The following is a 72,089-nucleotide window of genomic DNA, read 5'->3' on the forward strand; positions in this document are numbered from 1 at the left end:
TCCTTGTGCACATGGCACAATATTGTGGAGGTAAGCTACAAGACAAAATTAAAATGTGATGCATACTGGGAAGGAAAGGGTAATAGTAATTACAGAGCTTGACTTAAGGAAGATACAACTTGCAATGGATGGGGACCAGGTCTGACTCAAGTCCTGGCCTTGTCTCAACCTTGGTCAGAGAAGTTTCAGTTTTGCAGTGAGCAGGAGTTAGTACAAAGATGCATAACTGGGCAAAATGCTGAGAATCAGAAAATGAGTGCTCAGCTCTAAATAGGACTTCTGTATCCCTGCCCCACTCTGCCCCATGAAGCCTCAGGGAACATCACAGAAGAAGGGGCTGAAAGAATATAAGATTTGGAGGATGGGTAATAGTGCTTGAAAATGCTGTCTTCTGGACACATGAACTCATGCCAACTGTGGCTACTTGCACCAGATCAAGACAGCCAACATTCTTGCATAGATGGGGGAGATGACCTCCACACCTTACTGAAGATCTATTAAGTTGATAACTTCTGGGGGAAGGAGAATCATTCTTCTTTGAAAATGTGGTCACTTGTAGGTTTTCCATGCTCCAGTGGATGTCCCTACACCCATGCACATATGGGTAGCACTAATTGGACGTAGTGAGTTCTAAAACAATAACAACAAACAAAAACAATAAAATAGGAGGGGGAAGTGTTGGTAGAAAAAAACAGGGTGTTGGCGGGTAACACGTGGGTACATGCGATCATATTTCATTATATACATGCATAGAATTCTCAAAGAATAAAGTGAAGTTTAAAAAGATATTTTCTGTCTCAAAAATACAAACAAAGGCTTCCACAAGAAACCAGTTCCCTGAGAGTACAGAGGAGTTCATTATTGGCAGGCTGTACAGCCAACGGGAGGAAAAACATCTCAGATTCAGAGAAAAGCAGGTGTAAAATCCAGTTGCATGATCAGAGACAGAGCTGTTCATACAAACAATTAAAGGGAGAGTGGGGTTGCCACTCAGTTGTTCACCAAGATCATGGAATCATATGTGTTATGGAAGGATGGGGCATTCCAGTTGTCCTAGTTCAATCTCTTCACTTTACAGGTGAAGAAGCAAGCTCAGAAGGGTTAAGTGACTTGGCCAAGGTGACACTGCTAATGAGTGGTAGATCTGGGATCAGAGCCCAGGGCCCCTAATTACCCTTTTAATGCTTTTCCACCACACCATGCTGATTCTTTGTATCTGTGTTAATGAGCAGATCAAGATGCTGTGAAATTAGCATAATAATTATTTGTATATCAATACTGCATTTAAAATAGTGCTATGGAGCACAGCTTATCCTTCACAACCCATATGTATAACCTGTCAGTATATGAGTCATAAATGAATAAATAATAGGCTTTTCATCACAGAAGGGTACAGATCAAAACCCAAGCTTGAGACTTGTAGGAGTTAACACTAAGCCTATCTTAATGGATTTTAGATTAATGACATTGATTCATTACTGCATACCTTTAGTGCTGTGTCCTAGGCATTGGGTAAGGACTAAAAGGCCCTACTTTAGTGCACAAGATCCTGTTACTCATTTCAGTGAGTTTACAGTTTACTTGCTGTATATATGGATCATTCTTGTTCTCTTATGTGTTTTGCATGTAAAATCTTAAGAGTCTTTTCAGGTAATGCCTAACAGAAAAAAGTGTGAAAATTTTATGTAGAATTCTAGAAGAATACCTACCCCAAACTCACTTTCAAAACAGGTAATTATTCTCAGATGAGGATGGCTTAGCAGTGGAGGGTGCAGAGAGGGGAAATGGAAGAGATTACAGTTGTTGTTTAATTAGACTGTGGTTAGGTCTTCAAACTGAAATTACCTGGTGAGCTCCTGTGACAGATGACACTGCTTTGGAGAGCTGGTGATGAAACCCAGTCACTGAATTACTCTGAACTACAAACTGCATTTGTTCTTAGGTGCACAGTGATTTGCTATAATAATGATCATCCATTTGCAGGACAGCTAGGTTTTTTAGAAGCTTGATTGCTTTTGGCATTGTGTTATTAGTTCTGAAAGAACGCAACCTATTTGCAGCCATTCAAATCTTGTACAAGCTATAGAATTTCCCTCTTATCAAATCCTGGGGATTCCTTTTCTTGGTAATTTTCCAACAGGGTAGACAATTGTTTTCATTATCATCAGCCTGAATATGCTTATTCCTAAAATTTCTAGAGTTTGAGCTGCTGAGTCCCAAGGAAAGAAGGGTATTTGTTATCAATTTTCTTGGGTGAATGAGAGCCAACCCAGCTCCCAACAATCCATTTCTTAAGAAATGGAATAACATATCTGGATCCAGCTACTCATCTGATAACACTCCTAAACCCTCATTGAATTACCCAGCATGAGAACCTAATGGTGTTGATTCTTTCCAGATCGCTGAAGAAATCGACTCTCATCTCTGTGCTTTGCAGTCTATCCATCTTGAAAATGTTTATGGGATGAATCTCTTGTAGTTTCAGAAATGAAATTCCTAGGCCTAGATTCTCTCACAGCAACTTCATGTACAAAGACGAGAACAGCAGAGAGGTCATTTCAAAGAAAGTGACATTTATTCTGTATTCACTGAAAAGCCAAAAGAGTTTTCTCACTCACCCACACCCACAGAGCCCTGCACATCCCTCAGAAGAGGTGAATACAGGCTGCTCCTATCTGTTCTGGCATCTGAGTTCAGGCTCAGACCTGTCTGGAAGAAATGGCTTCTTTCAAGGAAGAACCCGTGGGCCTCATCAGAGAAATGTACTATGTTGAATTCCACTTTGCTTGACAGGTTCTGTTTACTTTGATCTGTACAGCTAAGCTATGCACACCTCCTTTCTGAGTTGCGTTTGCTCTAAAATTTCCTTCCACTTCTTTCTTTGTTAGGGCAAGGGAATAACTATGTAGATTAATATACAAAAATACTGACTTTACACATGAATATAGAATATATGGCACACACGTGCAGTTATACATACATATATATGTATATACCTTGCTAGTCCATCTACTAGCTCTATATAGTTTTAAAAGAAAGATAACCAGATATAAGGTAATGATATTAATGAAGACCAATACCTGAGTACATTCAAATACAAAACATTTCCAAAAGCTCTAATCAGTGTCTTTGAACTTACTTACAGTGAGATCTTTATAAGGTCTTACTCAGACTCTTTGCTAGCAAGACAACCTGAACTAGCAAATATAGAGAAGTCGAGAGTTTCTACGCTGCGGCTCTGAACAAATTGAGAGCACGTTCCATCTCTTCACAGAAGGCTATTGAGGGGATGGGATGCAAGTTCTGGAACAGGAAAAGGAGGGAGATACTAAGAAGAAGCAAAGGTTTTCTGCTATTTTTCTGGCCCCAAGTCAGTGCTTTATGGCTTTTATCTCACATAACAAAAGAGTAAATGTCTATTATCTTTTCCTCAATTTAAAGTAATTTTATTGGAAGACTGCTGCAGAATGGTAGGTTTAAGATTCAGACACTATGGGCTGGAGAGATGGATCAGCGGTTAAGAACACTGATTGTTCTTGCAGAAGACCTGGGTTCGAATCCCAGCACCCACATGGCAGCTAACAACTGTCTGTAACTCCAGTTCAAGGGGATCCGACAGCCTCTTCTGACCTCTGTGGGCATTGCACGACACAAGTGCACTTACCTACATGCAGACAATACATGCATACACATAAAATAAAAATAATAAATAAAATAAAAAAAGATTCATACACTGGGTACAAACCTTGGCTATACCACTAAATCTCTATATTTGACTTAATTGCTTAGCTTATTTGTATTTCTGAAATTACACTTGTAAAATAAATGTCATCCTATTCCCTACCTTATTGGGTTATTGTGAGAATAAATGAATTAACTTAGGTGAAGTAATCATAACAAACCTTGACATACAGTAAGCACTTGCTACTGTGGACCATTAAGGAATGCCCCATCAGAGACAATATAGGTCACTGTGAAACTGAAAAGTTTGGAAGGTGAGAGACTGTGTTGTTAAAATTAAGGCTGAAGTAGAACGGTAAATCTAGCTGTTGAAATAATAAACAGAGTAATTATTGGTGAATTAGCAGCAACTCATACTGCATTACATTTAAGACTTGAACCTTGCTCCAACTACTTTTAACTTCTTTAATGTTTAAGACCTATAAATGTCAGAGCTCACTAATTTCTTTGGCTTTCGATAAATGCCAGTGACTTTGAGAATTGCTATCCCTTTAGCTTATCTGGCAAGAGCACAAGCTTAAAGGGTATCCAAGAGGGCAATGATGGTCCATTCTCTTCCCAGTGGAAAATGAGGGTTACTGAAGCCAATCAGCCTTTCAGGGCACAGAAGTTTGGGGGACCTTTTGTGTGGAGTCATCTGAACTAAGTGGGGGTTCCAAGGACAGATATCACATAGCCCTCCTCTGTTAAAGAATACCCTCCTCATTCGGGGAGATACGTTGGCAAGCATGTATGTTTAATTCCTCTGGAATCCTCAGAGACTAAATGAGTCTAATAGGATGTTCCAAATACCCAAAGCATATCTCATTTGGTTCCCCCAAAAGGCGATTTAAATATTTCAAAAGGAAATATTTCTAATAGAAGTGGAGCACATCTGACCAGAGACTCTGGAGAAGGATTTTGCCTTTACTTAATAATGCAAGATCATCATTGTGGACATCAGTCACTGAACTGTGCTGTAGTGTAGGGGCTACTGAGGTATGAAGGACTGTTTGCCCCTGTCCTTAATGACCTCAGATGGACATCCATTTTTTGAAAAGCTCTTCTGTTTCTTTCTTGATGGATTTTCCATTAGCTTTTTTTCTCAATAACATAGATTATTTTCTCTTCATGAAAGTAATTAGATCCATATTGTTTTCTTAAAACTGAAAGGCAAGCCAGGAGTGGTGGCGTACCCCTGTAGTCCCAGCACTTGGGAGGCAGAGGCAGGTGGATCTCTGTGAGTTCAAGGCCAGCCTGGTCTACATAGTGAGTTCCAGGACAGCTGGGGCTACTGGGAGACCCTGTCTCAAAAAGACAAAACAAAACAAAACAAACAAACAAACAAAAAAAACAAAGGCAAGAACTATAGTCTCTTAAGCACACAGTAAGTGCTGGTAGCTCACATCATCACTGTTTCCACTTTGTCCTCTGCTCTCTGTACTGTAAAGGAACTGGCCAGACATTAAGGCTTTTCTAGTTTTGCACAGAGCAGTGCTCCTCAAAGTGCAGGCAGGTTAGGCTCAAATCCGTAAGAAGAGCTTGTTAGAACAATTTCCCAGCCTGCCCCTGGGTTCAGTAAGGCCTGTGACTTTGCATTTCCAACAGTTCAACTGATGCGCATGTTGGTGATCACTGGGATAAATTCCCAAAATGATGTAAGTGGGAATTCCAACCAACGTGTGTGCTGTTTTCATGAGCTCACGCTGCTTTGAATGGGTGAGCCGAGTCTGGGATTATGAAATTTAATAGCTAAATAGGTGCATGTGATAGGTGATTTTTTTCCAGTGTAGTGACCCTTAATATGTAGCTGGTGCTCATGCTCTCTGGGTATGTACAGGCTTTTGTTTCGTCAGCAAATACTGTAAGTCATATACCATGAAAGGTGCTGGTGTGTAGCAAAAACCAAGATGTGTATGCTTTGTTTTTCTTCTTTTCTGAAGCTTGCATTTTTTTTTTTTTTTTTTTTTTTTTTTGAGACAGGGTCTCCCTGTAGCCCCAGCTGTCCTGGAACTCACTTTTTAGGCCAAGTCGACCTTGAACTCACAAAGATCCGCCTGCCTCTGCCTCCAGAGTGCTGGAATTAAAGGCATGTGCCACCACGCCCCGAGAGCTTACATTCTTGTAAGTGGGAGTCACACATAAAACCAAGAGCAAATAAAAGAATGAGATAATTTTACAATATGAAACAAGAGAGACCAGCATGGTGACTGCGCAAGAATTGGTGCAGGCTGGAAGAACAGGAGAAGCCTCCCAGAGGGATCTACACCCCAGTGACCTGAAAGGACAAGGCATTTGAAAATCTCCCACTGAATCCCATCAGACAAAATGAGAACTTTGGAGTTGGGAGTCATCTTAGAGACTTTAAGAAGTGGAATGAAGCCCCAAATGTGGTGTGTGTTGATCATGAGGAAGAGGGAGGAGAGGGGAGAGTTGAAAAGATGCCATGTCTCTGATGAAGCACCAAGGAAGGAAATTAAAGCCATGAATGTGTGGGACTGACAAAACTCAAGAGAGTTCTGAGAAGGCCTGAGTTGCCCATAAGGATGTAAAAGCTGCTGGGGATGTCTATTGTTAGTGCTGAGAGACTTTTGAGGAAAGCAGCTGTCCATAACAGCATAAACTATATAGAGGGAACATTGATTTCATTCAGTAGTAAAAATTGTTTCCCATCAGCATGTATTCATACTTCAGGTGTGGCAAGAGTTAATGACAGTAAGCTACCTTGAAACTGAGTTTGCTTTTCTACCATGGTTAACGATAGGTATGAATTAGAATCACCTGATGCTTAATTATCCAGCTGCCCAGACCCCATTCCAGATGAATTAAATTGGAGTCTGTGGGTAGTTGGGCCTAGGGTGATGTACGTGGATCTGATGTTCATACTGCTTCCAGCTGAGAATCATTACCCTCGAGCAGGTGTTAGCAACCTTGACTGCACATTAGAATCACTTGGTTAAGCTTCAAAAAATAACCCGTGCCCAGTCCTTGCCTCAGATCAATTAAATAAGGATCTCTCGGGGCTGAAGACCTGAACATTGATATTTGAAAAACAAAATAAAACCAAAAAACCAAAACAAGCTTCTTAGGAACCCTGCCTAGGGCTACAAAAATAAATGAAACAAGGTCACTGTCTTCTGAGTTTGTACTCTAATAAGACCAATGCAGTGTGTAACAAAAATTGAAAGTGTAAGAGACTTAGAGGAGAGGGGAACTAGTCCTATCAGTGAGGAACAGGGCAAAGTGACCAAACTTGCATGGGATTCTCTGGGTTTAGCATGAAATTCTGAATGTAGAGAAAATTGTCTATTTCTTGCTGAGGTTCCACTAGCATTTTTACGATATGAAGGACATGTATGTTGGAAATTCCTTCCAAGAACGTAAAATCCTTCCCGTTGGTTGGTCTTGTTGGTCACTCCACATGGAGGTAGAAGTCTTTGAAAGAGATAGGTAATAAGGGTAAAAGAAGTTTGACCAGAGGGTTGTGTGATAGTCTGCCTCACCCTAAACCCAAAAGATATGGAGCCATATGACCATGGACTGATACATTTGAAACTGTAAGTCAAGCTGAGGGTGGGTCTACTTCAAGCCATGAGGATCATAGGCAAAATGCACTGCTTAGGGGGGAGCTTGGAATACATGGAGTGAATCTATTGTGTGAATGCTATGAGGGGGAAACTGAAGGTGAGTCTGGTGAGAAAGTTCTAGACCACAAAGGCCTCTTGGATAAGCTTAGAAGCACTATTTATCTCAAAGGCATCAATGGATCATGGATAATGTTGAAGTGGATGGTGTGACCCTCTCTGAGTTTGGAATTTTGTTCTAGAAAGACTCCTGGAGAGAGCTCTTGGGTCATGTGCTTATTTCTTGAGAGCACTTCTGACTCAGGGACTAAGTCACTTAACCCCAGTCACCATGCTGGGCTTATTAAGAACATACAAGGGTCATACTTGCACAGTGCAAAATTCAGATGAAAGCAGATTTTAGACTTGTAAATATAAACAATAAAACAACTTAGGAAGTTGCCTAGTATTCAGAGGTTGGATTTTGTGAGTCTGGAGTCTATTTTGGCTTCACCACGTGGCCCTAAAGAGTTCATCAACCTGACTCTCAAAGTAGCAGCTCTGAAAAACAGAGCTTGCCCCTTAACCTGGATACTGTTAGGAAGATTAGTGAAGCTTAGTTTGAAAGGATTTTGCACTCCTGGAAGAAATTTCCCACACAGACGTTCCTTCGCTTGTAGAAATAATAATGGAACAACAGCAAAATACAAACATTAGTGTTTGACCAGATCAATCTATTTCCTTGCTGAATGTTATGATTTAGATCTTTGATGTCCTCCAAAGGCCATTCGCTGCTGGATTAGTCATCAGCATGAGGTGCTTCTGGGAGCAGGTGGCACATTGAAGAGGCAGGATGCAGTGAAAAGAACTTAAGGAATTTCAATTTGGGGCATGTCTTTGAAGGGATTTTGGGGACCATGATTCATTCTCTCTCTCTCTCTCTCTCCCTCTCCCCTGCCCCATCTACGATGTGAGCTGCTTGGCTGTACCACCACATGCTCCCCACAAAGGTATTCTGCCTCACCACAGACTCAAAAGCCATACAGTCATGTGACCATGAAGAAAAGCTATATGCTAATAACAGTCCTGTTGCATCAGGCAAAATGTCATGTGCAAAATTATTACAGCATCGGTAATCCATTGCATGCTGTTATTATTTTGCCAGTATATTTCTTTTTGTATGTATTTGTGCCTCTCTCTCTCTCTGTCTCGCTCTCTCTCTTTCGTGTGTGTGTGTGTGTGTGTGTGTGTGTATACACACAGCACAGAGGTTGATATCTATTGTCTTCCTCTATCACCTTCTACTTAATTTTTTGAGACAGGGTCTCACATTGAAACTGGAGTTTGCCAATTTGGCTAGACAGACTGGCCAAGAAGACACAAGGATCCTCTTGAATATGCCTCCCCAACTCTGGGATTTTAAACTCATGCCATCATGCCTGGCTTTCATGTGTGTCTGGGATTTGAACTTCGGTCTTCACTGTATGTGAGATAGGTATTTACTGACTGAGCCTTCTATCCAGGCCCTGCAAATATTTTCTACTTACTGATCTATTTAAATTAATGAATCTTAGATCATGTTTCACAATGACTTTCATCTATGTCTCTTTAATTTCTCATTCTTCTCTAATTTTAAAATAAACAGAAATCACACAAACTTTCTTACTGAATTTTTGTGAATTTTGTACAATATATTTTCATCAGGTTAAGACACCCTCCCCTCTCTGTACCCCTCTTATAGCACCCCACCAGATTTCATGTACTTTATCATATATATTAAGACTATTGAGTCAAGTTTGTACCCTCTAATGTCCTTTGGTGTGCATCCATTCACTGTAGTGTGGTTAACCTGTCTAGCATCACAGTCTTAAAGAAAATCAAACCTTGTTGGTTTAGACATGTGACAATGTGTAATGAAAATGTGGTGAGTATACGCCAGGGAGTAATAATCAGCAGAAAAGGAAAATGAAATCATGGTAAATTGGGGATAAATAGATAGAACTAGAGACTGTTAAACTAAGGGAAGTAAAGTAACCTAGGCTCAGAAAACAGGCAACATATATTCTCTTATTTATGAATCTCAGCTCCAAATTCCTAGATATGAATATATATCCTCATGAACCACAGGAGCCAGGAAAATGGAAAGAAACCAAAGGGGAAGGGTGCGAGAAGGAGCTGGAGGGGGATATTAGGAGACAGGTCTTATCAATGGGGAAATGGGGAAAATGGGGGATACTTTAACTGGGGAGGGAATAAGAAGGACTACAGTGAGGTGTAGGGGAGACATAAATAAAGTGGTGTGGAAAACCAGAGGGAATTGTATTAGTTCAAAAGCTTGCTGAAAAATACACACACACACACACACACACACACACACACACGTGCAAGTGTATAGCTAAAGGCTATATAACAGAAAGCATAGGACCAGGCAGGGGAAACCTACCACATAAAATTTTTTGATTAACTACAGCATCATAAATAAGAAACAATAACCAATGTAAATAAGCATATTAAATATAAAATACACTAAAAATTAGTACTGTAAAGTGAGTGTGTGCATAAATTAGCTTGTAATTTATTTAGGAGCTTTTTATCTTATACCCTATTATCCAACCATTTATATCTCTGTGGCATATACTATTTATTTTTTATTTTGGCTTATAATCCAATACTACACTATTGATTTTACTGTTCAGAATATTCCAATTTATTCACCTGGGAATCTTTCTTTGTTTCCTGTATCCGTATGGGGGAAGTCGGGAGGATTGGTGTGGAGTTCAGTAACAGCGCATGCCCCCCCGTTATGTTTAGGGATCACTTCTTCCTTAGCAGAATAACAATATGGTCTAGCCTCATCTTTGTGTCTTCTATACCACCCTCAGAATTCATTAGCTGAAGGAGCCATTAGGAAACAAAGTCTTGGTGCTGGCATGTCACCTTTGTGAAAATTGTCCTTAGCCAGATGAAATACTAAACTCTGGTGTGCATCAGGGATTCTGATTTACTGTTAACTGTGACTTTCAAGTTCTACTAAATGAAGATTCTCTCCATATTTTGGAAACTTGTGCATAATGATTAAAAACCCACACAGTTAATTTTCAGTACCTACCACTTATGTCTGACATTTGATCTCTGACTTTTGGTTCTTTTTCCTATTTTATGTTTTTCTGGATAGAGTTTCCAAAGTTTCTTACTCATGCCCAAATCTATTTTTTTACTTGTGCTAGGAAGCCTTATATTTGCTTTTCTATCACCTGGGTTCACTGATAATAATGACTGTCTACCTTGACCAACTATTACATCACCAATATCCAAAGTACTATTTGGAATCTAATGAGCATTCAAATAGCTATTAGGTAAGTGAAAGAATTACTAAACACATCTTGGTATTAGAGTCCAGGACAAGCCTTTATAGATTGACAATATCTTGACAAATTTCCCTTTTGGAGTTTGAATTGGTGTAAAGTGCAGATGAAACCTAGGAGTTGCTGTATAGAAGTGATTGTGGACATCAGACAGACCCTGCCAAGCACTGGTCAGTTAACTGCCCTATCTGGTAGACTTTTGGGTTAGCAGGGACCTTACCCATCTTTAAGTTCACTGTTGCAGCTTCTTTTTCTGATGGGTAGTATATCTGGGACTTAGCACGATGGTCTCTCACATTGTGTTAAATATAGTACAAGGAAGGGAGTCTCCCAGAAGGAACCATCAGGTAATGTGGGATGATGGGCAGGAACAGTGACACTTTCATTTTTGTCTTCTGAAAAATCTTCAAGAGAAACAGTAGAATCTCACATCTATTAACTATCTACTCAATGTGATGAGCCAAGATTTTTCTATTTATTTTCCTTCTTTCTGACACCCCTTCCCCTTTTCCTCCCCTCTGTTCTCTTGCTTAGTCCTTTTAAAAATATTTTTGGCTTTATTATTATTATTATTTTATGTGTATAAGTGTATTGCAGCATGTGTGTAAGTGCACTCATGTGTGCAATGTCCATGGAGGTCAGAAGAGGGTGTTGAATCCCCTGAAACTGAAGTTACAGGCGGCTGTTAGCTACCATGTGAATGCTGGGCTTTGAACCCGAGTCTTCTGCAAGAGAAGTCAGCGCTCTTAACTGCTGAGCCATCTCTTCAGCTCTCCCTTGCTTTTTCTTATACTGCTTCCTGCCAATCTTTCTCTTCTCTCTCTCTCCACCTCACATGTCCACGTCTTCTTTTCCATCCTCCAGTTTAGTAAGTTAACACTCTATAGATGTCCTGGTTTCCCAACCAGCATGTAGGGAGTTGGAAGTTATCACTCAGTAAGAAGCTAAACAAATGAAAAATTTGGCATTTCTTCCACAAAACCCCTGAAATCTTACCTCCTCCTGAAGTCCTAGATTAGTGATGAAGATCTAGGTTATCTTTTGTATCTACCACCTTCTAAAGACCACAGAAGCTCTGCATATAAACTGTGCCCATATCATCAATAACAGGCCCCACTGAGCTATCATTTCCTATTCAAACTTGATGTGCCAGAGCCCTCAGCCAATTTTAAGGAAACATGCTCCCATAGAAGAATATGATAGACCCTGTCCTCACCTCCTTGGCGATGTGACCAGGGAACTGCTGCTGCCCGCAAGGTTGCCTCCATGGATCTTGCTTTGTGACCACAGGTGAGGCACCCCTACCCTAGACTATTGCCTTCTGGGTCACCACCCAGGATGCTGTCCCACTGGAGACCTCCAGGCCTGCCACCCATCAGTCCCATTTACACTGGATAAAACCATCCCTGCTAGATACCTTCGAGTTGGAAAATAAACATAAGAAAATGCAAAAAAAAAAAAAAAAAAAAAGTGGCCCTACACTACCTGCTAGAGTTTTGCCCTCCAATATGAAAGCCGCTGGACATTGTTGGCTATTTAAATACACAATAATGATAGCTAAATGTAAGTTAATTGTAATTAAATAAAATGTAAAATTTATTTAACCAAGTATGTGAGCCATGATTCATGAGCTACTGATCCAGGTGAGGCTATGTGCTGTCACAGGGAGTGACAGGAAGCTTGTGGATTTCATATTGGACAGGCCATATATGGAACATTCTTATCGCAGAAAATTCCAGTAAGCAGTACTTGTTAGAGCATCATCAGGTCAGAAAAAATAAATGGTCATGGTCAAGTTTGAAGGCACTGGAACAGGCGAGCATCCTGCTTTCACCCCATTCCCATATGTGAGAAGGAGCTGCTGGCCTGGCATCTTCTCGCCTTAGTTAGCTGGACACTGTCTAGGCAAGGATGCATTTCTTATTAAGAACTGCTCTAGTGTCTCAACTTTTCTGAATAATCAAGAAAACCAGTCCATGTTTCCTCTACTTTCTCCTCCTGCAGCCACTTAGATGAGATGGACTCCTCACTCTTGTCTCAGAATTCTTTCCTTTTTAAAAAAATACTTTGTTACTTTTTAATTTTATGTGTATTGAGTGTATTGCCTGCATGTATGTAAGTACGCCCATGTCATGCAATGCCCTCGAAGGTCAGAGGAGGGCGTCGGATCCCCTGGGAATGGAGTTACGGACAGTTTTTAGCCACCATGTAGGTGCTGGGACTTGAACCTAGGTGCTCTGCAAGAGGAGCCTGTGCTCTTAACTGCTGAGTCATCTCTCCAGCCCCATTAGAATTCTTTCTTGTCTTGTAATATTAAAGCTTATCTAAGCTGCATTAGCCCTTCCAGTGTTTATATTTGGTTCTTCTGTTTTTAATCTCTAATTTTGATCTGGGACTAATGTCAGATTTTTTTTTTTCTTTTTCAAAAGCTCTGGAACATACTCCTCAGAAACCCACATTACCCACATTTGAAGACTGGACAGAGTAGCCCTCATGAATGAAGTAGATATAGGTTGCTTGCTGGGTTGGCAGTGGACAAAGCTATCTTTTAATGAGAAACTGGTCAGTTCCTGAGCAGAATTCATGTCTGTATTCCTATATCCAACTCTCAACTGTTCTCTCTGAATTTTCAAATAAATCTTCCATGGCAGAATTGTCCTTTTTGGATGGTAAGTAGAGGTGGAGAAAACTGTATGCATGGGTTGTGATTATACGTGTGTGTGTGTATGTGTGTGTGTGTGTGTGTGTGTGTGTGTGTGTTGTGTGTGTGTGTGTGTGTGTGTGTGTGTGTGTGTGTGTGTGTGTGTGTGTGTGTGGTGTGGTATTCTGTTCTCACTGTTCAGGAAGGAGGCTTGGAGTAAGCCACTCTGTGCCTTACTCTTGTTTTGTTGTTCTTGCTTATCATGTTTCATTTTAAGCAGCTTTGTGGCCAGAACACTGTGTGTTGTCATAGGAAATTGTTAGCGGAGTGGAGAATGGTCAGTATTTTGAAGGGTCTCTCCCTTTCTCAGTACTAGGGGGGATAGAAGTGATGGATGGACTTGGAGAATGCTGTGAAATGCCCTTGGAAGATGAAAATGTTCAAATCGGCTCCTGCCTTGTCTTTCTTTAGCCTTTAGTGTGGCTACTCAGACTTCCCCGACATAATAGTCAAATACTAAGTGATCATAAACAAAGGTGAAACCACAAAGATAGACTCCCTGGAGGAAGTTAAGTAGAAGAATGGAGAAAGTCTTGGATATCCATAGTACTGACCCTAGTTCCCCAATGCCCTCAAAGCACCAGTTACCTAAGATGAAAAAGGCTGAAACTCGGGAGTTTATTAACAACTTAGAGCAAAGCTCAGTCCTCTTCATAAATTTTCATTTCATTCAGGGCTTTGGCTCTGATATGGAGTCCTGTGCAATTCTTTCTCCAGTTAGGACTGAAGACCTGATTTGGAAACACTACAATAAAACTAACTGAAATTCCCAAGGTGCAAAATGCAGGAGCAGACATTTATTTCTTCTTCAGTACAGTGGAGATTTTCTATAAATTTAACTTCTGATTAGAAAACTTCTTACATTGGAAAATTTGAGCAATGAAATTTCAGTAATAAGCCAAATGCAGGTCTGCTTGAGGTCGAATGAAATTTAGATCAAAAGCCCAGGATTATCAAAAAGAATGTACGGAACTTTAAGTTTCTGTTCCTTCAAGGTCAATGGGTTGGATTCTTTCATTTTTGATTTTTATGGCAGCACATAATTTCTGTTTCTAGTTGGCTCCTTGCTCTTACTTTGAGCAATAATTTTTGGTTGCAATAATAAACTTCACTTGTAATCAAGCTGTTAAGTTTCTCAATCTGAATATTTCTATAGCACCTATCACTTTAGCAAGATATAGATTATTTCCTTTCATAGGAAAGAACAAGAGCTATAATAGTCTTCTAGTAAAATTTTGTGCCAAGATGTGCTAATATAGTCATTTAACTGAGAAATGGGGAAATTGGGGTATGAGGACATCAGTCAACACTGACCAGTTTTCATTGAACTCATCTACCTCTAAAATAGAAAGGAGTACAAGGTTTATTAAGCACCTACTTCCACGTGTATTTTCCCATTGAATTCATAGCATTGTCTTTACACCAGTGGCTGGTAAAGTACTGTTGCACTCCCTCTGTCTCTTTATTTCTTTCTCTCATTCTCTTACATTCCGGGGTCATTATTGAATCCTGATTATTCATTCCTTATAATAAGATTGCAAATTATTTAAGGGCAGCAATAGTGCTCTAAATCTGTGTTTTTCTACCATACACCTGACAGAAATATTCCAAATGATAATTAAGACAAGGCACACCAGCTCAAACAGTTACTGGAGACGTCTACCTTTTACTGAAGGAATTTCACTAATTTTTGCCTTTAGGAGTGAGTGAGAGCAGGAGCTTGGGTGAAACCTAAAGGACCCCTCCCCACCACTGCGTCAAGTTTTCTTGAAATAGGTGTTGTCTCTCCACAGTCCCTCTTTTGACAGACTTACCCTTTACTCAGGCCATATTGAATAAAGGGAAGGACTCCCCAGTAGGGATTTATGGCTGATAGCTTCCTTAATTATAAGTGAGTGTAATAAGTCCTTCCAGCAACCTACTGATTGGGGAATTAAGAGGCTCCCTAATAGAAATTGACAGGACCCATTGTCATTGCAGAGAAAGTTCTGTTATGGTCTGGATTGCCCTGCCAATGATCCCAGGATTTAGGGGTCCCCAAAGGCTCATTAACATCTCAGACCATAAGGTCTCCAAAGGAGGCACTAATGGTCCACCTCGTTATGATCTGACGATAATGACTGAATGGCATCCGTGTCCACGAAGAAGATAATGGCTCTGTAAAAACTGTTATGATGTCAGCAGAAGAAAAAAATCTCATTTGCACTTTATAATCCTTAGTTTCTAATATGCCATAGTCTCTAAATTATGCTGGAATTATTTTACAAATCTGGCTTTAATAGCGGCAATGCAATATGCTCTAAAAAATCAAAATACTCTCTTAAAACAGCTGCTATCCTTATAGTACTGCATAAATGAAGGGTAAGATTAGTAATGTTTTTATAGTCCTGAAATACTTGTGAGTAATGGAACAAGAATCAAAGACTTAAATTTCCCTTGATTTACATACTCATTTACTCCTGGGAGTGAAAAGAAGTTCTGTTTTTAGAATGACTCAAAACAGCAGAGGAAAAAAAATGTAATAATAATACTATTAAGAGGGATTGTCAGTCTGTACTGAATATTTACTATGCATCTTGTCCTGTACTAAGTGATTTCCCTGGAGCATCCTATTTTTATCCTACTAGAGCATGTGCGAGGTGGGCATCCCCACTCACCATACAGATGAGTCTAGGAAGTGCAGAGTGACTAAGGATGTCATCTGTAGTTCCCTGGTGGTTTGGCCAGTTGGGATTCCCACCCTGTCAGTATGACCCTGGCTTTGTGTCATCATTTCCGGTTGTGCACTAGGAAGTGTTAGAGATTTCAGAATCAGGAGAAAGGTTATGCTGGTGGACAAATTGCTGTGTGCACTTAAGCAATTTATTTCACCTCTCTGGATGTTTTGAACTTGAAGGCATTTTTCAGTTTCAACATTTTAATTGACAAGAAACTCATAATACCCAGGATGTAATCAGAATGTCCACATCATCCTCACAATAGTGAGCAATAGTTAATAGTACAAAAGCCTTCCATTGTTGCCCAACTATGTAAATTCTATCCCAAACCTTTTTTTCCAATCAATTTACTACTTGGTATTAAACAAGGGAGAAATGGACGAGTGTAAACAAAAATCCATTAGTCAGCGTTTTTACTGCCTTTTTATAGCTCTAAGCATTTCTCTGTGTGTAAACATAAGAAAGAAAATTAACATTTTAAAGATATTTCTCTATTGGATTATACTTAATAACAAACTGCCATAAGACGGAGGATTATACAATTCAAAAAAATAAATCTAGAGATGTTTCAGCCAGGAAGCTTTGCTCATTGTTGGAACTGCGGCTGCAATACCCATATCCTTCCGCTAGAGGGGGAATTATTCCTAACGAAGACCTCTGTGCTGGGGAGGGGGACACAGAACTTATAACTTACAATGATATTGTAAATTCCAAAAATATATTCAAGTTTTTTTTAACTATAACACTCATATTCAATGAAGCTGTACAGATCAGAGATTTCTAGAAAGGAAGTTCTGAATTTCAAGTCCTGATAGTTATATAACCTATTACTTTATGAACTAGGCCAGGCATGGAAAGAACCTGATCATCTAACGAAATATGGTAACTTGGCTGTATGATTATGAATGAAAGCCAGGCTTCTAGGGTACAGTGAGGTAATTCTGAATATCTGCGGAGAATGCTCCAAACATCCATGGTCTTTAGAACTCTCTGGTAGCGAAACAGTCATTACATTTTTTACATATAATTGGGAAGGCAACTGGCCCAGACATTAATAAGCCATGATTCTCTACTTTTAAAAAAAGGAATGAGATATATTGTTGATAAGTTCTTCTTGGTTGTTAGTCTCTCGTGACTGTTCTGAGCTCTAGAGACAGCGGAATTCTGAGTACAGCAGGCTACAGGCTACGTATCGAGGGTTAGATGCCACACAACTCAAAAAGGTTTACCATAATATTAGTATATCTTGACAGCCAATGTTTTAAAAGTAAAATCCAAAAGCCAGTTCCTGATGTTGGGGCAAAAGCAGCAAAGCTTCAAACAAAGAGTTGCCATTTGTTTCCGGTACTGGGAAACAAATGCTTGGTGTGCATAGAATGTAGGCATCTTTGTGACATTCCACTGAAGAAGAGGTGTAAGAAAATAAAACTGAGCAGAAAGAAGGCAGACAATCCAAAAGAGGCGTATCATTAACAGAAATTCAAAAGGTAGTTCAAATGTGGAAGGTTGTTTCCAGCGGCTTCCAGACTTAGGAGCTTTCCTGGGGGTCATTTCTTAAGGAAACGTCACATAAGAGCCTGTAATAGAAATTGTCATGTGTCGTTTGGACTTGTTGAGAGTGGACTCTGGGAAAAAGGGAAGGCCCCTTTCCCAGATTCAAGCACGTTTGGGTGTCCTCTAAAACTCTCTGTCCTGGCTCAGACTAGTTCCCTGGGTCTGTAACAGGAGAGGAACACAGAAAATAGCTAAACGTGTTAAGATCACTGGACTCTTGAGAACCAGAGGTTACAATTGTTTCTCCTATGACATAAAAATGCCTACAGGGGGAACACGAGGCCAGAAGCTCATCCATGGAGAGACAGCTTTCTGCCTGGAATGGTTCCTCAGGAACTCCAGATGGACTGCATAAGCAGGGCTACCCCATTCTGCTGGGTGTTCTATGGGCCAGATTTGATGATGTTTTGTTGTCTATCTGCTACATGCTGTTTTCTTCCTTCACCTTTGCTTGCAATGTGCATAGTAAACTCGCTTGAAACTGAAAGCACAGTTCCCATGGGTCATTCTCCACAAAGAACACACTGTCTGCACAGTGTATTCAGGCTTGAGGCAGTTTCTTGCACTTCAGATAAATTACCACCTAGATCTTAGGCTAGCCTGTCCATCCCTCACATCCACACATGTGTACACATATACACCACCATACATGTGTAAACGCAGTTCTCATTACTCATGTGTATCATAGATGTGAGTTTTTCTACTTGTTAAATTTATTTGAAACCACAAAATCAGTTCTTGAGATGGCAGCAGGTCACATGCAGCTGCTGAGTCTTTCAAGGAGGACACGCAAGCTTCCAGTGGAGCCACAGCAGGCTACATTCGGCCGTTTGTTTCAGATCGCAAACTGCAGAGAAGTAAACTGTGTGTGCTCTAGTTAATACCAAACTTTTTGTTGTTGTTTTTCACTTTTGCATAACTTCATGGTGATTTTGCCTCATGAATGGCCTGCAGGGATGTGAGGAAGTGCTCTCTAGCTGTTGTAAGTGCAAGAAGGCCAGGATGTGCCCTTCTGACAAAACACATGTGGTGGGTACTCTTCATTTAGGCACAAGTGATGAGGCCATGGGTCTCGTGCTATGCAGAAAGAATTATGACAGGTAATTTTAGGTATCGTCTTGTTTACCTATAGAAGTGTTGTCTGTAAGGGTTTCCAGAAAAAGTTGTGGTACAAGCTGGTGAATGGAGTGGCAAAGATATGCCCTAAGTGGGTGGGCACCATCGTTATGACTTGGGGCTTGGATAGAATAAAAAAAGAAGAGACAGATTGAGATAGATCAGTTTCTTAGCATGTACAAGGACCAGGGTTTCTTCTCTAGCCCCCCAAAAGAAAAATAAAGACAAAATCCTCTCTGTTTCTTCTTTGTCCCCTCCCTTCCTCTCTCCCCCAACCTCTTCTTCTCCCCTCTACCTCCCTCCATCCTAGAGACAAGGGACAGTCTTCTTAGTTATCTTTACAGATATTGGACAGCATAAATTTAGACTCTTAAGCCTCTAGAAGCCAGAACTTGTATCAGCAGCCCTCAAGTTCACAGACATATGGCTTAACAGTGAGATGCACACTGTCAACTTCGAGGCATGGTTGCTATTGTCTCTCTGTAGAACCCTAATACATGCATCACTGGTAGTACAAAACAAGGTGACTTTATATGTGACTATTGGATTGACCAATTAATAAGAATATATCAGAGGATCCTAGGAACTCAACTTTGTGATTCCTCCAGGAGCTGTGTGGTTCAGTGAGTGCTTGTTCATTCATTGTTTGCAGAGACTTTGCAGAACATAACCACACACCACACAGAGGAATGGGAATTCTTTCTGTCTCTGGCTGTATGTCTATTTCTGTCCCTCCACCGCCTTTGCAGAATATAATGTAACAGAGGAATTAGAATTCTTTCTGTCTCTTTCTGTGTCTCTGTTTCCCCCTCCTCTTCTCATATATATGTTGTGTGTACTTGTATGTGTCTAGAAATAGAGCACTAGTTAAAGACAAGTCAGTAGGGAGAGGAAGAACAGAGAAAAAGAATCATAAATGTGAATATTAAAGTGTCTTAGTGTTTTCCTTGAAAGGATAACAAAGACAAAGACATTTATTTTAGTTTCAGCATTAAAATTAAATTTAATTGTAGTAGATCAAATACTCCATAACTGAAAAAGAGAAATAAAAATATCCTACAACAAAGACTGGCTGGAAACCATTAGTGGCAGTTTGGAATCTATTTCATAGCTGACTTTGAAGGAATCTCCTTAAAAGTGAGCTGTAAAGTAACAGTAGAGAGAGAAAGAGCCAATGATAAATAAAAAAGCACACATACACATCAATGAAGATTTGGTATTATGAGGCTGTATTTTCAAAGAGCACAGCCTTGAGGATGATTTGAATAAAAACTTTAGCCTCAGTTTCTTCATCAAGCAAGAGGAAATAACATCCACACAGATTTTGGAATATATATACATACATACATATATTTATATATATAAATTATATGGTACATGTGGAATGTCAACTCTGCAATGAGTTGGTGTTTATAGGTGGGTATGTTTGATGGGTTTAGGTCACAAGCTTGGAGTTTTCATCAATGGACTGTTGGTTAATGTAAGAAGTACCAATAAACTGTCCAACCTTCTTCTAAATACCTGAGAACATTAGGGAGGAAACAGTCATCTGTAACCTAGAAGAAAGACTTCACCAGATCCCCAGTATGTTGGTACCCTGACAGTAGACTTCTAACTCCAGAGACACAAGATATGTTTCTGTTTTTTAAAGTCATTCCGTCTTTGGTGGTTTATCAGAGCAGTCTGACTGAACAATGACACTTATTTCAGAGAATATAAATACTCTCAGAGGAGAATTTCCCCAGATGGCCCCCTCTGTCCTATGAGTCAAAATTAAATACATGTATCCTATCCTTAGGGGAATATGTTTTAGAAAGTTCTTGCCAATTTATGGGGTGTTATACTAAGTGTTTGCAATATGTATCTCATTGAATCTATACAATAGCTCTGTGCAGTAGTTAAAACACTGGCTTCTCCAAATGTGCCCACGGAAGGACAATTCTGAGGCTAAATGGGGACATAGCAAACAGAGGTCTGTTTGTGGTGGACAATGTGTGTGGAGAGCACAGTGCTGAATTTTGACAGGCAACCTTCCATAAGGTTACCATCCCCTCACTTTCCAGCTTTTGAAGCTCTGTGGGGAATCATGATCTTGAGTGTCTGTTTATGTCTGGACAGCATGGGGCAGAAATGGATTTCTGGTCTCAGCCAAGATGGCTAACGCTAGACATGTAGAGGGCTATGAGTCAGCACAAAATGACTGATGCCAGATGTCCGGGGACCCCAAAGTTAAGCAATGATGTAATTCATTGTGTACCCAGCATGGCAAGACTCCACCTTTGTGTGATTTTCTATAAAATGTCCTTAGGACAAGGGCACATGTGCTCTTGTTCAGGATCCACTTGCCCATTAGCCTGTATGCACTTGGTCAGAGAAAATGAAGCAAGTCTCATTTACCAACGGCTCTGTGAAGCTTCTTTAATCTACTGGCTCCTCATGCCCTCCATTCCTGCCCCCTAAACTTGGCCTCCATGGGTACATAGTTCATTCTTCTTTCTCTGCCTATCTCATGTGTGTGTGTGTGTGTGTGTGTGTGTGTCTGTGTCTGTGTCTGTGTCTGTGTCTGTGGATATATGTTCATGTGCACTAGTACATCTATAGAAGCCAGAGGCTGATGTTGATATGTCTGCCTCAATTGCTTCTTCATCTTATTTTTTGAGACATGGTCTCACTAAAACTGGAGTTCACCATTTCAGAGACACTGGCTGGCCAGTGAATCTCTGGAAATCCACATGTCTGCTGCCCTGACCTGGAGTTCCAGAGATGCACTGCCACACCTTGCTTTTTATAAATATTAGGGATCTGAACTCAGACCTTTTTGCTTGCACAGCAAGTGCTGAGCCATTTCCCAGCCCACTGCTTGCCTCTTACTTGTTGTCATTCCTGAGTGATACATAGTGACCACATTTTCTGCTCTCCATTTCCCTAGGACTGGCTGCACTGCTCTCATGCATCATCTTCTAGCATAATGGTGACCGGTGCTTCTTTGCTTCCTTATCTTTAGACCAGCTTATTTTCCTCTGAGACCAGGTCTTTAGTTCCATGTGAATGGTGAGTCTTATGGCTGTGCACATATCCAAAGCTGCATTCATAACTTGACCTGAACGTTCCTTTCCCACAAGTGACTACCACCTTAAAGGCCTGGATAGCCATCAGCTGCCTCAGCCACCAATAAGAGACACCGGGACCCCTTCATTATTCTACCTTCCCCATTATCCTCCTTAGTCGTCATTCAAACAGTCCTGCTGATTTGATCCACTCAATAGCTCCAAAATCCACCCTCTCTTTTCCACTTTCCCATCATTAACTTAGTTCAGATTCACATCATTTCATACCCAGATTCCTGCATAGGTTTCTAACGGGTGTCTCAGCTTTTCATCTAGATTCACAAAGCCCATTCTACCACTATTGTCAAATGTGAATCTTCTTAAAACAGTAATCAGATCCCATGCCTGCCCTGCTTAACTTCCCACAGTGCCTCTTTATGACCCCTGCAAAAGGAAAATTCTCCTTGGCTCAGCTCACAGAGCCCTTTTATCCTGTCCCTTGTCTCTCTTCTCCGAGCGTTCTTCTTGGCATCTGTCCCTTATGTTTACTCTTTTATTCTATCACCTCTAACTGCTTTTAGATCTCCAACCATAATACACCATCTCTTACTTCTGAGACTTTCTGCGTATAATTATTCCTTCTTAGAGCTCTTCATTTCTTCTTCTCTAAACAATCACTGTACGCTTTAGAAAATTCAACTCCTGTAACATTCACCCGATGAAATCCTCTTGAACATTTGTATTAGATTTTACCATGGTCTGGAATTCTTAACTTGGTGATAGCTTATGACATTGTGGTTTATAGTGACTTGCTCACTTCTATTTGCCTTTATTCAGTTCACTCAGAAGCACATCCTGGTGTAAACTGCTTTCCTTTGGATCTAGGACATGTCTCAAAGCCAAGTGTATAAAATGTGTAGTCTTGGGCCTTTGGTGAGAGTGGGAGGTAGAGTTGCCTTTAAGAAGAATCTCAAGAGGAGGTTTCAGGTCATTGGGGATATGGCCTTGAAGGGGAATATAAAATCCTTGTGTCTTCCTCCCTTTTGGTTTTACTTCCAGTTTTCATGTGGTAAGGAGTTTTCTCTCCCTGCCATGATATATTTAATTCTTGCCACAGACCCCAAAGCTATGGGTTCAACCAACCATGGATTAAAACTCCCAAAACTGTGGGTCAAAATAAGCCTTTACTATTTATAGTCAATTAGCTCAGGTATTTTGTTACAATAATGGGAAGCTGACAAATACACAAGGATTCAAGTTCAAATACTTTGTTATGGAGCTGCATCCAGGAAACTGGAAGGAGAAATGACTCAGAGAAGGGAAAAAAGTCTACAGAGTGCACGTTATCAGACAAGCTGACACCATTGGCAACTGGAACGTAAATGTGCTGCACAGCACTGGGAATCAATGTTGAACATGTGCCTCAGAATTGTTCCCACTGAAGAGTGAGGAGGCTAGGCCATTTATACAGCAGAACCCATTGGTCACTGGTTAGCTATTGCTAATGGTGTGTGGAAGTGCTGGTAGGTAGGAGATAATTCCCAGACATGTCTAGCCTGCTATATACACAAACTCTCATCAAAAAAATGAAGATGCAATGTTGGGTAGGTGGGTGTGCACACATATGTGAAGTCCAAGAGTATGTAGACAGAACATTGGTTGAATGGAACCATTGCATTCTATTATATAACAGACAATTTGAGCTCTAAGTCTAAGTGAATGAATGGTTAATTTCATATTATTAAGTTCATCATAATAGCATATGGAATAAAACTTAAGCAAAATGGTGTTCTAATTTGGTTCTACATTGCCATGACAAAACATTCTGACCACTACCAACATGGGAAGGAAAGGGTTTATTTGGCTTATATTTCCCAGGTCACAGTTCATCAGGGAGCCCAAGGTAGGAACTCGGGGCAGGAACTTAGAGGCAGGAGCTGGAGCACAGACCATGGAGAAACACTGCTTACTGGCTTGCTTCCCTGACCCATGCTTAGCCTGCTTTCTTATACAACATAGGCCCACCTGCCCAGGGGTGGCACCCCCGACAGTGGGCTGGGCTGGGCCCTCCCACATCACTCAATAAACAAGAAGATGCCCCACAGACATGGCCACAGGCCAGTCCAATGGAGGCAATTCCCATTCCCCAGTTGAGGCTCCTTCAAACCCAGCTGTGTCAAGTTGACGCTAAAGCTCTCCAGCACAAATGGCTAGTGCAGTTTGTCTGCGAGATGGTTAATCTTGATTGTCAAACTTGCCTGGATCTGGAATCAACTAAAAGGCAAGCCATGGGGGGGGGCACAGCTGTGTGGGGTTTATCTGATCACGTTATTTGAAATGGAAGACCCGCCCTAAATGAGGGCAGCACCTTCTGGTGGCAACCAGATTAAAGGAGGTCTGAGAAAAGCTTTCTGCTTTTTGCCTAAGTGCCTTTGATCTCCCTAGAAAGCTCACCAGTCTGTTGCTCCTGCTACTCTCCCACTGCTTCTGTATTCCTCCACTGATAACAGAAGCTGGTTTCTTAGGCTATAGTCTAACATGGAGTGAAGACCAGAGGCTCTCCAGGAACCCTCCAGGCCTGTCAGCATCCGATTGGGAATGCTAAGATACTCAGCCTCAAGGACTGGGAAGCTACTCTCGAGTGTGAAGACAGCATTGTTAGGACTACCCAGACTACACTGTGTAAGTCAATCTAATAAATTCCCTTTTAGTATATACATCCATTTTATTGGTTATGTTCCTCTAGAGAAACAATACAGTCTGACTACAAATACTTTTTCTTTTCTTTACGTTAGTCACCCTAACACTTCAAATAGGAAAGAGTTTGAACATAAAAAAGGCAATGAAAAGCTAACAGTGTCAAACAAGTACAGGGATACTAGAATATGCCTAGAAAATTAATTTTAACTATATGCGAGGAATTCTATTTGTTTCCTGTAGGGTCAAAAGAATAAGAAACTTCTTCTTCTTTCACTATGTCAAAATCATCTATGTTTATGTTTGAGGTGTGTGTATTGTCATGGTAGAGTAAGTAGATATTTAGCTTTCAGAATATTTTCAAGAAAGGCATGCCTATTCTGCCTTAGCAACCAATTGCTTTTGTCTTTTACCAGCTTTTCGTTTTTTACCATGGCCATAAACATTTTTTTTTTTGAATAAGCCAGAGCACCATAAAAGGAGCATCTGAAAGGATGTCAAAATGTCATGGACTCCAAGCTCCACTCCAAGCTCCCAGCGATGAGAACTGATTTTTCTAGTCCTCCGTTTTCTCACTTTTGGAATAGGATGGTAGTGAGGGAACTTCATTTTTTTAAAGAGCTCTAAGGCCCTGTGATGGTTGGTTTCAGTTCTCTACTTGGCAGGATCCAGAATCATCAGGGAGGGAGTTTGACTGAAGGATTGTCAAGATTACGTTTGCCTGTGGACTCACTTGTGAGGAATTAGTGAGGTCAGTTGAGGTAGAACGACTCACCCCAAGTGTGGGTGGTACTGTTTCCTGGGCTTGGTCCTGGAATAAATGTAAAGGAAAGTCCTGAGATTCATTGCCCTTCTCTTCTTACTTTGGACATGGTGTGACCAGCTACTCCCTCCCTCTGCTCCTTGATTTCCCTGCCATGGTGGACTATGTCTTGAACAGTGAGCTACAATAAGCCTTTTATTCCTTAAATTGCTTTTGTTAAAGTATTTTATCACAGCAAAAGGAAAAGAAACTAAGACCAGGCCCTTCCAGATTCAAAATTGTCCATACCCGGCATTAAAAAAAAGCAGGAAGAAAACAGTTTCTTTTTCTCCAATGAGTTTGGGAATGGTTCAGTATTCGCTTTTTAAAAAAGAATCCTTGCATTTTCTTTTTGATGACTAAAAGTAACTCATTGAAATTCCAAACAGGACATTTGTTAAGCCTCCATTTCACAGTATGACCCTTTGCACATTAATAGTCAGAAAACTAAGACTTAAATAAATAGAAATTAGTGTTTGTCTCAAGGATTAAAGGAGAACAAGTTTGTTATTGTCAAATAGTTTTCACAAAGAATATTAGAAGGCCACGCATAGGTTTTATAGTAGAAGAAAGCAAATTCAATTTCCAAGTTAAGTCTCAGAAGAAAGCGTATTACATATGAATAATATAAGTAAAAAAGTACACATACTAATTTATAATTAACTAAATATACATGTATGTAGTGTAAATATATGTGCACACACAGTGCTTTGAGGTCTGGAGTATGGCTTATCCAGTTTACTTGTTAATATTACTTGGTTTATTTCACACCATAAAATAAATAGCTAGTAAACTTAGAAAAATACTTGTCGATTATTGATTTTTTAAACGTTATTAAAAAGTTCTCATTCTATTAGAAGTTCACATATTTTTAAATTTCTCAGCATATTGAGTTGAAGACAATTTAAAATGAAGTTCACAGGATTATGCCTAGAGAAAACAGAAAGCATTGGGAGTTAGAGTAAGTAATTTGAAATACTGAAACGTGATGTCAAATAGAGAAAACCTGTATTCATGATTAGGCTTTTATGTAATTCATATCATACAGGTTCTGAGTTTTCTATTACACAAGAGCCAATCCCATGCAAGATCTTACCCCAAGTACTTTCTGAAGACTATATTCTTAGAAACATCTAATATACTCTGTGTTTTAATGGTCATGGAAGATTTCTTCACCAGCCACATATGTCTATGGCTGTAAACCAATGTGCAAAGTCAGTTACTAGAAACTGGTATTCACTAAAGGTTTCTTTAGCAAAGCAGATCCTTGATTGGAGAAAGGAAGCTAAGAAGAACATCAGAATGTCTGATTTGGCTTCTAGCTCTTTCCCAGAGGCACACAATTCCATTTAAGCCTTGAAAGATTCTCTCTCTCTCTCTTTCTCTCTCTCTCTCTCTCTCTCTCTCTCTCTCTCTCTATCTCTGTCTCTGTCTGTCTCTCTTCTATTACTTACTCTGTAACTCCCAATGCTTCTTCCACTTTACTAAGTTGCCACTTTACTAAGTGTCTGTGAGGGTCTTTCTTGCTCCTGGAGAACATGGACTCTGCTTCTCTTATTATAGTGTATGTTCAACATACACCATGGATCTAAATTATTTTTTATTGAAGAAATGAGTGGTCCAATCTCTTACTTCAGCAGACCAACTTATTAAAGGAGTATTTAATCTTTGAACATTTTATGAGCAGATGTAAAAGTAGATCATTTCAACTTTGAATATGTTGTACAATTGGCAAGAAAAAACAAAAACCACAACTACATGACAAGACCACAGAGAAGTCTTCTAGTCTAGTAGTTCCACATTTACATGTAGACTCACATTTATCATGGAAGATTATACTTTTGGAAGTTCTCAATATCTACTATGTATTAATGGTCACAAGAATTCTGCTTGTGGACTAGAAGTGAGTTAATGTAATAGAGACTAGCAAATGCCGACTAAAAAGAGAAAGGACAAATACATTGTGGTATGTTTATACGAAGGAATACTGACCAGAAAACAAAGAAATTTACCAACCTGGAAATACAAGAATGAAACTTAAGAATTAAAGACTGAACAATAACAAAATATTACCAAAGAATGGCATGCTAGAAAAAAACAGCCGAAAGCGATATATACAAGATTCACTGTAGTCCTTACTGAAATGTGTGAAAGCAAGGATGTTGGCAAATATGGCAATTATGCTAATTTATCAGATTGGTTGGCATGTTCACAAATCTGTAGTATAGTGGCACTATAACTTGATGAGTAAATGAGTGTGTAAATGAACAAGTGAGCAAATAAGTACTTAAGTGACAGATAAGGCTCATATATGACCCATTTATTGCTAACCAAGGTTTAAGATTAACATGATTTTGTATATCTGAGGTCCATTAAAATGCATTAAAGTTAAGGTTGAGTAGGAAGGACATTTTCAAACTTGACTTGCCAAGATTTGATTATTCTTTTGATGAAAAGCAAGACCAAATACTGTTCTGATATTCAATAATTATCCATAAGGAGTAAAGTGAAATTTCCTGGAACACAGTGATGCTCTATTCCTTCAGTTCATTCATTCATTCCTTCAATAATTCATTTTGTTTGACCTTATTCTATAAATACTTAGTAAGCATCTTCTAGTTACTATTAACTATTTTCAGGGCATGAAGAAACATATAAACTAAACCAAGAATAAATCTCATTCCAGTAGTAAGAATAAACAAATAATTTTTAGTGTCCCAAATGTTTCAAAAGAAGTAAATTATACATAGTCTGCGGCTATTGTAGGTATTAAAAATATAAACTCAGAGACTAAAATTTCTGCTAGTTCTCTGGAGAAACTTTTCTTGGAAAGAGGTATCTGTCCCAAAACCTGAAGAATGCATAAAGCATGTGTAAATGAAATGAAGGCATTTGTAGTGGTTTGAATGAGAACATCACCCATAGGCTCCAAGTGTTTGAACAATTTGTCCACAGTTTGTTGCTCTGTTTCACGAGGTTTAGGAGGTGTGGCCTTGCTGGAGGAAGCATGCCATTTGGGGTGAGCTTTAATCATCCTCACTTTCAGTTTGTCTCTCTGCTTCCTGTGCCTGCTTGAGATGTGAGTCCTTAGCTTTCTGCTCTGACTGCCTCCTGTCATGCCTCCCCAACCATGATGGACTCCTATCCCTCTGTAACTATAAACCCAATAAGCTCTTCCTTCTATAAGTTGTCTTGGTCTTTTTTTTATGACAGCAACAGAAATTTAGTAAATACAGTATTGAAAGCAAATAAACAAAATTTTATAACTAATGGAAATGGAAGAGTGCAATCATTGAAGGAGGTGGATTTGAGTCTTGTGTGATTAAAGGAAGCCCTGTAAGAAGACTAAATGATCTCTCATGAGACATGTCATTCCACTGGGGTATTGCAGCAGGAATATAATGATAATTAATTTATACTCTGTTAGTGTGTGGGAATGTGGGTATATTCTATGCATGTGTGTTCATACATGTACAAGTACATATGTAGACACCAAAAGATGTCAGGTATCTTCCTCATCATTCTTCAACTTCAGTTTTGAGACAGGGTCTCACATTGAATGTAGAGAGTACTGTTTCAGCCAGAATGGCCAGCCAGAGCACCCTCAGGATCTTTCTGTCTCCTCTTCCAGGACAGAGATGACAGTGAGCATGCCCCTGTAGCCAGATTTTGTTCACATGGGTAATGGAGATACAAAATGGTCCTCATGGTTGAGCAACTGATCTATCTTCCTAGTTCCAACTTATGCTTATTAAAATATATAATTTCTCCTAAGCAGGGTAAAATTATAGATAGGAGAGATGGAGCTAGAGAGACCAATTTGGATACTATTTTAAAGTTTTACACAAAGGATGATAGATACTGTTAGATATTTATGGTACAGAGAAAAATTAGTGAACATTGAGAGGTACATGAAAGGTGTTGTAGGTCTAGACTGGTGTGTTACTCTTCCAGTTCATGTATTGACATATTAGCACCTCAGTATTGTGACATCGAGAGGTAATCAGGTGTATTACTTTTCTGTTGCTGTGATAAAACAGCATGAGTGGGGCTGGAGAGATGGCTTAGTGGTTAAGAGCACTGACTGCTCTTGCAGAGGACCCGGGTTCAATTCCCAGCACCCACATGTTGGCTATGAACCGTCCTTAACTCCAGTACCAGGGGAATCTGAAGCCCTCTTCTGACCTCCACGGGTGCACTCACATACATGCAGGCAATACACTCATACACATAATAATAATAATAATTTAAAAAACAGCATGACCAAGGCAACTTCTAGAAGGAAGATATTATGTGGGATTACAGTTTCAGAGGAGTTAGAGTCCATCATGGCAGGGAGGCCCCCAGAGCACAAAGCTGAGTCCTTATATCTTCAATCATAGGCAGGAAGCAGAGTGAGCAAAATTGAAAGTCCAGCAAGACTATGAACTCTCAAGCCTGCCCCTGTGATCTGCTTCTTCTGGCTAGGCCACACCTCCTAAAGGTCCTCCAAACAGTACCACCAACTAACCAAGGGTTCAAATACTTGAGCCTATGACTTCTCAGTCAAATCATCTAATTCTTCTCACTGGCACCCATAGGCTCATGGGCATATCATAATGCACAACATTATTTAGTCCAACTTTAAACTGCACATTGTCTTTAACAATCTCAACATTGTTCAAACCCTCAAGGTCTGCTCTAACACTCAAGGCAATCTCTCAGCCGTAAGCCCTTGTAAAATAAAAAATCTAATCATGTACTCCAACATACAATGACATGGAATATATATATGTTACCATTCCAAAATGGAGGAAAGAGGCACAGCGGGCAAAAACAGGATCCAAACAAGACTGGAACACAGCAGGGAAAACAAATAGCTTCATATCCAATGTCTGGTGTTCTAGTTCCTAAAGGCTTATGAACCCCTCCAGCTTTTCTACCTGCTTCTCTCACTTGGACTGCTTCAAATCCCTGTATGCAGTTCGCCTTGGTAGATATCCCACAGCTCTGGTAGCTCCAACCTCTTGAAGTTTCCACTGGATCCAACCATCACTTTTATACCTTCACTCAATTCCCCCTCCCCATGGCCTCTTCTTGCAGGTACTCCCTTCCTGTATGCTGTGTGGCCTCAGCATCTTTCATACCTCCATGGTATGACTACATGGATAACACTGTTAAATTTGGCTGCCACCTTGGAATGAACTTCGACTCCCTTCATTCACATTTGTAGCAGGTTTTGTGTGTTGTGCTTTTCTAAGGAGCAAAAAATCCCTTAGTCCTTTTCATCTTATAAACTGGAATTTTAGCTAGGCCGGGTCTTACCCTGAGGACACCCTTCCCATGGTTGCAGTGCAGAGCCAGAGGCCTTTCCTTGAGGGTTCTAATCTCCTAAGCAATTAATGCCTCTCTTCCAGCACAAGCCTTGACTGCAACATTAAGTTTCCTAGTACAGTTTTCCAAACTGTGCATTTTGTATTTTTTGCCGCACTTACTATTTTTGATTGCAGACCTGAATAAACATGATCAATAATAACCAAGCCACAGATTCAACATTATGTTGATTTGGAAAAGAAATTAGTCCATTATTTTTAAATTTAACCTAGGTCCAGTTCTTAGGGCAGTGCAGAAGTCAGCCATATCCTTGGCCAAGGTGTCACAAGAATGGCCCCTACCCCAGTTGCTATATAATCATTGCTTCCCTTTCCTACTGAAACATCTTGAGCTGGATCTTACTAGATCAGTCCATTAACCCTGCTTATGACATTCAGCTACTTTTATAGTCTAAAGTCCTCCACATTTCTATGAAAAGCAACATGGTCAGGTTCTTTACAACAGCAGTCTGCTCTGAGTACCAATTTCTCTCTAGTTATTTTTCTATTGCTGTGATAAAACACCATGTCCAAGGCACCTTATAGAGGAAGAGTTCATATGGGTTTACAGTTCCAGGGGGATAACAGCCCATCATGGTGGACTGCTATGGTGGTAGAGGACACCAGAGCAGAAAGCTGAGTGCTTACATCTTCAGCCAGTGGCAGGAAGTAGTGGTAGCAGAGCTGAAAGTGGATCAAGGCTATGGACTCTCAAGTCCCACCTCCCGTGACCCCTTCCTCCAGCTAGGCTGCACCTTCTAAAGGTTCCATGACCTTCTCCAAATTAATGGTGGCAGGTAGGGATGAGTTTGTTCCTAGTAGCCTTATCAGAACTGGAATATTTGCCAATAAAATCACATGAACTACTTCAGAATCTACTTGAATAACAGATGGACCATGTTTGTGGCTGGTCACAGAAATTTTCATTCAAGATGTGATGCTGAATTGTCCTCATATTGCTGAAGTATACTGAAATGGGAAAAGTATTCTATACGTAAATATATTAAAAATAAGTAGTAAGAACAAAGAGGGTAAACATCTTGTTGATGTATCTCTGAGAATACAAAGAATTGCATTTTATCTGTATCTAGGTATAATATCAAGAATTAGATTATCTGTATACGAAGTAACCTATTTTGAGATTTCTTATACTGAGACAATTTTAAACTGGCTCTTCAAGGTAAAATATTCCTAAAATATCAATACGTTTTTTCTTAGAACAGCCGTGGTTATTCTGTAGAAAGAAAAATCTCAGTGGCTTAACGAAACAGAGTTTATTTCCAATTGAAATGAATTTTGCTGTCTGCCCACTTTTATGGTATACTATCACAATTCAACCTTTTTTTCCAGTTCTTCCATGGATGTTACATATGTCATTCTAAGTACAGAGGTGAAAAGAAACTTTATTTTCATAGATTAGGATATAATGATCTCTTGGGCCATCTACTATAGGGCAACTGGCTTCTACTTGCTAAGGCAGTCTCCCAGGCTCCATCATTCCAAGAATGTACACGGGAAATATGTGGTACAATCAGCATGCCAGAGGAAGGGACCTAGAGGAGACACTGACTAGCTCCTTTGTTCTTCTCAGAAGTAACAGGTCCTCTGTGGCCTGATTTACTCTCCTGACTTCTGCCGGTTACATAATAATTAGGAACAGGAATAAGAATCAGATATTGATGAAAACAAGTAACATCTCCCCCATAAAAATTATGTAAATAGAAGAGATACCTACTTTTTTTCTGAGATTTTTTTTGGGGGGAGCAATACCAGATCTTGGAAAACTTTGAAAAGAACCATTAGAAGGAAATAATTTAAAGGTCTATTGAGTTTCCTGCCAACAGAAAGAGGGCAGTTGTAGGATTTTTAAAGTAATATTTGTGTAGATTGAAAATTTCTTACAATATATTTTGATCATATTCAGATCACCTCCCCCTCTCCTCTGTGATCAGCCCACCTCCCCGCCCCACTCACTTCGTATCCTCTAGTAGTTCTTAAGCCTATTGAGACTAATCTGTGGTCCCCAAATGGTCTTGTGTATGAGTACATCCCCTGGAGCATGGTCAACCTATTTTGTGTCATACCCTTAAAGAAAACTCTCTCTCTCTCTCTCTCAGTAATTACCAATGTCCAACAGTTCCTTAGTTTCATCTGGGGCTTATTTCCCACATCCCACATCCATGCTGGCATCTTTGGCTTGGGCTTACACAGGCCTTGTGCATACTGTCATAAGCCTGTGAGTTCATATGCACAAATGCTCAGTTATGTCCTGAAAAAACAGTTTCCTTGTATTTGTCCACCACCTCTGGCTCTAAAACTTTCCACACCTACCCCACTTTTGCACAATGGTCCCTGAGCCTTGGAAGGAGAGGGTGCAACACTGGTGTCCCATTCAGGGCTGAGCTGTCTGAAGTCTCTTAGTCTCTAGTGGAATGAATGTGATGGGAATAATCAATCACATTCTGATTGGATTTAAGCCTCCCTCCAACCACTTCACAAGGTAGAGTCGATTCCTAGTACAATATTAAAGCCCCACCTGTGTTCTATTTCTACTTGTGCCTGTGATGTGCTCCACTTTCCCATGTGACCTGCAACAAGTGGATTTCTGTGTTTATATACAGACAAGCTGTTGTTCTTTCCTTTGTCTTCCATATACTCACTCGGCACCACCTAGTTCCCGAGAATGAGTTCCACACCTGTCAAACCTCCAAAATATCACTTTCCTCTGTGGTACACAAGTTTCAATGATGAATATTTTTAAAGAATACCACATATTAAACAGGAGTGGAGAAGTTAGAGCCCCTTCTCATTGTTGGTAAGATGGAAAGTGATGCAAAAATTTCAGAAACAGTATGGTGTTTTCTCAAAATGTTAAACATGAGCCTGCAAATTATCTTTTAGGAATTTATTTTTTAAAATGGATAGTTGTAATTCAAAGATATTTTAACATTCCTGCATTCGTTGTAACATTATTTGTAACAGACAATATGTGGTAACAACCTTAATTTTGAGAACAGATGGATGGATGAAAAGTACTTAATTGGGTATGGTGATGCAGGCCTCTAATACCAGTTATTTGGGGAGGCTGATCCAGAAGCTTTCCAAGTTCAAGGACTACTTGGACTACTTACTGAGACACTTTTTCAAATAGAATTTCAAAAGGGATGACGTTGAGCTCAGTGGCAAAGTACTTGCCTGATACAGGAAAAGCTGTAGATTGACTCCTCGGGGCTTCAAAACTAAAAAGATAGAAAGAAAAAGTAATATATGCAGGCAATAGAATACCACTCAGACATTAAAAGGAAATAAATGATATGTAACATCATGCAACTTAAAGACACTGTACTAAAGGAAAAAAAGTTCAATTAAGGAAAGGAAAACACTGCATGGTGTCTCTCAGATGATTATTTAAAACAATCAAACTTGTAGAATAAAAGAGAAGATGTCAAAGATTGGGGGTAGATAGAAATCAGGAGTTACTCAGCAACAGAGATGATTTCACTCAAGTAGGATGAAGGGGCTTTGATAGCCTAAAGTGAAATGTACCTACAGTCACTGATGATGCATCAAAAACTGAAATATCTGTGAGATCTCACACTAAACAATCTTATATCAGTCAAATGGTAACAATAAAAGACCTAAATAAAATGCCAATTACAATAACTCCTAGCAAATACTAATTTGTTATTAGATGGGAGATAGACTTAAGTTCTTCAGTATAAGATGTGTTAATTTTGAGATAGTGGTGAGGTTCCTGATTGAAGATGTGATGACATCACAGTGCAAAGGAAAAGAAAAACAATTGGAAGCATAAAAAAGCTGTCGAAAGTATGGCCTAATCACCTCTAAAATGTGTCATATTCATGGTGTCATTTTTTTCTGGTTAAAAATCACATATATATCATTAGGCAGAAATTAAAATAAAGGAAAATGAGGTAATTGCATAGAGAGCTTCATTGCCAAGTGTGTTTTAAGATTTTCCCCTCAAATGTATTTTCATAAAATTCATCTGCACATTCAAAGCTGCTCTGGAGATATTCTAGGGCAAGAGAGAGATGCTGGCACTCTGCAGAGCTTTCTGAGTATTCTTTAATTAATTAATTTGTCAAATCATTCATTTACCCAACAGGTATTTACTGAGCATTTAATGATATGCCCACAACTGCCATTCAATCATGAACAAGCATACAAACTCCCTGCTGGCAGAGAGGTGGGAGAGAGGATGAAGAGATCATAAAATTTATATCAATACAGAGATAATGTAGCAGGCTTTCAAGTTGTAAGTGCTGTGGTGTGAAAGAAGTCTCCAAGTTCATTGCCTTGCACTCAGAGATGACCATATCAAATAACATTTTACCACAGGTGGCTTGATAAAGGTCCAGAGTCTCATAAAACAAATATATAAAATTCCCTATTAAAATATTTTACAAATGCATGTGCAAATGCTTATCTCTTTGTTTTTCTTTAATTTCAGTAAATATTTCTAAGCCCCTATTTATCTCATAATGACAAAAAAACTAAGTCTTGACACCCTATAAAGTTGAGATCTCCTGTCTTAAAATTAAATCTCTAATTCAGGATTCTCTTCTCTACCTTTAAACTCTATAGCAGGAATTAACATTTTTCCCAACAAAAAGAGAATGATTTGGATTCTGTTGTTGCTTGATTGGGTCAGTGCCCCTGAACTTTGTTATCTGTTCTTGCTGGAGTAAAGATGCCTGTGGCACTTGGTATCTTCCCCTGATACCTGACTGGATACTGTTCTATGACATTCAATCTTGGTGGATATCTTCATTTAATATGGCTCTAGGTGTGAGCTGTTCATCCCAAGCACCATCATTATTGTAGCAAGTCCATGGGCTATCCAGTAGCTGTCAGTTTTAACCACCATCTCTGTCAATTGGGGATTGTTTGGGATATCCTTTGCTTCTTACAGAAGCCAAGAGGGATGTGGCAAGAGATTGTGTATCAGACATGTCTACTACTATGATAGCTTGTAAGCTATTTCTACCCCTTGCAGATCCCCACTATTGGCCACATTGTGAGGTTTTGCTCCTTCTGTCCCATAGAGCAGAGAAACGCTTCTCACTGATCTTTCTTCCATCATCAAAACTCTTGAGAAACCTTCTACCTGAGAAGTATTTCAGCCTCAGAAAATAATGAGATCACATGCCCTGACTTTAGTGTACAAATCTTTAGTTACCTTGACCTGTCCCCTCAGACCTTTTTTCTACAGTGACAGAATGATAGAAAATGTGCTGAGTCATCATTCTTTCACCCATAGCTCATTTTGGCAGAACATATGTGTTGAATAGTCAGAATTAAAAACACTGCAGAACTAACACTTGAATAATTAGGTACCATTTTGGGTCATAGGGTTGGCTCATATGAGCAAACTACAGTGGTTTGAATGTAGCATGTTGGACACATAAAGTACTCATATGCTGGAGACTTGGCCATCACTGTGTTGGAGTTGAGGTGATAGACCTTTAAGAGGTCATACATGGTACATGACATTAGGTCAATTAGGGTTGTGCCTCCAGCAGTGACTGTGGAGCCCCTATGCTGCCTTGTTTTCAATCTTGCCATGTGATTTCTGGCTCTGCTATATGGCCTTGTCATAATGATGCCATCTACCATCAGATCTTTCCCAGAGCTGGACCAATGCCACACTGTACCCTTGAAACTCAAGAGCTGTGAGCTAGAGCTGGTCAACCACAGATGGTTCATCATGCAAATGAAGAACACTTTAATAGACCAGCTAAGTGATTTGACTTAATGGAAGTGATTTGACTTAATGGACTTCCAATGACAAAATAGAAGCATGTAGCCATTTTAAGTCTTGATATCAGGGGGAATCACCGTCCCCTCTATTAAAAATAAGGACCTTGATTAACAATAAGATCTTTATTTTTAAAAATCACCCACTGTCAAAAAAAATTACCTGAAAACACATTGCAGCCTGAACTCTAGTTCGAAAACAATCTCCATGTCAGTGTTAAATCATGGGCTTATCATTAAGCAATTCTGCGTTCAAATTTATTCTATTCAAGAGGTGCAAAGTTCTGAAAATTTGGAGTATTCTTTCTAATATTTCATTGTCTAATATTAGAATTTGTTTCTTTCTTCTTTTATTACTTAGTGGCATTTATCCCTTACCTAAAATATTCTGTTTTTTGTTTATTGTCACTATCTCTTAATATAAAATGCATGTTATATGAATGTACATCTGTTGAGACAGCTCACTGCTGTATCCCCAGTAATTCAAATGATGCCTTGGTGTAGGTAAAATTCCTCCTGGGAGTTGAAAACAATGTAAGGCCCCCTCTTCCCTTGGTTACTATGACAAACTGAAGTTTGATTTCACCAAACTGCAGTCTGGGAAACCAGTGAGTTTATTGTGCTTACTTACAGAGCAATGGGTGAGGGTTTAGTTACAGGAGTGTGGGTGCTCTCCTCCTGAGCCTGCACTGGAAAGTCTCCATCCAGGCATTGGTTATGACTTCTGCACAGTCCAATGAAATAGAGAGCCTCACCCCAGTTTCCTCTGTTTATACACCCTTATCCCCTCCCCCTGGTGCAACTAGGACTAGATCATTGCTGGGAAGAGTGGCTGACTCTCCCTGCCCCTTTTGCCTTGCTGAGAGTAACAATCAACAAATTTAGCTGTGTGAATCCTAGGCAAGTAGGTACAACCATGCTTGGGAAGATGGAGTCTGTCCATTGTTTGCCTGATGGAGAACAGTCCTATACAACACTTGGCATTTAATTAATTATTGCTGTAGAAGTAAATGTTACATTAAATTAATATATTGACTTGATACAGAATAGCACTGTATCTGTAATAACAAAGGTATCCTCAACTAAGGCTGTACACCAACTCCATGAGTACATGTCTCTGAGAATGAACTTGCAAACAAAGACTTTAAATGAGAACCAGCATTCATTACAAACCAAGATTAAAATCACAATAATATTCACTGATTGAATATTCAATCAGTTTGATAGACAATATAAATTCAAAATGCTTAAAATGAAAGAAAAATAATTGATATCATGATAAAATAATAAAGAATGCTCAAAAATGATTTAATATATTTGAAGAAAATCATTAACAGCTAGCTTAACTTTAAGAAAGAAACCATGGTTAAATTTAAATTAAAAGCAGAATGATTAGATTAAATACAAAATTAGATAGAATACAAGAAATTTTTTAGAGTATGGTAATAATATAATTTAATTCAGTCTTCTTAATAAAAGAATAAATACCATCTTTTGAACTATAAAGCTGCAGGATTTGGAATTTTCCTTTTGCTTTTAATGACGGGGTCTCCATAGGTAGCCCACGCTGGCCCCAACCTTGCAATAATCCTCCAGGCCAGCCTTTCAAGTCCAGTTACCACACTCAGCTGGATTTGGAGTATTTTTTAATACTTTATTTTTTTATTATTTTTTACTTTATATGTGTGAGTGTACTGCCTGCATGTATATAAGTGTACCTGTGTCATACAATATCTGTGGAGTTCATAAGAGGACTTCAGACCCTCTGGAACTGGGGTCAGGACAGTTGGTAACCACTATGTGGGCTCTGGGAACTGAACCTGGGTCCTTTCTAAGAAATTGCTGAGCCATCTCTGCAGCCTCTGGATTTGGAAGTTATTTATTTATTAATATTTTTGTTGGGTTTTGTATGTTTCATACAACAGTTTTTAATCAAATTTAGATCCCCTCTCCATCCATGCCTACACACACTTCACCCCACTGACCTCATGTATTCTGCTATACATGTTAAGTCCTATCTGGTCAAGCATTTGTACCCAGATGTCCTTCAGTGCAAGTTCATCCACTGGAATATAGTCATCCATGTAGAGATTTAAGGAAGTTCTACACTCCCTCACCCAGCAGTAATCAGTTTCCAACAATTACCAGGTTAGGGCTCATTTCCCTCCCTCTACTCGGGGGCCCTTGTCTGATTGAATTGACATGGGTCTGTGCTTAAGACCACCATTGCCACAAGTTCGCATGAATAAACCTCTGTTTCCCTATGTTCATGAACCAACCCTGGCTCTTACAATCTTCTGTCCCCCTTTTGGCAAAGGTCCCTAATCTGTATATGGGTGAGTTTTAATATAGGAGTCCTATCCAAGGCCACATATTCTGAAGTCTCTTATTCCTAAAACTGAGTCAGTTTTGGCCTTCTGTGTATATTACACTCTTGTATAAGGAAGCATCAATGAGAGTTAAGGGATGCATTAGTATTCTCTCCACCCCCTGTTCCTCTACGTACATGAGCCTTAGGTGTAGAGATTCTATTGTAGATATATCACCTAGGGGTGGGCATCTCTCAGGCATATATTCTCTGTGTGTGACTAGTTGTGGAAGACTGCAATACCTTCCACCAGGAAAGAAAGAAACTGGATTTGGAATTTTTAAACATATAATTATATATGCATTTTCCTACTTTAGTGGTTTTTCATAAGGAACACACAGTGCTTCTAAAATCAGAAGAGATAATTGAAAGCTTCCATGTTTGTTGACCTTTCCAGTAATTATATTGAAAACACTTGGAGGACCAAACATATTTTATTAAAAATTCTTTGGTGTGGGCTGGAGAGATGACTCAGCAGTTAAGAGTACTGGATGCTCATGCAGAGGACCTGGGTTCAGTTTCCAGCACCCACACAATGGCTATCAACTGTCCATATATCCAGTTCCAGAGGATCCAACACCCTCTTCTGACCTCCGAAGGCATTGCACAACATGGATGTACTTAAATGCATACAAGCAATACTCTCATACACATAAAATAAAAACAAATAATAAATAAAATGTTTAAAAAATTCCTGGTATGCTGTGTGGGATAACACAAGCCTTAAATCCCAGCACTTTGGAGGCAGAGGCAGGTGGATCTGCATGAGAGTAAGGCCAGCCTGGTCTACATAGTTCCAGGACAGCTGAGGCTATAAGGAGACCCTGTGTCAAAAAACAAAACAACAAACCCCACACCAACCAAAAAACTCCCCAGTTCTTTGATGGATAAAGAATGCTTGCTTTTAGTGGTAATTTTTTTCATGTCCAAAAACCCTTCTGAATAAAATCAAGAAAGTAGTATATACCTTGAAATCTAAATATGGAGAGAGTCTCTTTTCTCCAAATGGCCTTCCCTCAGGGAAGGTATTCTTATGCTAAAATGTTAACAGGAAAAATAGTTCTTGAGGACTAGTTTTTAAGTACTATTTTAAATTTTCTCCATCACAGGTATTGCTACTTGAAATGTCGCTCTCCTTTGTGAGGGGAACTCAAGGAAGTCTGAATCTCTGGGTGAAGTACAGCGAGTACATAAAATTTGAAGTGCTGCTGGACAGAGTTCAAATTTAAAGTTCATTTTTTGTTGCACGTTTATTCATACCTTCCCAAAACAAGGAAAAAAATAAACCCATGTTGTGCTTTTGTACTCTGTCAATCATCATAGATTATACGTCATTTTAAAGGCATAAAGCAGTTGTCTTCAGATCTAATGAACAAAGGATAGCAAAGAAGACAAATGGATTTAGATATGTAGGTGAAATTGCCTGAAGTCAGAAAGGTTATTTTAGTTGGATTTTATCAGTTTTCTTCTTTGTTCTTGTTTATAAGCACAGGGTTCTGTAAAGATTTATACTAGAAGCATTTTCTTGAGGTGAAAGTTTACTAGTGAGTATAGTTTAAATGTATATTTTTCTAAGGCTCCTGTGAAATTAAACTGGTTACTGCAAACCTGGTTTTACAGTTCTCAATACATAGTCTATAGATACTTGTGGGTTCAAAGACCCTTTAAAGAAGACAATGTGGTCAAAACTATTTTCAATAATAATACTAGTTATTTTGTCACTCTAATTTTCCCTTAAATTATGTAATACTCTACAAGGTGAATATAATGTGACTAAGCTGTTATTTTAATACTTAATTGGATATACACTTAATTTTTAAATTTAAAAATTTGTTTTATTATTTAAATAATAAATGTTGATATTTATAATCTATATAAACATAAGATTTTGAAATTCTTGCTAATTTTTTAAAGTTTAAAGTGGTACTGATTGCAAAGTAGCCAAGTACAAAGTACCCAATTCCATTGATTTGACAATTTTTCTGTAAAAATTCATAGTAACCCCTTCTATTTCAGTTATTAAACCCTGTGTTTGTTTTAATTTGTTTTGAGACAGGGTCTTTTGGTAGCCCAGCTGGCCTGAAACTTGTTATGTAATCCAGGCTAACCTCATAGAGACTGGACCACATGCTGGTATTAAAGGCTTGTGGCACCATGCCAGGCTCCGTGTTTGTTTTTAAAGCTGTTTTTGTCATTAAGTTTCTTCTTTCACCTTCTGTCTCTTCTATTCTATCCTTTTCTGTTGATTCTTAGAGCTTCTAAGTACAAAAGTGGAATTTGAGGAAGATAATGTTTTCTGAGGCAAACATTCTTAAGCACAGTAATTTTTTAAGATTTTGGTAGAACTGAAAAATTGACACATACCTGGTTTTGAAGTGAGATGTGACCATCAAACAGAACAGGAAGCCACTAGCAACTCCCCAAGGCCTCTCTCATTTGGAGGGGAAGGGTTGAATGGAAGAAACATAATGACATGTCTTTGGGGATCTGCATGATAAGCCTTGTGTAGCCATTGAGGGTGAGAGACGTGAACTTTACCATCACCTCAAGTGGAAAGAGAAGAACTGGTATAGACCATAATGTATAAATGTGACATTTCTGCATTTGAAGAGGCTTGGTGATTTCTGAAATTTGGAAGACATGATAATGATGAACTGCAGCTATGGTGGCAGATGGGCCAAAGGAGAGATTTAGGTGACTTTGAGATATGCCACCCTAAAAAGAGAATGTGAGTCCTTCCACAAAGTGTGCATGAGCATAATTCATATTTACAGATATATCTAAAACACACTTGCACATGTCTTGATGGTAGAGATCAAAATTGATGGGAGAAGGTTGTACTTCAGATTGGGAAGTCAGAGAGGGCCAGTCTGAGAACGTGATTTTCAGTTAAACCATGTAAGTATGAATGACGAGAGGCAGTCATGGTGATATCTATGAGAAATAAAAAAATAATTTTAAGCATAGTGATGTCCCAGCATGTGTATGGATTCTTTATGCTTAAAGTCCAGACAGGAACCCAGTGAGTCTGAAGCCAGGAGGAGCTGGGACGGATGAAGTCAGAGACAGGGACAGGGACAGGATCACACAGGTTTTAGAACCCAAGGTTGGACCACAGGCTCTGTAGACATAGTTTACCATGCTCTATTCAGGCTGTGTAGTAGTTTCTAAACCTTCATGAATGTGAAGACCCATGCTCTTTTTTGTCTTGTCATGCCAATAATAGTTCATGGGTTTGAGAATGAAAAGTGTGTCTGTCTCTTCAGCTTTATTAGCATCTAGTAATCCTATAAAGTAGTCTAATAATTGTCTAAAACATTAACTTTAGCAAAGGCTATACTCACTATATGAATGCCCTGTGTAGCAGGAGAATGTTTTTGGCCAGATTTTAAAATTTCAAGTCTATTTGATTTCCATGATCACCTAATTAATTCTTTTTTTAATTCATCTTCCTCAAATATAACTCATTTTTTATTTGTTGATTTTTTGTGTGAATTTCATACAGAACATCCCAAACAATCTTATTCATCTATATACCCACATCCCAAATGGCACCCTCCCATAGCTCCCCCACCCACTGGAGCTGATATACTCTGTCATCCCTGTTACTGTCCACTGTGTTGTTGGTGCCCACAGCTGTTCTCCAGTGCTTGTTTATCCACTGAATCTAGTCAGTCTATCTAGAGTTTCTTGCTTTAGGAAGATCAGCTCTTCCTCATCTAGCAGCAATCTGTTGCCAACATTCCTTTAGATAAGATTGGGGTCTGCTGTTTATTTTCCAAGTTCTATGCTGGGTTATTTTCTGGGAGTCTCTTGGGCCACCCTGGCAAAAAACTCAAAGGAAGGTATCTCCTGACTGGCATTGTTTCTTGTTACATAGTCTTTAGCTATATACACATGGACTCTTAAAGAATTATATTGATCTCTTAAATCTTTGGTTATACTTTCCTTTGGGGTATTTAAGACCATGCATTTTGTCCAGATAAACCAATTTATTTTTAGTCTTGAGGTCATTTGAGGACCCCCTCTGTTCAGGGGGTCACATGGGCATGGGAGGAGGCCCTGGCTCCTTTCTTTTACAAGTTCCATCTATGTGAAGATAAGTCAAAGGTCCTACTCAACCATGGCTGGCTTTGCTTGGAAGAATGGAGGAAATGTTTCCTCTGTGTTGACCCTCCTCTTTGTAGACTGGACATTGGTTCAAGTCCATTTGGTGGGGTCTCCTCAGCCTCCTTGATCAAGAGGACAGGTGAGTCACCACAGTTACAGGAAATTTTGAGAGATGCTCATAGTCCCCTGGAACTTAGTCGACCTAGGAGGGCAAGGAGAAAAAACTGTCCTTTATGTCCCTCTGACCAAATTTGTATAGGTCTCAATGTATAACTGTTAAACATCCAAGAAGGTTATTTCTACCAGTCTGGTACATTTAATTACCATGTGCTATGTAGATAAAGCTTGGGAAAAGACCAAACATTCTCAGATAAGCCTTGCCTAATTGTATGTATATTTTGTCAGTACGTTGTTCGATTAATATGGTTCCCTCTGTTTTTTTAAAAACTAGTTAGGCATTATTTATCTCTCACATTGTCTAACCCTTCCACCATGGTTTTCCCATTTAAAGTGGCCCCATTTCTCCCATTTCTCCCTTAATACTCTTCTCCTATGGTCCCACCTCTCTTGAGCTCCTTCTTTCCCTTTATCCCCAAGATTCCTTGTATAACCCTCCCTCGCCCCTCCCCTTAAAATAACCCCATTTTTATCCATAGCTCCCTTGTTAACACCTGTTTTCTACTGTTCTTCTCCTTCGAGTTCTTTCTTTTCCTTTACCTCCTTGTTTCCTTTTCATTATCCTGGTTCCTGTAGTTATGTCTGAATACATATTCACTTATAAGGCTTGGTGCTAGGATCCATATATGAGGGAGAACATAGGTCATTTTTTTTCTGAGTTTGTGTTACTTCACTTAGTATAACCATTTCTAGTTCCATCCATTTACCTGCAAATTTCATGATTTCATCTTTCTTTACTGCTGAGTAAAACTCCATTGTATAAATGAACCACATTTTCATTATCCTCATCAGTTGAGGGACACTTAGGTTGCTTCCATTTCTTAGCTATTGATCACCTAATTAATTCTTAATATTAGGAATCCTTAAATAATAAAGTCCTTTAGCTTTGGTATTATACAAGAAAAAAACACCCAAATCAACCAATTCCCTTGATAATATCATGACTATATCTTCGTATTTTATTGAAATAGTTCATTCAATTTTTAAAGGATTTGAACATTTTTAAAAGACACAATTTTTGTCTATCATCTATTATAATTTTGTCACATATGTATTGTCTGTTGTTTTAGATGGTATTTTCTCAGGTGCTTTTACAATGAGCATATGAAAAATCATGACTATTCAAGTGCCTTAGGTGATGTTTATATATAAATGTGTGTGTGTGTGTGTGTGTGTGTGGTGTATGCTCATCCATTTATGTTCTCCAAGATATAATATAGTATATATAAAATAATTCAGTATGCAGTTATAAAGGTCGATGTAGCTATAGTCAATAAAATTATATAGAAATCAAAGTAGAAATTAAAGATGATATTTTAATAGACTAACGAAACAGTAGAACATCTTTTTAAGGAAGAAATATTTAATCACATTCTTGAAAGATGCCTGGAATAAATAGAATTAACAGATGGACAGAGTAGGCAGTCAGGAATCCATATAAAATCTTTTCAGACTTATATTGGAATTATGTGAAGAAACTGACAAAACCAGCATGGTGGGGTGAAGAATTGCAAATAAGAAAATTGGAGAGGAAATTTAAAGTCTAATAAGTTACTTTCTTGGTTCTGACTATGGATTTGACAAAATATCCAGAAGGAAATATTTAAGGAAATACAGATCTGCTTTTAAATTCCTCCCTTTCCACTAATATGTCATTCAGCTTTAAAATGATCAATCAGATGTAAGACTTCAAATCTTGGTCCCCAATACTGTAGTGCCTACATGTAGCTAAGGGAGACAACCAGCAATTGTTCTAAAATGACGATAAATTTATTTCCTCCCCCTATCTAGAAGCCTTTGAGAGAGAACTGACACTGATTCTAACCACTCCAACAGCTATCAAAATACCTGAAAGCAAATCCTGAATCCATTACTCTAGAGTCCAGCCTTGGAAGACAAAAGAAAAATGAGGAACAACCCAAGAGAAGGATGCTTTTGGAAGCCCTTGTCAAGCAATTCCAATGGACTCTCATATGAACATTTGAAAATTTCCCTGTTCTGACTTTTTCCTAGTTCCCTGTCTAGAACCTGTAATGCTAATTAATCTTTCCTTTCCTTCTCCTTCACATCTCCTGTTCATGATTCAAGACTTTCTTTTCCCCTTAGAGATAAGAGTTATGCAATTTGGGAATCTTTTAGATAGTCTGAAGGGGCACTCCAATTGCCTCACCCTGCATCCCTGTTCAGCATGGAAGAAGCCAGAGTGGTCTGTGTCAGTATTCCCTGTTGGCAATTTGGGTAACCTCTTCAGAGAATGTTGTGATAAGAATAGGAAGTAGGAATTGGCTAGGCAGTTAGGGTAAAAAGACCCCAAAGAAAAGTGGCCAGTTTCTTGGCTAAAAGTCAAAATGTCCTTAGGCTTCTTAGCAACATACTCTGTTCCAAAGGCCAAAAATATCAAAAAGTATTTTGGAGCTTGTATCTAACCCCTAAAAGATTTTAGGGTTATCTCTTTAGGGGGGAATGTTAGAGTAGCCAAAACCCCATAAAAATAAATAAATCAAAGAAGAAAGAATACATGAAGTTATCAGAAAAAAAGTGATAGGGGGATATGGGAGGAGTTTGAGGGAAGGGATTTGGCATGGGTTTGATCAAAACACCTTATATGCATGTATGAAATTCTCAATAAATTATTTATTTAAAAAAATAAAATAATAAAAATTTTCAGCTTGCCCATGACCCTCCTAAGAAGAATGCTCACAAAGTAAAATTAACTGGGGCTGGAGAGATGGCTCAGTGGACTGGTCTTACAGAGGACCCAGGTTCGATTCCCAGCACCCACATGGCAGCTACAAACCATCCTTAACTCCATTTCCAGGGGAATCCAAAGCCTTCTTCTGACCTCCATAGTACTGCATGACACATGTGCACTCACATACATGCAGGCAATACACTCACACATAAAAATAATAAATAAAATATTAAAGAAAAACAAAGTAACATGTAAACAATCATGCACTAGAATAGAGGGCAGCAAAGTGTCATAGTACGGTCATTTTTGTCCAACTCTTGTAATGATTCAACTTTGGAATGCTTGGGATTTGTTTATTAGTGCCAAATATTAACATCTGCTTCCAACAACCATCATTAAATGATGCATGAGTAGGGAAAAGATATATTTCTTTAAAGTAACATCAACGAATTGATGAGTATTTCTACAACTTCTTTTCAAATTGCAAGAAAATAATGGCTTCAAATTCAGGGCCCTGAGAACTAGGCTGAGAAAAACCACACAGTTTTAATAGGGTCCTACCTCAAGTCTGGATATTTTAAGCTCAAGTGCATCATATCTGTTAGCTTTCTTGCTGAAAATTAATTCCACTTTTCTTCTTTCAGGAGGCAGGTTAATTTTGCCTCAAGTTTTTCTCTCCTTCAACTCTTCTCTTTACTTTTGACAGAACAATCTATCTAAAGCCTGAGACAGAAAACAGATCTGATTATACTGCATTGTGTTTAAAATCTCAGTGATTCTTCATTCTTCAGAACGCAGGATAGACTGATCATAGGAAAGAAGGGATCTCATCAGTCTTCAGATATCAGCTTGGTTATTATACCTGCAGAGAAGCTTTTTTCCAACCAGACCAATTTCATCCATCTCCACTTTTCTCCAATGTGTTATTGTGGTTTTAACATTGCTCATAATTAAACATTTAAACCTGGGATCAGTCTCCTTGACTATGATAAACATTTTATGCAACAGAAACAAAACGTGCCGTGACTTATTCCTGCCTCACCCAGTAACACATACTTAATACGTAGGGGCAACTCAATGAATGCTTTTGATGTGTTGATGAAATATAAAATATGAATGAATAGGTGAGTTTATGTCCTGTGCAGAAAGTAATGTCATCCTCTGTTACATTCAATGGAATCACACTGCATTTGGCAAGAAAAGTATCTTTGAAAATTTGAAATCCTTCATCATGGGAATGCAAACTAAAGCCCCAGATTATATACTTAATCAGAACATTGGTCTTCACTGCTACTTTGCATTTCTCCTACTTTGTTTCAGCTCTACCCAGCCAATCTTATTCTAAAAATGCAAGACACGGGGCCAGAGTCAGCTGAAGGAGCAATGGACTCAGCAGCAACAGGTTGGCTTGTATCCTAGGTAAGTGGCTCCACTCTCTTCTGTGTTCAGGAAATATCAAAAAGTACTGTGACTGAGTCTCTTGAATGTTGCAAATGTTTGACTTAACCTCTCAGTAGTCCTGGGAACATTTACCTCATAATTTCTTAGATTAGTTCTTCATGATGGATGCATGTCACAGACATGGAAGGACTATGAAATTGAGTTTCCTTGAATAAAGTAGTATCCATACCACCATCAACAGATCCCAAGAAGTTCCAGTGTTGATAGTCCCATTCATATCTGTTCCCATGTACAGAACGACAGTCATATGGCATGCGACACACGAGTCTATGTTCAGACCTTCAGCTTCAATATATTCATCTGTAAATGCCTTAAATTGTCCTTATTTTTGAATGCTTTGATTCTGAAAATGTTTCAAGGAGTCCTCTTTGTCATCCGTTAACTTCTTTTTCTCTTTTTCTATTCAATTTCCATAAATTTGTTGTCTCTTAATTGCAGCAGTGGAACTCAGTGTGAAAAACACCTCTGAAAATGTTCACTCTTCATAGCAGTGTCCCACTGCAGAGGGGGTCAGGTCAGCCAATGTCCTTGCTCCCTTGGGTGCCTTGGGGTTACCCCTAGGAAGTCAGGTAGGATAGTAGGTTGGCCATTTGATCCCCCCATTCTCAATTTCACTTGCTTTCTTGTGAACACAAAAGAACTTTAAGCGATCTGTCCCTGGCATTGAAATGCCAACCTTAGTTGGTACTTTGAAAACTCAAAGCCTTTTTACAAGATGAATAGCAAACTGTGGATGACAGCTCCTGCCGAGCCATTATTGAATTCCAACCCTGATGACTGCATTGCTTTGGATTTAGATAAAAGACTCCATACAAGACAAATGGTAGGAGGACATCAAACAAGGCTGTGTCCATACAGTGACAGAAGCAATCCAATTGAAGAAGCTGTTGATTTCCCCAAGGCTGCATGCTAGTTCTTCCGGTGTAATTTATATTAAGAAACTAAAGATTGTATATTCATCTTCTATTTATACTTTTCTCTAAAAATACAGATGTCCACTTGTCACATTGAAGTCTTCTGGCTTTTACCAGGAAGAGAAATGTCAAGATGGAAAGATGTTAATTATTTTGTATTGTGTTTTATTTAAGCACAATAGCAGTGTGTGTAAAGGTTATAGACAGAGAGTTACAATCTATAATGATCAGATAAAAAGATTAGTCAGCAAATCGATAGTTCTCTGTACCGACAGGCAGCTCGGTATATTCACAGCAATGAGTATAAAGGGTGCAGATAAACATCAGGCACCTTTATTCAGATGAAAACTAATTCTAGAGACCTTCCATCACCTCATTAATTATGCACTCACCTTCAGGAGGCCGAACTGGGTGAAGTCTCATTAAGAGACTTTGGGACTGAGTTGGAAAATGCTCTTGGCTATATGAAAACTATGGAATCAGTGCTTTTCTTTCTGGTGGATTGGCAGATGTTCACACAAACCCAGTTCCTCCAAATGGAGATGATTTCATGTGCAGAACTTGCATACACCTTTTGTAACCTAAATCCTGTAAACAAGAATGTAGCATAGTAGACTTTGAAAGCATCACCAAACTTGTAAATAAGGGTTTAAACTGAATCTATGTAGTAGGGAGATATCACCCTTTAAACAAGTTTGAGGCCTAAACAGCACTTTATGTATATTGACATCCTTTTATAAGTTTAATTTTGTTAGGCAAATTTTCAAAATAGTTATTTACTTTTCCTGTTTCATTGGGCTCAAGTTCCTCCCCCCATCTCTCCTGTATGTAACAGCTGATTTGTTGGACAGGAGAGATGGCACAACTGTTATGAGTGTGGATGTGCTTGTAGAGGACCCAACTTGGTTCTTAGAATCTTCATCAGGTGGCTCACCATCTATTGTAACTCCACCAGGGAATCAGTATCTCTGGCCTCTGTGGGTCCATACACACTCTTATCCATATACCCACATAGACAGACACATGCACATAATTAAATTAAATAAAAATGAATCTTATAAACAATCTGCTGAGAAGTAGATTTGGATTTGCTGAATTAGGGACCATGAAGAAAGTCTTTTGAAGGAAATAGGGAGAGGTGTTTAAATTAATATTTCTTCTAGAACCAATTATACATACGATTCTGCATTGTATAATCACAACTTATCATAATTTGATTTTATTTAATGATTTTTGTTTTGGTTTGTTTTGTTTTTGAGACAGGGTCTCATTGTAGCCCTAGCTGGCCTGGAACTTACTATGTAGACCAGGCTGGGCCTCAGTCTCACAGAGTTCCACTTGCCTCTGCCTTCCAAGTGTTAGGATTAAAGCTGTACACCCCTAGTTATTACAGTCAGCATTAGGCACTTTTTCCAAACCAGACTTGCTCTTCAGTGTAGAATTACTCATTTAAATTCATCAAGATCAAAGTTGATCATCATATGTTTGGAAGAGAGTCATATTAAAGAACAGGCTTCAATAGTTCCAAGAAATAGTTTCTGTGACATCTAGTATGTAATTCTGATTTTATACCATTAATTAACATAAGCAAATATGTGTTGGAGAACAAAAGAAAAATTGGCAATTAAACTCTGGAAAAAAACAGCTCTGTTGGGGCTGAAGAGATGGCTCAGCAGTCAGAAGCACTACTGCTCTCTAGAGGACCTGGGTTCTGTTCTCAGCATGTGTATGGTCAGTTACAGAAGGATCCCATGGCTGCTTCTGACTTCCATGAGTACCAGTTATGCACATCATGTGCTTACATACATGCAGACAAAATACACATAAAATAAAAATAATAAAAGATCCTTTATAAAACCCCAGTTATAGGCAACCAATGGATGCTGAGGGAGGGAGAATCATTTTTCTCCAGGGACTAGCTCCCTGAGAAGTTATAGAATCCCAAATGCATATCCTTAAACACAGGTAAGGTACACACAAACACCACCTAATGAACTCAATGCATCGTATATATATACAATTTTTATCTACATATATAATTATATCTATGTATCAAAGAAAATGACAAGAAATTGAGAGGGAGTGGGGGGTACAGAGGAGTTGGTGGGAGACTTGGGGCGATGGGAATAATGCAAACACAATGCTCATGTATGAAATTCTCAAAGTAAAAAGATAAATAAAACATTTCATTGAAAATAAGAGACCCAGCTTTGCTGTCTTGCATCCGTCCTCACATGTGACTTTGGCTGATCTGACTGATTGCTTTTACTAGTATTTTTTTAGTCTACATTTTGCATCTTAGATTAGAAATGTATTGATTTATTAGTGCTAGGTCAAATTGTTCCTTTTGATATGTTCCTTTGACTCTTTCATATTGAATCTAATATAAAAAACATATATTAAGTTTATTAAATACAAAATTCTGAGTGTGTGTGCGTACGTGTGTGCTTGTATGTGAGCTTGTGCAGTCTGTGAGAAACTGTAAAAAGACTGAGCTACTGCTGGCGGTCACAAAGGAAATGATGCTCCCTTTCCTGTGGCCGTTTGGAGGTTGTACACTTGGCAACAGTTTCCTTTCATGGAATTCACCTTGGCTATGACTATTTGTGCATCAATTGAACTGCTGAAGAAAGGTTCTGATTAGTTTTCATTTGAACCAATCAGCAGCCATCTGGCTCATTGGCTGAGACCTGGGGTACCAGCAATCCTATCACACCTCCAGGGCAGACTAACAGTTGTGATTGTGTTTACTGAAACCATTTGCCTTCAAATGTCTACTTAGCTGGAGTACAATTCCTGCCTTCCTCCTTTCCTTTTCTCTCCTTTGCTGCTTCTCTTTTCTTCTCACCCTGTGTTCTGTTTTTCTTTTTTCCCTTTCTTCGTTTCCTCCTTCCTGTCATCAACTGCACAAGAGCATCTTGCACTTATTAATTCCATACCCCACCACTGCTGTGGAGAAGCGGTTTGTCATTTCTTGCCTGGATTACTACTGTAGACTCGTAACTTCCCCCTTTCATTCCTGGCTGCCTCCTACCACACCTATAATTGCAATACCCAATAATCCATCCTCCACAATGCAGCTGGAGTAATCTTTCTAAAACATAAACGTCTCATGAGGGCCTCCTGTTTAAAGTACTCTAGTGACTTCTTAGCATATCTAGGATAAGGCTCAATCTCTTCATCAGGCCTCAAACTCTTCCCTCGTCTGATGTCTGCCTGCCTTCCTGTCCTCATCACCTATAAATTCAAAACATGCTCTGAGCCCTTCTTGTATAGATTCGCAGGCACATCCACCTTCCATCTGGATGCTCCTTGTGTACATTGCAAACTGCCCCTTCTCAGTGCTTACATCTTCCCATTTCTCTCCTTTTATCTAAGCTTGATTGTTGGCTTGGTTAACCCTAAATTTGTCTTTTAAGGCTCATCAGAAGAGTTATTTACCTTTGAAATCTCCCAATACTAGGGAGATGATAAACAGGGGATGTGTTCCCCAAATCACTGTACATGGCCTGCATTCCCCAAATCTCCACCATATGGTCTCTCTCTCTCTCTCTCTCTCTCTCTCTCTCTCTCTCACACACACACACACACACACACACACATACACATACTGACAGACACACACATAAAAACATACACAGACACTTATCTTAGGCATTTACACACATACATACTCATACAAGTACATAAACACTCCACACACAAACACACTCATGTATATACATACACTGACACACACACATTTTCATCCACAAACACATACACACACATTCACAATCACTCACATATACTCACAGCACATACATACACTCATGCATACATACACTTACACACACATACACATATATACACACTCACTCCCCACACAGGCACCACAGGCTCCACACAGGCACTCATATACATACACTTATGCACACATATTCACACACACACACACATACACACACATATACACACACACATTGTTGACATAAGCTGAGATCTCAATATCACCACTATAATACATGCTATCCGCTGTACCGTGGTGATAATATTACTTATAGTCTATTGGAATCGATGATCTATTTAGATATCTCTTCTAAGAAATCCTGGATTCTTAAGTTTTCATAGCATATACCTCTTTGAAAATTTGATGAAGACTATAAAATTCAAAGAAGTATATAAAACACATCTATCTTAAATGCAAAATATCTAAATAATTACAAAGAGAATACATTATAATAAAATGTGACCATCAAATATATCAGAAAATATAATACTATACATTACATGCCTGAGTTAATTTTATTAAATCATTATGTAAGAAAGTTTAGCAGTTCAGGCTAAAGTGATAGCCCAGTGGTTAGGAACACTTGCTGCTCTTACAGAGAACCTGGGTTCAGTTCCCAGCACCCACGTGGCAGCTCACCACTGTCTGTAACTTATTCTGAGGAATCTGATGACCTCTCCTGACCTTCGTGGGCACTGCATACATGTGGTGCACATATATGGAGACAAAGCACTCATACACATAGAATTTTATTTGAAATCTAGCAGGCTGTTCCTAGGATTTCCATTTAAGATGGTTGTGGACCGAACAACATTTTCAAGGTATTTTTAGCCACTGTTCTGATGCCTAGGCTCTCTACTTTTGGTATAGTAATGCTGTGATGTAATCTAGTTTTCTTTTTAATGCTACATTTTATTTAAAGATAGCTAGAAAGCAACACATAATTACTGTTTCATTCCCAGTCCATGGAAAGTCTGAATTCTAGAAACCTCGATGGTGCCTGAGACTACCTTGAGCCTTCCATATTAATCTCCCTATGCGTTTCACATGGCATTATAATTTAACAAGCTGCAAATGTTTTTTTGGCAAATTAATGAAGGAAGAAATTGTTTTAAACTTCACAAACTCCTACCCCCATATATTATTGTTTTATTCTGGTCACAGATTAAGAACAGCTAAGAAAGGCTAAATATCTTTCTGTGGTTCATAGGACTTTTAGTGTTAATTCTAACAAAAAAATTACCTCCCCCTCATTAATCATGTTACTCAGTAATGGCTTATAATACGTCTACCTTATCAAATAAGAGAAAAGGAGCAAGCCTGGAAAACTGAGGCTATCACTTTCTCAAAGAAAATATGTCTTGATATCTGAGGTAACTCTTGACTTTCCTGGTATTAATTCTGCACAACATACATCAGGCCCTTGTTAGAATATCTGTGGCAGGTGGGAGATGGACCTTTCCTCCCAGGGCCTCTGTCTCATTGGGGAAAAACGCTTTGTCAGACTCAGACACAATCTGGGGGTAGGAAAAGGAATGGAAATGTCACTTCCTCAACAACCCACAAAGGGAACTGTGGCTTTTTTGTTTCTTTCGCTGCCTTTGAGTGGAGGAAGGAAAGAACATGATGGAAACTAGGACACCCCCTTTCACGTTTCCGGATGTGACTGAAGGACTGTGTACTCTGTTCTGGCCTGGGCTTTGGAATGCTCAGGCCATTGTACTGCACAATGGCTCTTGCCTGGACAGTAGCCGTTATTGTGCCTGTCTACGACTCTTGCCCCCCTATTCCTTTGCTTTTTGTGGAGCTTTCCAATATTCATTCTGCACAGAACTAGGTAAGGCAATTTTGGGACAGTCTTCTTAAGAGAAAAGAAAAGATGTTCACCCTGGGCTCCTCAACATATTGCAGAGTAAAGAGAGGAAGGAAGATGCTGTCAACCCAAACAAGGCATGAAAACTGTGTCTACACAGTATCATAAAGTCATTGAATGCACCAAGTTCCTATTGCTCTGGGGATTAAAAAAGAGAAGAATTTGTGTTGTCAGTGGCTGGGATCTTAATATCAGGAGAGTGACACCTCTAACATCTGAGATAGCATTTACTGGAGTATTTCTGGACCGTGTATTTTGTGATTACATATTTGTTGTCAAAACAGAAACTTCAGGATTTGTACAAAGATTCCTGAGGGTCTCCCTCAGATGTGCTGGAAGTCTGTGAAGAAGCAGGCTACTGCATTAGTTTAACTGTGGGGCCTTAACAAACCTTCTAGGCATCTACACTTTGTGTGACAATATTTTAAAGAACTGCTGTATATTATTTCCTACACTCAGAGTAGTACCTATATTTTGAGATTGTACTATCTTCCTGTTAGAAATGCTATAGCAAAATACATGAAACTAAATAGTTTCTCAGTGTTTGGCAGGCTAGGGAGTCCATGATCAAGGTACCAGTGTGTTTAATATCTGATGAGCACCCAGTCTATTTCCAAGATAGTATTTCCAGAAGGGAAGGGCATTGTGTCCTCATGTGGTAAATGATGGGGAACTACAAAGCAGGGCCTCCTTGGTGGTTTCCAGCCTTTTCTATTAGCTCTGCTGACTGTTATCCCCTGAAGACTCTGCTTCTTAAAATCATCACATCGTGTCTTAGCTTCTAGCATACGAGTTGGACAGAGCACACCTGATTGCCGTGACAATCACTGTTATTAAATTTTAATTTTGAGGAACCTCACTTAAGTCCTGGGTATCCATCTGTTATTGCTAAACATCATGGTACTACAGACAAAGGGCTAGATAGAATTATGATGAGGAACATGCTGTGAGACTTTTTCTTTCCCCAAGAGAAAAAATGGTGTTGCAGTTAAGAAAGTACATCAAGTCAGACAAGCCTAGGATGAATCTCAGGCATGTGACCCACACACTGTTTCCTCCATCAAAAGGCTTAGCTTGTTTTATCTGCTTTATTTTTATATAAAAAATCCTTATGATGGTATAATTTTATAACCTATTCAGTATTGTTGCTTTGAGAATTCAGTGGGGTAAAGGTGATTAATAGATAAACTTTGCTAAACTCAGTCTCTGATATACAATGAGAATTAAAACACTCCAGTCCTGCTATAAACTAGTTTCCGTGTGATCTGTCTTCAAATAGAGGGCACAGTAAGGAGTATTTAGTATTAACTACAGCTAACATTTGTCTGAACTTTGCTGCTCACAATGTATGATCAAGTACATCTTTTCATTTATCTCATAAACTCCAAGGCTATGTACCATTATGGTGCTCATTTAATCAGGGGTATGGGATGGGTCGAATCTTTTAGGTCAAGTGACTTGCTAAACGTCTTCATTAATGCATGGCAGTTTAAGAACCTAGATTGGCCTCAAGAATCCACATTGTTTGCTCTCATTAACTGGTTCTACCTTAAATCCAATTGAGTGTCTGCTAAATGTAATTACTTTTCTTTTCCTATTTCTTATAGTTACCTGTTTCATTCAATAAAGGCTATACAGTCTTGGTGCACAGAATAGCTATCTAGAAAGCGTATTCAGACATGCATTCCTCTATTTTCTTCTCTCTCTGTCCCTAGAATTTCTGATTCAGTGTTTCAGGGGTAAGACAGGAAGTCATGGTAAGGCTTTTCATTACGGTGCCACATTGTGACTCGCCCTAATTCAGCTGTGTTCAACATCCATGAATATCTCATGATATAGCTCTCATAATCTTACCTATTTATATCAAGGACTTCACAGAAATTCTTTCTTTGTGCAGAAAGGGTAGGGAAATCTGTCCCCCCCCTTTTTTTTCTAGGTGAGCCTTCCTGGGATGTATATTTCCTACAGTCATTCTATCCACCTCCCAATCACATGTATAGAGTGATGTTATAGGTGATATCAGAGATCCAGGCACCCTTGCAAATATCAGATGCAGTTTGGGGACAGACACATTTTATTGTCTTCAACAGCAATTCAGCCTCCCGCTGCCAAGCCTGTGACTATCTCTCTCATTAAACCCCTGTGAGTAGCCCTGCTGCAGCCATGAATCATCTACCTAGGGTTTCACACAGGCTGGGTTTATTGAGCCACATGATAGTAGACTATATCTCAGATGGCCCCAGAGAAGCCAAAACAATCTGTCACTTTTAATTCTTCCTGTCACCTCATTTAGGATATAGCAACACTGACAATAAAACACATTTTCACACAAGCCACACGATGCACACACCAGAACAAAATGCAACAATTCGTCCTCTTGTATTCAGATGTGGTTATAAACATCCAGTCATTGTAAGATTCACTGAGCAAACATATGTGCCAGGGTACTGTATATAACTGATGGAGGCACCGAATGGTCTCCACGGGCACATAAAGCAATTAAAGATAACTGTGCTTCAAAGCAGGCTACTATAATACAAAGGTCAGGCCCATAAATATGAACGAGATGACAGTAATGTCTCTATCCAAATATACCCCCAAACACACCACTACAACAGTTCAGAACTCAAAGGTTAACATAAAAAAAAAATCCCTGAAATTACGCCATATTCATTTCATAGCTTTTCTACCTGTGGTCTTTTCATCAAAGGTTAATATATGTGAATACCATGGAAAAAATTTTATCAAGGCCAAATCTGTGTCACCAGGAACTACTTTATTCAGTGCAAAATATTTACCCTTGTTCACGTGATAAAATGGACTTGGATCAAATTTTCTGCAAAAGGAAAATGTCTACTACCCCACGCCCCCACCCCAATGTGCTGCTTGTTTTCACATTAACACTAACTGCACTGAAGTTGAAATTCCACTCAAAGCTATAGATGGTCTGTTCTGAGGGTAGGGATAATTTTTGCAGTCACACACTGAGTGTGATAATAAGGTTTATGCATGGTTGTAAAGAATGTGCTGACAGATGGAAAAGAAGCCACCTCATTCTGCACCACATTCATTTTTATATATATTAAAAAATCATACCACACCTAACTCTGATTCGAACAGCAGTTTGTTCCCCTGCTGTCTTCCAAAACCTGAAGTATTTTAGTATATAGAAAAATTCCAGTACCCGGTGGACTGATTCACTAACATTCTGAGTTCTGTGAGCATCGGAGCGTCATAGGTTCCTACATTATCATTCAATGTGTCATGTGCAATGAAAAACTTATTCCCACCAAACATGAATCTTTATGTAGTAAGTGCTGCATAGAGCAAGCAAGTAAATTCAGTGAGGAAAAGGATGTGAACAGAATGACTTCCAGAAAGACAGGTATTTCCTTTCCTTCCTCTGAAAAATAAAACATCAGCTACCTTGCCAAAGATTAGCTTTCACCAAAGCATATTAAACAGGATTGCAGACTGTGTGGAGTGCTCAGGTCACCTGTGCCATGTTATGCTGTGGTAACATTTGAAAGTGCACTGGTTAAAGGGAACGAGCACTCTGAAGTCATTTCCTTTCTCTAAATAATAATGAGTCAACAGTGATCAATTCATGAAGCATTTGGTTTCGCCACAAAATTTCAGCTTTCTAGGGAAAATAAACAAGATCTCGCCATCATCTGTCTAGCAGAACTCAACTTACGTTGTTCTTAGGAAAGTCCGCTCAATGATGGGGCAGGGGAAGGAGAACCAGTCACCCTCCATTAATCCTCAACCTTTTGCATGAGTGCATGTGCTTATTTGCTAGGCCTGCAGTTACAGAGCCCCATGCAGAGACTAGCTTAACAAAACCCAGTCTTACAGGTCTGGAGGCAAGAAGTACAAAGCCAACGTTTCAGTAGGGTTGGTACTTTCTGAGGGCTGTGAAGCAAGGATCTGTTCAGGTCTCATTCCCTGCCTATAGATGGCTGTTTTCCTCCTGTTTCTCTGCATACCGTTTTCTCTCTAGTATGTGAGTATGTACAATTTCCACTTTCTTCTTCTTTATATGTATGCTCTATATGCATATCTGTGTTCTTGTGAATAGTTTGAATGTAAAGACCATAGGCCAAATGCTCTCCACCTTTGGTTTTGAGACAGGATCAGTAACTGTCCTGGAGCTCACCAAAAGCTAGATCGTTGCCCAGCAAGCTCCAGGGATTGTCCTGTACTCTCTTCCCCTGCACTGGGATTACAGGGTCATTCCAGCTTTTTATATGGTGCTACTGGATCCAAATTCAAGTCCTCATTTGCATGACAAATACTTTAGCGACTTAGCTTATGTCCCAGCACCTCAACTTTTCCTTCACAGAAGGAAACCAGTCCTATTGGATTAGGGCCCAGGTTGACCATCTAATTTTACCTTGATCACCTCTGGGAGGATACTACCTGGAAATTAATCACATTCTGAGTGACTCTGAGCTAGGTCTTAACCATAAACTTGAAGAGGAACACAATCCAACCTCAAATATTTTCATCAAATATCTTATCAACAAAATAAGATTTGTTGTTGTTAATGTTATCTCTACTCCAAATGACCTCCCAAAGAGAAATCATTTGCATACCCCTGGCCTCCACTCAAGTACAGCTCCAAAGGAAACAATGATTATTTAATTACCCAAGATGCACCCCAGCTGGGTGTAGTGGTTCACACCTTTGATCCTAGCACTTGGGAGGCATAGGCAGGTGGATCTGTGTTACAGGGAGACCCTGTCTAAAAAAAAAGCCTAAAGATGCACCCCAATTGCTACCTGTGCTGGATAGCTTTAGTTGTCAACTTGACACATCTGGATTGAGGGAGACTCAATTGGTGAGTTTCCTCCATTGGACTGGCTTGCGGCCATATCTGTGGGGAATCTTCTTGATTATTGAGTGATGTGGGAGGGCCCAGCCCACTGTAGGTGATGTCATTCCTGGGCAGGGGGATCTATGCTATATAAGAAAGCCGGTTGAACAGGGGCCAGGGGAGCAAGCCAGTAAGCAACATTCCTCCGTGGCCTTTGCTCAAGCTCCTACCTCCAGGTTCCTGCCCTGAGTCCCTACTTTAGGCTCCCTGATGAACTGTGACCCAGGAGATATAAGCTAAACAAACCCTTTCCTCTCCAAGTTGGAATTGGTCACAGTGTTTTGTCACAGCAATGGAGAAACAAAGTCGAACGCTTTGTTTATTTTTGTGTCATAAATTCATAGGGATCACCTCTGCCTCTTTAACTGCCATGTAGTTTTTGCATCTACCAACATCAAAACTCATACCAAAGTCTTACTTTACCATCATATCAAATGCTGGCATGACCAGATGTTCCTGCTGTATCCTTGCAGGTGAACTACCTAATAAGCTATCCCATTTTTCCTTTAACTTTTCAACTAAAGTGACCTTCAGCCCAATCCTAAATACATCCTTTCCAGCCTATTCCTGAAGTTTAACTTCTAATATTCATTCTTTGACCTCCATCTCCTCGTGTCCATTAAAAAACATTTATCTATTTCCTTTACACCATCACTTAGCAAATTATGTTATTACATGGAACATTAGTATTTTAGTATCTTAACAGTTGTTACCCAGATGAGATGAAATAGTAAAATCAGAGAAGTCTAGGACAAGAGTTAGTAAAGTTTAAATGTTTCCTTACTGAAAAACTGTAGTACTCTGATACCTACTCTGAATATCCAACACTCAGCAACAGCTTTAAGGACTGTGAGCAATTCAGAAAAAGAATGAAGCCCAAAATGCATGGAATGCCAGCTTGGGAACTGGTGGGGTCCAGCTGTTCTTTGACCTCCAATCTCGTACTCATTCTTTACTTTGTTCCTTTCATTCCTCCCTTAGGATTTTTTTCATATATCATTCACTCACTGTCTTGCTAAGTTTTCCTTCTACCTGATTTTATTTCCACTTCTTCCTGCAGTTCTGCACCCTGTCCATTCCCATGTAGGAGCTCAGGTTTTAAAACTTTCAGGAGAATGTGCATGCTGATTCCTTTTCTAACCTGACCCATACACATAGCATGCATCACTGCCTCCTAGCTTCCTACTACCAGCTCACTCCTATCCTATGTCACAGGAAGAAACAAAACTAACTGCCATCAGGTAGGAACGCTATGCTCAGACTTCTCACTCAGAAAACAGGAAAACATGCATGGCCTTACCTTCTTTCTCCTTTCCATTGAAGCAAAACTCTTAAGGAAGCAAAATTAAACAGCCAATCTCTGTCTTCATCCTGCAGTATCTGGGACAGGTTTTGCTTTACCATCTTCTGTATTTTCTCTTTCATCTCAACTAATTCCTTTTTCACGGATTTTCAGTGTATTCCAGAGGCTTTTATTTTTAATATTGCCTTATTGTCTATAGCTTTTTTCTCCAATTTTGACTTTGTCTTCTTTTCATCAAAGTGATGTTTCATATTTTTCATGCTCTGACTTCCAATGATATTCTCAATATTCTGAAGTTCTGAATTTGAACAGGTACTGTTACTGTAACATTAATTAAGGACAGAGAAAGGGAGAAATTGTAAACTTTGGAGCTACACACTAGGGTTTCAATTTTAAATTTACAGCTTCTTAGCATTGTGACTGTTGTGGTTTTAATGTCTCCTAAAAGACTTTCACAATTCATGTGTTTGAACAATCCCCAGGGTGAAAGTGTGGAGAGGCGGGCGTTTAAGATGTGAGTAGATCATGAAAGTCTCTCTCTTGATGAAAAGATTGTTCTTGAATGGATTTATTAAAGTTGTCATGACAGTAAGCATGTCATAAAAGTGTGTGCAAACCTTAATATCTTTCAAGTTTTCTTTTGACTAACTCCAAGTTAGAATGCAATGACAAACAAAAAATACTTCTTTCTTTATGAACTACCCAGCCTCTTGTAGTCCCTTATAGCAGTACAAAAGAGACTGAGGTAATTGCTCTTGACAAGTTCCTTAGTCTATTTGAGCTCTTTTTTTATTCTGTTAAAGGACAAGGATAATTTTACTTAAATGGTATTTGGGAAGGAATAAATTAGACATTATATGGAAGCCTTCCAGGAGGCAGCCAGTGAGTGTTTCCCATCTGCCTGTCAACCTGTACCCTTCTGCACCCTTCTGCACTGCTGTTACTATCCTGATGAATTTCTTGCTGACTGCTCAGGTCACACACAGCCCCTTGTGGCTCCTCAGTGCTTTGGTTGATCCTACTTTGTCTTCTTTCCTTCACCCTCAATGTTAGTGTGTGTCAGCTTTTCCAACCAAGTTTTCTCTCTTTATTAATTAAAAATCCCCATTTCCTACCAATTACTATGATTTGAAAAATACTTTTTTGCTTTTGAAACATTAAACTGGAGCGGTGTGTATAATGACAATTAATGTTTTGAGTCATTTTCTGAACATGGCCTTATGAATACCCCACAGGAAATCAAAAATGTATAGTACTGAACCCATCTCTGTCACAAAGTTCTCTCTTCCTTATATCCTTTTTCTCAGCAGTGACACAGTCATTGGATACAGGAGATGATTTTGGTGACAAGATCACAGCAATAAATGTTATAGAAACAGAGTGAAAATACACACCTGACAAAGTCAATGAAAAGCTTTTGGGGGTAGACATATGACTCAGAGTGAAAGGCTCTTGCTGCTCTTGCCAAGGACCCAAGTTCAGTTCCCAGCACCCATTTCGGGTGGCTTACAACTGCCTATCTCTGTTTCATGGGATTAGATGTCCTCTTCTCTCCTCCCGAGGCACCTGCACATACATGCACACAAATAAAAATCAGTCTTAAAATAGTTTCTGTTTGGGTATAGTTTAAATTAATGTTTCTATAGAAATTATGAAGTTCCTATTTTGACATAAAGAGTTTCATTTTTAAAATTTTTTTAAATTTTATTTTTATTTTATGTGTATGCGTGTATTGCCTGCATGTAGGTAAGTGCATCTGTGTTATGCAATTCCCGTGGAGGTCAGAAGAGGCTGTTGGATCCCCTGGAACTGGAGTTATGGACAGTTGTTAGCTGCCATGTGGGTGCTGGGATTTGAACCTGGGACTTCTGCAAGAACAACTAGTGTTCTTAACCTCTGAGCCATCTCTCCAGGCCCAGAGTTTCATTTTTTTAACCAGGACATATGGTAAGAAGGTTGACTGTCAGTTTTATATGTTTCAATTACATTTCTTGTAATTTCCATTTAAAAATCGAAACAACTTCCTCAAAATACAGTATTAGGTAAGTAGCAGTGAACAGTATACTAATACAAGTTTTCCAGACTAGTCTGGAGAGTTCAGTTGGTAAACTACTTGCATGAATTTAATCCTCTGAATTCATGTAAAAAAGAACTGGAGAGTGGCACACACTTATAATCCTAGTTCTGTGAAGGTGGAGACAGGCAGATCTCTAAGCTCTAGCTAGCAGCCTATCCTACTTGGGGTGCTCCAGGCCAGTAACAGACCTTGTCTCAAAAAAGAATTGGGGCCTCCAAGATGGCTCAGTATATAAAAGTTCTTGCTGCCAAGTGTAAGGATTTGAATTTAATTGCTGGAACCCATATGGCAGCAGAAGAGAACCCATACATGTGCACACGGAGGGGGGAGGAGGGAGAGAGAGAGAGAGAGGGAGGGAGGGAAGGAGAAAGAGAGAATTTTAAAGGAAAGATTAGAAACAGTTCACACTCAAATTGCATGTTATTAAATTCTTTTGTGGAAGTTTTAAATTGCCATTTAGACATTTAATTATTTATAAAGCTCTTCAGATGTACTGTAAAATGCTAAATAATAACCATGATGGTTGGCTTATAAGACAAATTAGAAGACAGTACAAGAGACACTTGCTTCAGTTATCAAGGAATAGCAATTAGACTGCAAAGTTTTATTTTAGAATAGTTGCATTTTATACTAGAGAGAAGTTATAAAAACAGTGAAGAGAGTTTCCATATAACCTGAACAATTTGCTTTATTAACAGCTTACATACATTACATTTAATGGCACATTTGTTACAATTAATGAACCAAAGATATATTATCATTCAAGTCCATATACTCTTCAGATTTTCTCTGAGTTTTCTCTTCTTATTGATGCAGTATTTCATCTGAGGTACTATTTTATATTTAGTCATCCTGTCTCCTTAGTTTGCTCTTGGCTGGAACTCTTTCTGTAATTTTCCTTGGTTCTGATTAGCTTAAATGAAATCATCAAATATTTTATAGGATGTCCTTCAAATATGATATTTCTGATGCTTTTCGTGAAGTTTGACTGGAAGCTGGGATTTTAGCAGAGAAGACCATAGAAGTAAAGTACCTTTTGTCATTTGACCAGCACAGTGAGTGTCAGATTTCTTCACAGTAAAGGCCCCCCATTCTTTAAACATTATGATCTTTTGAAGCAAGATACTACATATAGCCCATATTCAAGACTGGGGAAATTATGGCCCATTTTGTAAGAACTATCCACAAAATTTATGCAAATAAAAGAAAGATTAATATTTGAGGAACTGCGGAAAGGAATTCAGAATATGATTAGAAAACTAAGCTGTATCACAAATACAGCTAACCACCTCATCGCCAGGATGCAGAGCAACAAACTGGCTTAAAGAATGTTTAAAAGGAACGGTGTCTCTAACGTAAAGACCACACCTACCTGTCAGTACAGTCATTCAATGATGCGGTTTTTCTCAGGCCTGTTAGGTAAAACCTTTCCTACTGCTATAGCTGTTCACAGGAATTGAATAACTGGGAGGGTGGATATGGGAGTAAAGGAAAATGAGTATTTTCAGATAAGCAAGGAAGGGAGATGGAATAACCCATGTTTAATGTTTACTGGATTCAAATTGGAAACATCACTATGAACATCATTTAGTTTTATATACATATGTATGGATGTGTAGAAAAATAGCCATATGTGCATACATGCATAGTTAGTGTCCCAGATGTGTTTCTTATTCTGAAAGCTGATTTAAATGAATACCTCTAGAGACAGGGTGTTGTACTGTTTTTTAGTAAAAGATCATTTTGAAAAAGTGACTGATTCTTCGTCTTGGTCCTGTTATATAATGCCAGATATAAGGAAATGGTAAGAAAAAAAAAGATAAAAAAACAACAGTAAAAATCTACTGGGATGGAGCCATGTCATAGGATGTCATACATTTAAAGTGGTCGAATACTGGGTATAAAAATAAACATCCAGCTGAGTATGGTGGCACATACCTGAAATACCAGTACTCAGGAGGGATGGCAGAGAAAAGTGGATCCTGAGTTTGAGGTCGTCCTTAGCAACATAGCAAGTTTGAGCACACCTTGTACTACAAAAGACCCTCTCTCAAATAGAGGAAATAGCCATGAGTTTTCAAGCTTATAAATTATCGAATAAATAGATAGGTGAACTCACACTGAGGGACATCAGGGGATACAAATTTGACTTGATTGACCTTAACTTATATGACAGATTGCATGAAATTTGGAGGGTGAACTATGGGTGTGGTCCAGATAAGGGAAAGGGCCTAAATATTATTAAGATGTATTGTACAAATGCACAAAATTTCAATAAATATATTGAAAATAAATTGATAAATGGAGGAGAAGAAGCAAATACTTCTCAGAGAATAATATCAAATAAGATATCTATTATTTCATCACACACAGTTCAAGAGGTATTATGGGGAAATAGAGAATGAAATCAGGATTTTCTAATTCCAAATCAACATAAAAATAATTTAAAAATAAGTGGTAGACAGAATAACGAATGATATTCATTAAGTTAGATTAAAATGGCCGACAACAGATCAGTTGCACCAAATATTTTATTTTCCCATATCAGAAATTTTAATCCAGAAGTTCTGAAATTGTGGAAAATAGTTTATGTGAAAAAGTTAATGGATATTTTCTAGGTTACTTAGTCCAATTTGTATTAGATATTGTGAGCTTTCACCAGCAGAGAATATTTTGACAAGGATAATAAGGATAAAATAAGGTAATGAACCTCTTACATTTGGTAGCAAAATCAAATATGGAGGATTTTTAAGAGATTATTTTAATTTCTGTATATGGTTATAATATCAATAAGATGGCCAATAATCCAGAAAAATTATTAAAAACAATCATTTCTTATGATATTTAAAAGCAATCTCATAAATACCAAAGGACTTGAAAACACTCCCAAGGGCGTAATAATAGACAGGTCATTCTCACCAAAGAATTTACATTGACCCTCTGAACTTGGTTTTAGATTGAGTACTGCCTGTTGTATAAACTGAACAAAACCTTCCACTTTCAGTAATGAAACAGGCAAAATTCTGTATCAAATCACACAAAAACTGCACATTTAAAAAGAGGCTAAACATCTTTAAAGCTACAGATGAAGAATACTAGCAAGATTTAGTTTATTAAATGATAATGTACTCTGATTGAATAAGCTTTTATTCTAGGAATTCACTAACAATTCAATATTAAGAAATCATAAATAAATAATTACAACAATTGACTGAAGACGAAAAATGATCTAGAATGATACTGAGAAATTAATTTTAAGATTCTGCTCAACTAATGATAAGAGGTTCATCAATTATGAATAAATGACAAAGAATAAACCCCAATGATGATGAATGCTCTCTTTTCCCAACTGACAGCCCACATTTTGTCTGATTATGAAGCATTAGAACCGTCCTCCTGGAAGTCTAGAAGAAGATAAAGATTACCAGTATTGTCTGTAACTGACTTTTTAAAAGTTAGATTTGTTGAAGTATGACTCATAAACAATAAGATTTATTCTTTCAAGTGTACAGGTTGATAATTAGACAAGTGTAGTCCTGTTGTCAGAACGAAGATAGAATGTTTTCATCTCTGGATCCTGGCTTCTCTTGCTGGTGTTCTCTGCTCTCTGGGCTCCCAGGCTGTTGTGACTGTCCATTGATGCCTGTCATGTCTATTCATCTTTTCCAGAATTCCATGTCAGATTATTGCCTCTTCACTATGCCTGATACATTTAAAATTCATCCAAGTGACAGCACTATCATTTTTCATTTTTGATATTAGGTAAAGCATACATGAGTATATTATAAATTACTCATTCCTTAGACTGTATATGCATGCCTTTATTTTGCTTCTGGTATTTTTAATATGAATAAAACTGATATGAATTATTTCTATGTGACTTTTTAATTTTTTAATGTTTTGTTTGTTATTTTTAGTTTATGTGTATGAGTATATCTCCTGCATGTATGTAAGTGCACTTGTGTTGTGCAGTGCCCATGGAGGTCAGAGAAAAGTGTCAGATCCCTTGGAACTAAAGTTACTGATGACTGTTAGTCACCATGTGGGTCCTAGGAACCAAACCTGTGTCCTATATTAGAGCAGCCAGTGCTCCTAACTGCTGAGCCATCTCTCCAGTCCTGTACATGAAGTTTTAAATTCATAATTCTAAATAGCCAAGATTAGTATTTTTCAATTATGTAACTTTATAAGCAGCTCTCCAGAGTGCTATGTGATTCTTCATTTCACAGGCAATGTGTGAGGTGTCCTATTAACCCACATCATCACCACCATTTTTTATTATCAGTCTTTTCAATTCTAGGTGTTTTGGTTCACACTACTGGCATCTTCAAATGTTTCAACTTCTATTTCTATGGTAGCTGAGCTTATGTGCACAATTAAGCATATATATATATATATAATTTCCCTCCATGATTTTTAAAATTGATATATTATTTGAAAATAAAGATAAATTGTCTTACTGTATCTTTGTCTTAATTTTTTGAAAAAATGGTAGTTGGAATTCCATTTGTCTTCTCTTAATTTCTGTCTAAATTTTAGAATCATCACAATTTCCAAAAATGAAATAGAACAAAAATAAATATGATTAAACAATTTATTATTGCTTTGATTTATAAACTTGTTAACAGCTGACATTTCAGTTTCTCACTCATGAATATAGATTTTTGCATTTCATTTATTCATTTTTTTCCTCAGTAACATTGTATAGGTTGCAGGGTATAGGATTTACTCAATTTAAGATTTTGAGTTTTTTTGCCATTAAAAATAGCATATTTTTAATCTGAGTTGGCAGAAGGGCAAGTAGTGGGGAATGGCTGGGTGTGCCAACAACACAGAAGACAGTAGCAGGGATATCAGAGTATAAGGGCTCTAGTCGGGGGAGGGAGGCTATGGGAGGGTGCTACCTGGGAAGTGGGTATATAAATAAATTAAAAAAAGAAAAAAATAATTCTTCAAAGCATAAAAATTTGCTCCTTAATAATTAGTAGATGTGAAAAACATTACCATTGAAATCTACCTGATGACTTTATATCCATGCTCAGATGCCAAGAAGCTCAGAAAGTAACTGACTGTGACTAGTAATAATCAGATATATAGAGATTAGAAACACATGTGCATCTTAGTGTCAATTAAAAATGAATTTTTCTGTAAAAAAATAGTATATTTTTTTAGCTGGGTGTGGTGGCACATGCCTTTTTTCCCAGCACTCGGGTGGCAGAGGCAGGCAGATCTCTGTGAGTTCAAGGCCAGCCTGGTCTACATAGTGAGTTCCAGGACATCTGGGGCTACAGAGAACCCCTGTCTCAAAAAGATCCCCCCCAAAAGTATATTTTTTTCATTTTCAATTGTATGCGTATAGAGTACAGAATAGAGTTGACTTTGCTTCAGCAACTTTACATCCTATAATCTGTCTATCCACTTGTCTGTTACTATTGTCTCTGTGTGCAAAGTTCTGACATTTTATTCTTAGACATGCTGTCTATGAAAACAGACAAGATTTCCCCTTTTATATTAGTATTCTCTATATTCCTTCTGACCTCACTGTCTGCTGAGAACTTGTGCTACAATGGCAAACAGAAGTAGCAAGGGCAGGCAATCTTGTCTTGTCCTAGAGATGAGGGAGAAATCAGATTTTATTCATTAATAGTCGTTGAAGACTTTTCACAGAAATCCCTTTTTCAGTATTGAATGCTTCAGCCTTAGTTTTGGACTTGATTACTGCTCCTTATATTTCCTTTATTTATATTTATTTTAAGCTCTCACTTGCTGCATACACACTTTAGTTGTATTTTCAAGATAAGTTCACATTGTCTTTTGCAAAATAATACTATTTTTCAAGTTTTTAAATCTGAGATTAATATGACTCAAGTTTACATCGTGTTTGGGTTCAGTTTTCTTTGTTTTTGGGGTTCTATGTATTTATTTTGCATTTAACCAATATCTTTATGTTTAACAGTGGTCACTTCATGGGCAGTGAGTATTCCAGCTGTTCTATCTTATTTGACAGTATATACCTCTTCATTTAGTGTTTATGCAATTTATAAGTAATGTGATAGCTTCTATTTGTGTGTGTGACTTGATAACCTCACATTTTTTGCATTCCGCCCCATATTTTCCACTGCTTTCTGACTTGAACTGAGTAATCTTAATATTTTTTATCTTCAACAATAACTTATTAGATATATAAATATGTTTAATCACATAATGAAAAATAAAGGAACTTAGCTGAGGGCATTTCATCATTCTCCAGCTCTTTGTTCTATTCCTGTCCATATCTTCCTCGCACATACGCTGTAAGACCTCAATACTCTGGTATGTTTTAGCTTTAGAAAGCCACCATTTTACAATTTACAGTATCAAACATAAGAAGTAATGCATTTTAGGTTCAATCACATTTTTACCACTCCCGGATATTTCACTCATCTATGGAGATCCATATTTCATCTGGTATCATAACCCACCTACCTGAAAGATGCCATTACTGTTTCTGGTGGTGTGGTTTTACGAGTCATCGTAATACACTGTATACACATATGGAATTGTCAAATAACAAAACTAAACAATTACAAAAGAGAAACAAAAACTGCAGGTTCATTCTAAATTTTATTCTAGTTCTTAAAAGTTTTACAATTCTGCATTATTTATTTAGAGGATAATTGTTTGGGGTTTTTGGTTGTTGTTAAAGTTATGTTATTTGGTTAAAGTTTGTTTTTCATCTTTCTTCATTTCTTCATTTATTCCTTCCTTCCTTTATTTTGTGTCATTGTGTGTGTCTATCCAGTATTATTTACTGAAAATACTTTCTCCATTTTATTACCTCCAGAAGTCACTTGATTATCCTTTTGTGCTTCTAATTCTGAGATTAGTCATTTCTGTTGATCTGTGTGTCTAGGATTTTTACATAGACATGATGTTATTTTTTTATCACTGTAGCTTTATAGTAATTTTGAAGTTGAATAATGTCAGTTTTCTGTTTTGTTTATTACCTTCAGTTCCATGGCATCTACTGTAAGTCATCTGACTTTTCCTTTAAAGCTTTAGAACAATGGCTGGGGAGATGACTCAGTGGATGAAATGCTTGCCCTGCAAGTGTGAAGGCTGAAGTTTGAACCTCAAGTGCTCACATGTATGCCTGGAGCACATGGTGGTCAGCCTGTAATTCCAGTGTTCGGAAGGTGGAGGCCCGAGATCCCTGGAGCAAGCTGGCTAGGTAAACTTGCTAGTCCCAGCAATGTTTGAGTTCAATCAAAAGACTCTGCCTCAATGAATTAGGTGGAGAGCTAGCCAGGAAGATACCTGATATTAATTTGAAGTCACCTCACAGGTGCATAATCATACACAAGGACATTCACACACAAACATACTTACATTCATATACCATATATAGATGTATGTGTGTATGAAAAATTAAAGATATGAACAACTAAAGGCTAAAGTTTACGATTAGCTTGTCAATATCTACAAAATCATTTGTCAAGAATTTGAAGATGATATGTTAAAGATATAAACAATTCTTGGGAGAATGATTGTCTGAATTAGTTTTCCCATTCATGTAAATAGAATACTTCTCTATTTCTTTAGATATAGTTATAGTTTGTTCATCAGAGTTGAGTTTCTATACATATAATCCTGTGCAAATTTGGTATATGTTCAGTTAAATACTTCATTTCTCAATGATAACATAAATTATATTGTGTTTTAGTTCACATTCATTGATTGTATAGAGGAAAGTGATTAATTATTTCATATTTTCCTTGTGAAATGACCTTCCCTAAAACATTTTTTCAGGGCTTTTTTATTCACTATGATTTTCTATATAAACAATTCTGCCCTCTGTAAAGGCAGACTTTTTTCCTTTCTAATTTTCACACCTTTCTTACGTTCCTTTGCTTATTGCTGGATCTCTTGTAAAATGATGAATAAACATGGGAGAGGGAGTCATCTGTTTTTCCCCCATCATAGAAGGAATGTATCTGGCACTCACTGTCAAATACAATATTATGTTTAGACAAGTTATACATATTTCTTACCAAGATGAGGAAGCTACTCTATTTTTAGTTTTCTGAATGGGTGCTGGATTTTGTCCAATGCATTTTCTGCATCGATTGATATGATTATATGGTTTTTGTCCTTTAGTCTGTTGATATGGTGGATTACATAAATTGATTTTCAAGTGTAGAACTAGCTTTGCATAACGGGACTAAATCCAGCTTGGCGGTTTTGTATAAATCTTCTCTTACACTATTATAGTCAATTCATTAATATTTTGATGAGGAGTTTTTAACTATGCTCATGAGAGACAAGAGCCTGTAGTTTTCCTATTTTGTAATGCCTTTATCTGATTCTCATGTTAGTATAAAGCTGATATCATAAAGGATTTGGGAACTATCTATTTTCAATTTCCTGATGGACTATGGAACAATTTTGTATGATTTCTTTCATAAATGAGTGATATAATTTATCAATGAAGCATTGTTTGCCCTAACAGATTATTATAATTGGTTCAATTAATAATTATATATATATATGGAATACCTATTGTTTTGTGCATTTTAGTCATTTGTGCCTTTCACCTGTTATAAAATCTGTAGGTCTAGAGTAGATCATGACAAGTCTTCATTACTGTCTGAATGACCTTGAACTCCAAACAGAAAAGCCTAATATTTTTCATTTGTGAAACCAGTAACTTGTACATTCTTTCTTTTTTTCTTGTTTAATTTAGCAGGAGGTTTATCAATTTTATTGATCAATTAAACAACAGCATTTGATTTGTAGATGTCATTGTTTTCTGTTTTTGAATTCATTGATTTCTGCTCTATATTTTATTATTTATTTCTTCTTGTTGCATTAAGTTCGATCTTAGATTGTTGATTTTCAAGTGTTTCTTTCTTTTTAACATATACAGTCAATGCTATAAATTTCCCTCTGAGCAATGCTTTTACTGTAACCCATAACTCTTGGTAGGCTGACTTATCATTTTATGTAGTTCAAAGTAATTCACAATTTCTATTAAGACTGTGTGGGGTGATTTGACATGTTTTATATAGACTTGTGTTCTTTAAAAATATTTTACTTATTGCCGGGCATGGTGGCGCATGCCTTTAATTCCAGCACTCGGGAGGCAGAGGCAGGCGGATCTCTGTGAGTTCAAGACCAGCCTGGTCTACATAGTGAGTTTCAGGACAGCTGGGGCTACAGGGAAACCCTGTCTCAAAAAGACCAAAAAATATATTTATTTATTATTTTTATCTCATTTGTATGACTATATTGCCTTTGTGTATATAAGTACACCTATATTGTGCAATGCCCATGGAGGTCAGTAGAGGGTGTCAGATCCCCTGGAACAGCGATTATGGATGATTGTTAGCTGCCATGTGGATGCTTTGAACCAAACCTGGGTGCTCTACAAGAGCAGCCAATGCTCTTAATATCTGAGCTATCTCTCTAGCCCCCTTGAATTGTGTTCTTTAAACTCCACATTTCTTATGTTCTCCAACTTTCTGTTCTCTGATTCCATTTTAATTCCTCTGTGATCTGAACACATACTTTGTGTTATGGTGATACTTTTAGATTCATTAAGGCATTTTTTTTATATCTAGAATACAAGTTGCACATTCTACTTGAGCTTCAGATGAATGTGTATTTTACTGTTCGTTGCATTCAAAATTGCATAGATGTCAACTATATCAAGCTGATTAATGATTGTACTCTTTTATATTGTATTCTTCATGATTTTTTCCTGACAACATGGACTGTGTTTAAATACAGATGGAGGTGTGCTGCAGCCTATATCTGGAAAGGCAGATGTGGCTTTTCTCTTTTGTATTTTGATGATTTGTTTGTAAGTGCATACATGTTGATGATCATCATTTACCCTTAGGAAATGGACCCCTTTATTATTATGTATTGCCACTTTTTATTCTTGATTGTTTTCCTGGTTCTGAAGTCTGCTTTTGCAAAGTGGCTGCTTCCACTTTCATTTGGTAGCACAATAAGATGCTTTTACATTTCTTTAACTTTTAGCTATCTGTACTCTTGTACACAAAATTTTC

The sequence above is a fragment of the Nannospalax galili genome, unplaced genomic scaffold (genome assembly GCF_000622305.1).
Source record: "Nannospalax galili isolate Female #2095 unplaced genomic scaffold, S.galili_v1.0 scaffold777, whole genome shotgun sequence".
Classification (NCBI taxonomy): domain Eukaryota; kingdom Metazoa; phylum Chordata; class Mammalia; order Rodentia; family Spalacidae; genus Nannospalax; species Nannospalax galili.